Below are 72,089 nucleotides of genomic sequence, written 5' to 3' on the forward strand. Positions count from 1 at the left end.
TGGAGAGCTGCTAGGTGTGCTCGCCAAGCTGGGCAATCGGGAAAAGACATTTCAAAAACTCATGGGGCTTTAAAGGGCAGAGGGACCTTCTGGTCTACATGACCCCTGGAAAGTCAAGGTCACAATTATGACCAGAGCGGTCAGTGTCAGGTATTCTGGGAATGCTGCTGAAGGACTGTTAGGGTCAATATAGGTAACACAGTGTCTATAGTCCTGCTGTGTCGACATCAGTACATCAGTCCATTAACCAGGGCTGAATGGTGCTTGGGAAGGTGGTGTTACTGCGTCACTGTAACGGGGTACTCACATTGGTGGGAGACAAATTTAACTGTAGACACATGCGCAACTAAGTTGACACAAGGTGGCTTACATCAACCTACCTGCTGTAGACCAGGCATAGGGGGGTCATTTCAGTACTCTTCCTTTAACTTCCCTTGTTTTCTGTGTTTACAGTATGTGGGTGTGAGTGAGCCTGTTAGGTAGCACCTGAAGAGAGGTGATATCCACCCCTGGTACAAAGGGAATCTGTGGAAAAAGCTAGGATTAGTGGAGGAGGTAAGAGACATTTAGGGGCCCTTTAAAACTATTCCCCCACCACACTCCCCCAAAACAGTCAGTGAAATTACTAGGTGGTCACCTAGGGCACTACAATTTGGGGGCGGCGACCGCGGAGGTATTTCAACAGCGGGACCTTCCGCCACGTCTGTGGGGGGTGGCATTTCGGGGCGGGACCTTCCGCCACCTAGGGCGGCAGAAAAGCTGGCGGCGCTCCTGGATGTTATATTGATTTAGCTTAATCTGGTCAGCTACTGAATTCAGATACATTGATTTAAGGCAGCTGTAAACAGTTTTAAGTGTCTATCCAGGGGTTTGCATCATTTAAGTAAAGGATTGGCTAACTAGTGGCTGGCTTTCTGGATGTTTTCCACTACTGTAAGAGGTTGAGGGGGAGAAGAAGGAGATCTGCCTATAGAATATACATGAAGTCTGACTTTTGTGGCATATATTTTTTGCATTCTTCTTTGATGTAATTGGGCCTAAATCCAACAATTTATCCACAATGTTTTCAATTTTCCACTTCTGGTTATTGTCGGGGCTGACCTCTGATTCTTTTTCAAACAAAATCAGAATTTGTTTTTCATCAAAGAAAGGAAAAGCTTGAAAAGCCCAGTGTTTCTGGAAGATTTTTTCCAGTTTACTTGGAGCATTCATGACCATTGTGCCTTAGGTGAAACTTTTCACGTCACTCCCGCACTCCCTGTTGTGAAACTGACTAGAAGCAGCATGAAGCTGGAAGCCAGGAATACATTTATTTTTGCCAATAAATATAGGCTTAAAGCTAGTGTAAAATGTGTTACTATAAACATCCTAGCACAATGAAACACTCTGGAAACAATTATAGTGTTAATACAAAAATATGATGAAATGAGGAAAACATTGTAAGAGACTTTGTTAATAATAACTGCTATCCAGTTAACAGGTAGTAGACTAGAGGTAGAGCATAAATTAAAACCTACTGTATGCTATTGTATCCCCATATAATCACATACTGACATAACAGAATGGCCACCTTACCCATTTAATTGCACAGAGTACAATTTTCCTGTTAGAATTGCAGAGTGGATCTCAGATACCACGGCTGAAACTGTGACTTGTCTGTGTTTCTAATGGGGAAAAAAAAAGGGACCCTTCCCTATCTTTCATGTAATCAGTTTGACTTTATGGCAGCTTCACTACACGTAACATAACATGTTGGGACAAAAGCTTTAGGAGAAGAAGATATGATGTCTCAAAAGCAGGTAAGATTTTACCTGAATGATTCCCCAAATCTTAATATTTCAGACCTGGCTGAAATAAAGATAATATCCAGCACCAAGGCTGTCCTTTCTATAAAATAGAATAATTGGTGCGCAAAAAGTCAATGGGAAGCCCCTATGGAGATACAGATGTATAAAATACTATTAAAGCAGAAGAGTAACATTTTATACCAACACTCACTCACTTCTCTAAGATGTAAATAAATACACAGGTTGCAAAGCATCAAAAAATTGGGCCCGAAGAGGTATTGCCATGAAAAAGGGAGACTGAGAGTTTGTGTATATGGGAATATAGTGGTGTAAGGTACAGTGTGAATTTAAACTGATATAGTTATACAACTATAACTCTCAATGTGGACACTCTTGTGTCACTTTGGAAGGGGGTTACACTAAATGAAAAGAAGCCACTCTTATTATGGCGGAAGAGTGCCCACACAGCGAATTACATTGGTCTGTGTAGCTAAGCCTGTTTTGACTGCATACAGCTTGGGGTGTACCAGAAAGCCCCACACAGTAGAGGTAAAAGTACTCCTTACAACAAACCATTGATTCAGCAATAGTCAGTTACTGTGCACTATTGTTACATTCATGATTGTTGATAGAAACACAGTGTGTATATCTGGCAATTATTGAACCAAATAATTGTCTCCTAGACTCATTCACATATGCTTCTGACATGGAACTTTAAAGGGATCTGTGACAAAATGCATGTTAATAATGTGATCTGTGCTGTGTTTTTAGGTGACACAAGGCACGGTCCGTCCACATAGGCATCCAGGACTATTCCCTAATGGCCTGTGCTGGTATGAATGGATCCTAAGCTGGAATAGAAGAAGCAGAGCAGTGGGAATTACGAATGATCACAGGCTTCATTTTCTCATTGGGGAGGAGTTGCACTGTATGTAAGAGAGCAGAATGACTGTTCAGAGCTCCAGTATGAAACTCCAGAAAAACCTGAAAGTCTCTGGATTAAGTTTAGAAGTGTGAGCAACAAGGGTGATGTCGTGGTGGGAATCTGCTATAGATCAGCAGACCAGGGGGATAAGGTGGACGAGGCTTTCTTCAGGCAACTAACAGAAGTTACTAGATCACAGGCCCTTGTTCACATGAGGGACTTCAATCACCCCAATATCTGCTGGGAGAGCAATATAGCAGTGCATAGACAATCCAGGAAGTTTTTGGAAAGTGTAGGGGACAATTTCCTAGTGCAAGTGCTGGAGGAACCAACTAGGGGCAGAGCTCTTCTTGACCTGCTGCTCACAAACAGGGAAGAATTAGTAGGAGAAGCAAAAGTGGATGGGAACCTGGGAGGCAGTGACCATGAGATGGTCGAGTTCAGGATCCTGACACAAGTTAGAAAGGAGAGCAGCAGAATACGGACCCTGGACTTCAGAAAAGCAGACTTTGACTCCCTCAGGGAACTGATGGGCAGGATCCCCTGGGAGAATAACGTGAGGGGGAAAGGAGTCCAGGAGAGCTGGCTGTATTTTAAAGAATCCTTATTGAGGTTGCAGGAACAAACCACCCCAATGTGTAGAAAGAACAGTAAATATGGCAGGCAACCAGCTTGGCTTAACAGTGAAATCCTTGCTGATCTTAAACACAAAAAAGAAGCTTACAAGAAGTGAAAGATTGGACAAATGACCAGGGAGAAATATAAAAATATTGCTCAGGCATGCAGGAGTGAAATCAGGAAGGCCAAATCACACTTGGAGTTGCAGGTAGCAAGGGATGTTAAGAGTAACAAGAAGGGTTTCTACAGGTATGTTAGCAACAAGAAGGTGGTCAGGGAAAGTGTGGGCCCCTTACTGAATGGGGGAGGCAACCTAGTGACAGAGGATGTGGAAAAAGCTCATGTACTCAATGCTTTTTTCGCCTCTGTCTTCATGAACAAGGTCAGCTCCCAGACTACTGCACTGGGCAGCACAGTATGGGGAGGAGGTGACCAGCCCTCTGTGGTGAAAGAAGTGATTCAGGGCTATTTAGAAAAGCTGGATGAGCACAAATCCATGGGGCCGGATGCACTGCATCCGAGGGTGCTAAAGTAGTTGGCGGATGTGATTGCAGAACCATTGGCCATTATCTTTGAAAACTCATGGTGATTGGGCGAGGATCCAGATGATTGGAAAAAAGCTAGTGTAGTCCCCATCTTTAAAAAAAGAAAGAAGGAGGATCTGGGGAACTATAGGCCAGTCAGCCTCACCTCAGTCCCTGGAAAAATCATGGAGCAGGTCCTCAAGGAATCAATTCTGAAGCACTTAGAGGAGAGGAATGTGATCAGGAACAGTCAGCATGGATTCACCAAGGGCAAGTCATGCCTGACTAACCAAATTGCCTTCTATGAGGAGATAACTGGCTCTGTGGATGAGGGGAAAGCAGTGGACGTGTTATTCCTTGACTTTAGTAAAGCTTTTCATATGTCTCCCACAGTATTCTTGCCAGCATGTTAAAGAGGTATGGGCTGGATGGATGGACTATAAGGTGGATAGAAAGCTGGCTAGATCGTCGGGCTCAACGGGTAGTGATCAATGGCTCCATGTCTAGTTGGCAGCCGGTATCAAGCGGAGTGCTCCAAGGGTCAGTCCTGGGACCGCTTTTGTTCAATATCTTCATTAATGATCTGGAGGATGGCGTGGATTGCACCCTCAGCAGGTTTGCAGATGACACTAAACTGGGAGGAGTGGTAGATACGTTGAAGGGTAGGGATAGGATACAGAGGGACCTAGACAAATTAGAGGATTGGGCAAAAAGAAATCTGATGAACTTCAACAAGGAAAAATGCAGAGTCCTGCACTTAGGATAGAAGAATCCCATGCATTGCTACAGACTAGGGACCGAGTGGCTAGGCAGCAGTTCTGCAGAAAAGGACCTAGGGGTTACAGTGGATGAGAAGGTGGATATGAGTCAACAGTGTGCCCTTGTTGCCAAGAAGGCTAACGGCATTTTGGGCTGTATAAGTAGGAACATTGCCAGCAGATCGAGGGATGTGATCATTCCTCTCTATTCGGCATTGGTGAGGCCTCATCTGGAGTACCATGTCCAGTTTTGGGCCCCACACTACAAGAAGGATGTGGAAAAATTGGAAAGAGTCCAGCGGAGGACAACAAAAATTATTAGGGGGCTGGAGCACATGATTTATGAGGCGAGGCTGAGGGAACTAGGGTTATTTAGTCTGCAGAAGAGAATAATGAGGGGGGATTTGATAGCTGCTTTCAACTACCTGAAAGGGGGTTCCAAAGAGTATTCTCTACCCAGATCACATTTAATTAGATATAGGGCCATGCATTGTTTATATGGCAAATATGTAGCATACAGCATTTGACCATGGAATGACACATTGTGTTTCCTTTTTCTACAGCATGAAGTAAAAATATCCAGGCCCCACTTCTACCCCAGTGTGCCTTAGGTTTATATTTAACATACATCTACAGTGAGGAACTTTTGTTAGAGAATGCTGTTTATATAACATGGCTGGTGGTTCATAATATTTTTATGTTGTAACTGGTTTGCATACATTGTGGACAGCTATCTTTTGGTGAACAAGACCTAACTAGGCCTCTGTATGGATAAATGAGATTTAACTAGGGTAACTGTAGCGAGTCGGTTTGGCTCCCCGCCGCCCTGGAGGGGGAAGAGCCCATCCGGAGGCTAGAGTGGGCGGAGCTAGGGAGCTCAGAGCCCACCCCCCCCAGAGGGTCAGGCAGCGACCCGGAAGTATAAAGGCTCGCCCTCAGAGCTCCTTAAGGCCCTAGCCGCCGGAGAAACCAGACGTCTCCAGCCTAGCTCGGGGCTGGGAAAACTCCGTGGCCCAGGGCAGCCACCAGGAGCTGCCGGGCCTGCCCTGCGCCCGCTTTCCAGAGGAGCCGCCAAGCCTGCCCTGTGCCCGCTAGCCGGAGGAGCCGCCGGGCCTGCCGATCAATCCCTGCCCTGACGAACCCATGGTCCTGCATCCCCCAGAAGCTGACACCAGGACCCAGGTAGGCCCCGAGGGGGTGTGTGGAAGTAGCCCGGGGGCAGCCGACCCCAGTCTGTCTGCAGCACTGCCAGAGCCTATGTCAGTGTGTTGCGGCCAGGATCCCCACTGACTAAGCAGTGGGTCTTCTGCCGCTGTTAGGGCCCTGGGCTGGGATACAGTGGAGAGGGAGGGCCTGCGTCCCCCCTGCCACCCGACCTGTGGGTGGCAGTCTCCCCCTCTCCCAGGCCTTTTGAGGCTTGGGGCCTACTATTGTTGCTCAGCCCTGACTGAGGGCTTGAGCTCCTGACTCAGCATTTGTTGCCCCGCCCTGACCTAGGGCCTGGGCTTAAGTACCTTGTACTATTGTTGCTCAGCTCTGACTGAGGGCCTGAGCTCCTGACCCAGAGTTTGTTGCCCCGCCCCAACCTAAGGCCTGGGCTTAATACTTAGTGCTCGTTTCTTGCTCAGTCCTGACTGAGGGCCTGAGCTCCGGACTTCGCATTATTGCCCACCCTGAGCAGGGCCGGGCTTACCGTGTTCTTCCGGTTACAGCAAAAGCTGCCGAGGGAGACCCCATGGCCGGACGAATTTCCCTAGCTCACCAGTGTGTAGCAAGCCGGTGTGGCTCCCTGCCACCCCGGAGAGGGTCGAGCCCCGGCAAACTCTTATACAGTAACACTAAGATCTTATTTCTATTTGAAAAGCTATACATTTTGGTGGGTGATGTGTCATCTAAGTATCCATGCAGGTGCCTTTTTAGGTACTGTTGGCATCTGAGAATTACATTGTGTTCGTTTGGATTACAGAATATTTCTGGTACCTGTTCTGTGTCTAATAAATAAATCAAGAAACCCTGACAAATAACTTTAAAACTGGCTGCCTAAATTTAGGATCTTAAATCCTTATTTAGGCTCAAGATCTATGGCCAAATTTTCAAAAGTGCTGAGCATTCAGCAGCTCCTATTGACAGCAATGGGTGTTCAGCACTTCTGAAATTCAGGCTCCTCATTTTGGTGACTAATATGAACTCTTACATTTGGATTCTTAAATTTAGTCACCAATGCTCAGACCCACAAAGGGACTCAGTGTCACGATACCTAACTTTTAGGCATCTAGAAGGGGGATTTGGGCTTGAGCCTGAGTCTGGCTTACATTGCAGTATAGACAACCCTTTAGGAGTCTATCTCTGGGAGAGGGACAGGGCTTAAGACACACCTTGTTATTATCTCCTATTGGCTTGCTTAGGCAGAGAATGGCTTTTTATGGCTCTCAATCTTAGGCACTTATCTCTCACCATTCATTGTATAGGAAGCCTGGACGCCTAACTCAGGCTTTGTGAATCATTGTGATTCACAAAGTGGAGTATCTTAAATCCAGTCCCTCTCCTGGAGATAGGCTCCTAAAGGTATGCCTACATTGCAATGTCATTTCAGGCTCAAGCCCAAATCCCCCTTCTGTGTGTACACAAGTCTGTCAGACTCATGCCAATATGCCCTCAGGACCCGGTGGGGAGAGGTCTGAGCCCAAATCCCACTGGGACTCAGGCCAAACTCCATGTTAGTGTAGATGTAGCTCGGGCCCAGGTCATTGGGTCATAAACCGGAAATCCCTCTTATTCATGTATTAATAACACTGGACATGGAGCCAGAAACTTATCAGCTTCCAGGACTACTTCTGATTCTTCTGTTTCTCCTGGTGGTTCTGCGGTGGGTTTCTGTTCTGGAGGGGGATGGTCATCAAACAGCTCCTCCATGTATGGACCCAGGATGGGCTGCAGCTGCTCCAGTGGTAAAGCTTCATTGGCATCAGCACCAGTCACTTTGCTAGCCTGATCCAGCAGCTGCTGGCTCCATCTAGGAGCTTATCACTCCTGACCACTACAGGTCTGTTGCTAACCAGCTTGGTGTTGGCAAATTGAGGGTGGGGGCTGTGATGGTGGAGGTTTCTGAGGTGTTCAGGCATGTGATTTACCCAAAGGTGGTGAGCATAGACAATATCCCTGAAATAACTGATGGTTTTGAGTGAATGGAGTTTCTTATCTGCGCCAGGGCCATGGATATAGGACTCCTGTTCCTTGGACTGAGAGTTAAGCAGAATGCACAGCCTTCACACATAATGCCAAGATGAAATTTACAAGTGATATTGTTTAAAAATTGCAGACCATTTTAGCTTGGGGTGATGCAGTTGCTGTGGTTTACTACCCTTGGTTTCTTAATCTTTCTGGAGGACATAACAATCCTGGAGGTTCCTGACTGCAAAGGGGCATAGGAGCAACCCACCCATGTATACCAAAGATGTTTCCAAGCTCCTGGTAACTGAACAACACATCTACAAATGGAATGGCTGGTGACTTATGGATGGAGGCCCGGAAGACATGCTCTTTCCCGAAATGTTACTACCCATCTGGAGTGCCTACTCTGGGAAAAATTTTGCAGCTATCAGCACCCAGCATTGGGTCAAAATTCCTGGGGGGATTAACAGGGTGCTGTGCTAGCATCCACATGGTTTACTGCCTCCCTGTAAGCTGCTGAAGTCTCTCTGGGTTCATGCAGTTACCCGGGTGCAGCTATGGCTTATGATATCACCTGCTCAGACTATATCTACCTATGGACCACAAACACACACGGGACAATACAGACTCTCAGAGAACAGCCATCACCGCCCCTCCCTCCTTTGCCAGCACATTTCTGGACTGCATACAACCCTCCCTGCCATATTTCAGACAGGATTTCCCCTCCCCCATACAGTTTACAGTGTAGCTTGATCAATTTGTACAGTGCGGCTTACTATAAGAGAAAGCAATATAAAAGTTCTTACTTTTAACATCAAAGCACATCTTTGTAAGAATGTGAGAGTATCTAGTAAAAGTGTCATTGTATATGATTGTGTTACTGCTGTTTGCGCTTCCCGGTCTCCATTTTGAATTCGACATAGTGTTGGGGGTGGGTGGGAGATGTCAAGGCGCTAGCACGCATTCTGCCATGAGCGGCTACACGCTGCTATGGTGGTATTGTCTATGCTCACCACCTTTGGGTAAATCACATGCCTGAACACCTCAGAAACCTCCACCATCACAGCCCCCACCCTCAATTTGCCAACACCAAGCTGGTTAGCAACAGACCTGTAGTGGTCAGGAGTGATAAGCTCCTAGATGGCTATAGCAACCTGCTTCTGGACCTCTATGGCCACCCTACTGTGTGTCCTGTCACCAGAGGGTTGGGGCAAGTTGATCACAAAGTTTCAGAAATGGAAAATTTGGCCGTTTCAATCTTGGCTGTGCAACGTTTTACTTTGTAAAATCATGCCTACTGTGCATACAAGTAGGGATCGTGCTTTTCCTAGGTATAAGAGACATTTATATGCTCTTAAATGGGAATAACATCAGTGTCAATTACAATTATCATATCAAACAGCTTTTATGATAGCGTTAAAGGCACTCTGAATGGAAAAGCATAAAGCACCCCTCTGCCTACGTGCAGTTATCATACCTGGAAAAATGTTAGCTAATACACTACTCTGAATGAAAGAACCCCTTAATGCTTTCTTATATAAAATCATCACATGTAATTTCATGTGGCATGATATAAGCAGGGCACCCTCATGAGCAATTATTCTTGCTGGAAAACATGTAAAATAGTGACATTCATGAAAGTGAAAAATATTCATATGTTGAAACTGAAGTGTTTTCATGAATTCACAATAACAGTATACTTCAAAAGAGAACCACTCATGCATTTTGGAAAGGGACACTGCAGATACAGCTTGTGACAGTCACTGAAGTAAAACCTATACTGAGATTTTTATTTTATTTCTTTGTTAATTCCCTAGAGTATCCTTTACCACCTGTGTGCGCATATATATATATATATATATATATATATATATGCACACATCTATTGATGGCTGATGTTACACACTAAGGTCATCTGAGTAAAGTTGAGCACAGCTCGTAGGCGCCAACTCTGCGCATGCTCCAGCCCAGTAGCATTCACGGGGAACAAAGTGGTGGGTACTGAGCACCCCTTGCATCCCCCTTATCAGCTTGCCCCTCTCTCCCCCCCCCCCCGTGCCTTCCACCCACCTGCCTGATCAGTACTTCCCCCTCTCATCCGCCACAATCAGCTGTTTCATGGCATGCAGGAAGCTGTGGGGTTGGGGGGAAGAGGGAGGAGAAAGGACAAGGTGTGCTTGGGGGCAGAACAGGGCAGAAGGAAGGGGGGCTTGGGAGAAGGGGTGCGGGCATGAAGAGGGAGGGTGGAGCTGGGGGTGGGAAGAGGTGGGGGGGTCAACCACCCTCCAACACGTTGGAAAGTCGGTGCCTGTGGCAGAGCTGTAAACCTTTTGCCAGACTTAATGACCAGTCTGTACAACACGTCACTCTGAAGTAAATGCAGTGGTGCATGTACAGCTGTTTTGGAGATAGTAAGTGTTGCGTATCCCTAGTGCAGCAGTTCTCAAACTGTGAGTTAGGACCCCAAAGTGGATCATGATCCTATTTTAATGGGGTTGCTAGGGCTGCCATTAGACTTGCTGGGGCCTAGGCCTGAAGACCACGCCCCACTACCCAGGCCCAAGGGCTTCAGCCCTGGGCGGTGGAGCTCAGGTTACAGGCCCCCTGCCCAGGGCTGAAATCTTTGGCTTTACCACACCCGTCCTGGGGGCGGCCCCGCTTCACCCCATCGCAACCCAGGGGCTGTGTTTTGCTGCCGACCCGCACGGCTGGTCCCAGCCCAGATCTCAGGGGGTGGCTCTGCCGCCCGCCGACGGGCCAGGGCGGGGTAGGCAGGGAGCTGGACCGTGTAGCACATTGTTCCAGCAGCTCTGTCTACCGGGGCCACTTGCACCCCGAGGGGTTGGTGGGGCCCAGCCCGGGGGGGCGCTAGACGCGGGCTGCGGAGCTCTGAGTGCAGCGGGGGCTGTTCCCCCGGGGGTGGCCGGTGAGACGGGGCAGCCGGCGGGCGATGCGCAGACCCCGCCTCCTCCTGGAGCACGAGATGCGATTCAAGCCGATGGCCGTAGGGGGGGCTTCGCGCATGCGCCAGAGCAGAGGCTGTCCTCATTGTGGGGAGGGGGAGAGCGCGCGCGTCGGCCGCTACCTCGCGCAGTCAGGCGGGCTGTACCACTGTGTAACGCGGAGGGTGGAGCCCTATACCCATTTCCTTTGTAACGGGGGCGCCTTCCACCGCCTCCCGCTCGGGCCAGGTGGGGGGCTCTCTCCGCGCGGCTTCGCGTCCAGCGCTGGAGGGCGGTGGGCGAACGGAGCGAGGGACGCGGAGCGAGGGGACGCGCACCAACCCCCTCCCCCCGGCCCAGCCGCAGAGTGGGCGCGCCCCCCTTCCCCGCTGTTGATGGTCGGGTCGATGCGTTGCTGCTGCCGCTGCCCCCGGCGTCGCGAGTTCACGCTCGCTCAGCTCCCTCCCGCCCGGCTCGGCCTCAGCCTCCCGGCGGCCCCATGGCGTACAGTCAGGGCGGCGGCAAGAAGAAAGTCTGTTATTACTATGACGGTGAGCGGCGGGGCCGGGGGGAGCGGCGGCACCACGAGCCGAGGGACGCGGAACGCTGGTTCCCCGGCTCCCCCCGGGTTCTCCGTCTCGATCGCAGCCCCTGGCCCCCCGGGAGCTCTCCCGCCCCCCGCGCAGGCCGCCCCGGCCCCCCACCAGCCCCGGCGCGGGGTGTTTGGCTTCTGGACGGCTGGGTCTGGACGGCTGGTGGCGGCTCCGCCTAGGGACGGCGGCTGCGGGCTGCTGGGCCGAGCGCAGCCCCCGTTATCGAGGCGCCGCTCTTACCGCCTGGTGTAGCAGCTGGGGAGCCTCCCGCTGGGGGCCTCCGTGTCTCATACGGAGAAGCGGGTGGCTGAGGGCGATGGACCGCAGCGGCTGCCCCTTGTGTTGTGGCAGCCTCCCGGCCGCGGAAAAACACCATCGCGCGCACGACCGTTTGCTGATGTGTCTGCACATCTTGGCTCGGGGTGCTCCCATGCTCATCGATTCCGCAAACCACGTCTTGTGACTTATCTGACCAATAATACATAGCTAAGCCATGTTTGAAATTTGGGCTGCTTTGCATTGAGTTTCATGTATTTGCAGCACACCTTAAGGTGGAAACCTCCCTGTCTGCCACCCCCAAAAAATCCCCACTCTACACAGAGCAGGAAAGTTCCCTTTGCTCGCTGATTTTCTGCTCACAGCGTGAGGCTAAAGTTATTTGTCCGATTACTTGCTTGGGGCTAAATTTCTGCATAAATAAAGATGCATGGGGTAGGTTTTACCCTTGACGGTTGAGAATGGGTGGCATGGATGGGGAATTTTGATGTTTGAGGTAGTGAAGAAAGGTGATGAGACTGCTTTGTAGTTCCTATTATATGCATTGTCATAATTTGAGATATGGAGAGCAGTGTCTCCAGCCTAGGATGCCAAAGGTGCTGCTGCTGTGGTAGATTGGTTGGTCAGAAATCCCAGACCTGAAGAAGAGCTCTATGTGGCTCAAAAGCTCTCTTTCACCAATAGAAGTTGGTCCAACAAAAGAGATTTCCTCACCTACCTTGTCTATTCAGAAAAATGGCAGATTTGTTGGGGCCTAGTCAGGGTTTCTAACATACTGCCAAGTCAGGCAGAGTTGTGTGGTTGCCGCCCCCTTCTCTTTGTCCTTCTCTCTGCTTCTTTGTTCAGCATAAGGGGGAAAGGAGGCCCCTATTAAGGAGAATTTTGCTGAAACTGGGATCTGACTTTTCTCTTGTAGAAGAGTAGGCACTGTTAGTCTTGCTTAAGGGAAGAGTGCATTAATATTTGTTTATATTTGCCTGTCTTGCAACTAAAAATGTAGGTATACAGTTGTGCCAATATATCAGAAAAAGCAAAGTCTATTTGATAAATATAGGTACCATTTCATTAGAGTGCAGTACTCTGGCATTTTAATAGTAGCATAAGAATTGTAAGCACCATTGCTTGGATCTCTACATAGCTGAAAAATTGCACAGGGGAGGGGGAAGAAAAAAGCACTGGGTTAAGGAACAGTTCTGTGTTGGCAGGGTGATGAACTAGTGATCAAATTGATCTCAACCACCTCAGATTTCCATGAAAATGGATGTTCCTGTGTTCAGTTGGAAACTCAGTATTTTTCTCCATGACAGTTCAGACTCCTCATTTTTTAACATTTTTCTGGCTCTGTCAGAATATTTTTCCCATTGTCTACTGTGATCATCAATATTCCTAGTATTCATCTGGGTTAGAACGTTTCAGAAGACTTTTTTTTAAAAAAAAGTCAAAACAAAATATGAAACCAACATTGAATAAAGTGCCAAAGTTAATGGTTATTTTAGACTTTCTTTCCAAATGTAATAGGTCAAAACTGCACACTTAGGAATTAGCAAAGCTCATCAGAGAAATTTTTAAAACTAATTCTCATACCTCTGGGAAAAGTTCCTAATCCACTTACAGTTCATTCAGCATTTCTTCTAATTTTTATGCTTTGTTGTACCCACAGAGGTTTGTAAATATTCCTCCTACTCTATGTAAAGGGAAAAGAGCTCACAACCTTAAATGATATAAAAGTTGTAATATGAAAATACTACAACAGATAGGGAAGTACATCTGTGGGTGGATGCAAACTTACACATAACTGACAACATCAAACTGGAGTTCATTAAAGATTTTTTCGCAGTTTGTTGTGTCAAAGACTTTTGTATAGAAACATGGCTCCTTCATTTAAGTTTTGCTTCTAATTTTCACTTAGTTTCTCTGAAAATATGTAGAAGTCAAGAAGTGTACACTAAAAATTCCAGTATAAAAGAGGCACTGTAATTCAATGTAGTGTGTTTTTAAGTTGTAATCTAGTACCTTCCCTGCTTTGTAATAATTTTAGTATGGTTATTGGCAGAGAAAAGTTACTATTTCAAATCAGCATTTCACTTTGAAAATCTGCTTACTGTATGTATTGAAATTAACATCTGCCTGTCTTATTGACAGTTTTGGTACCTTTAAGTCTTGTAAGTACGGCAAAACTCAGCAATGGGAGAGCTAGCTTGATTTTACTCCAACTTATGCTTGTAACAGAGTTGTTAACTAAGTCCATGTTGCAGAATTTTTATTGCTGGTGGTGGTGTGTTGAGCTAGAAAGAACCCTAGCTTGACTTTCAAATCGTAGGCTAACTGCAGTGAAGGGAACATTATTTTACTTGAACAGAGGAAGTATGTTACAGAAATTCTGAGATAAACGCACAAACCCATGATGCTATTTTTAGAGTAAATTCATTCTATTGCCAGCCTTCAGAATTGGTATGTGTGGGCTTTAAGGGTATGTTCACACTGCATTGTAAACGGAGGTCTATGGGACCTGTTCTTGTTCAATGTTCCCAAGCCTGTGTTTAAGCATATACCTTATACTGTAAACTTGGCCTGACAGTTGCTGGACCTGGATCTCACAGCCATGCTAACGTGTCCATGCTGCCCCATGCAGACCTTCAGACTTGGTTCTGTGGGTTCAGTTGCATCCACAGTGCAAATACGGTGAGGCTTGGGCTCTGACTCACTCCAGCATGGTCCTGAGTGCTTGTTGACCTGAGTCAGACTGATTTGTGTGTGGAGGGAAAGGAGGTGGAGGGCTCAAACATGAATCAGAGCCGGGGAATAGTGTGTGATGTAGACAATATAGTATATTAAAATGGTATTTTGTTGGTTTATAAGTGTCTCTTACGTCCTTGTTTACGTTGACTAGAACAGTGCTTAGATACAGTTTTGTAGAACCATATTGTACAGTTTTCTAACAATACTGTAACTAGCAGAGTTGCAGCTGATGAGTAGATTCATAGACTCCAAGATAAGAAGGGACCCTCATGCAGTCTGACCTGCATAATCCAGGTCATAGAAGTTCCCCAAAATAATTCTTAAAGCATAGTTTAGAAAAACATCCAGTCTTGATTTAAAATTGCCAGTGACTGTTGGTAAACTGTTCCAATGGTTAATTACCCTGTTAAAAATTCACATCTTAATTTTCTTTTTGAATTTGTCTAGCTTCAACTTCCAGCCATTGGATCTTGTTATATCTTTGCTAGATTGAAGAGTCCTTTAGCATATTTGTTCCCCATGTAGGTACCTATAGACTAAAATGAAGTCACCCTTTAACCTTCTCTTTGTTAACCTAAATAAATTGAGCTCATTGAGTCTCTTACTGTAGGTATGGTATGTTTTCTAATCCTTTGATTTTTTGGCTCTTCTCTGAACCCTCTCCAATTTATTAACATCCTTCCTGAAATGTAGATATCAGAACTCGATGCAGTACTCCAGCAGCTGTCGCACCAGTGCCAAATACAAGAGGAAAATAACCTCTAATCCTACTTGTGTTAGCCTTTTTGGCCACAACGTTGCACTGGGAGCGCACATTCAGCTGATTATTCCCAAATTTTTTTGAGTCACTGCTTCCTAGAATAGAGTCCCCCATCTTGTACACACTCAGGAACAAGGAATATATGCCATACTTTGTTTTAATATGGCTAAAAGTAAATCTTACATTGTTGGCTTGCCTCCCAGTTTACCAAGCAATCCGATCACTCTGTCAGTGACCTGTCCTCTTTACTATTTACCACTCCCCCAATTCTTTTGTCAGCTTCACACTTTATCAGAGATGATTTTGTTTTCTTCCAGGTCATTGATATATTGTAGGGAAACATATTACAAGTATTTTTAGATTATCTTTCTTATATATATCTTGCATAATTTAATATGGATGTTTAAAAGATCCCTTCTGCACTGATACTGTAGAGATCTAGGCTGGAATATATTCCACATAGGCAAGACTAAACCCGTTTGAATTATGAGTTTGAATTATACTGTGCTCAAATGCTGTTTAAATACAGTAACATTTGTAATGTAAATCAGCCACAGTTCAGCATGTTATAGGCATATGTAAAGTTTTCTAAAACTGAAAACTATTTCATACATGTTTCCAAATCTTGCGCCTAATAGTCTGGAAACCCATACATCAGCCTCCGTGCTGTGTTTCTATAATGGTACTAGGCTGGTCTTCGATTGTAGTAGTGGCTATGCTGGCAAGTTTGACATGCTAAGAAAAAACTTCGGACACACAACTAGTAGAAAAGACTGAAGTGAATGTGCAGATCTTAGGATTGGCTGACTACCTTTCCAAATATTGCACCATGAATTTATCCACTGCTTTCTAGATACATTTGTGATTACTTTAGTAGAAACCATAACATTTTCACATAGAATTGAATGTGTGGGAGTAAATTATCACTTGGAAAAAACAGAGTAATAGTTGCACAGTTACTTCAAGTGTAATGTTTTGGAAGTACGTTATGGTAATGTAGTGGCCAAATTTTTATTTCAGTTGAGCAGATGTGTATTGCTTTGTGTTGTGTTGTGCATGCATAATTTTTTTTATATGTAGCTTAATTTACAAAATGTGGTATACTCACTTTGGCTCTGATCCTACTAGTGTAAGACTAACTTCTTAACTGTACTTGTTACTGAACTGACTTGAAAAACTTTATGCTACTGCTATAAAAATGCTTACTAAAGATGCAGCCTATTGAAGTGCTTCTACAGGCACTTGGCTGCTTTGTAAGCTTGCTAGTAGCTACTGAATACGCAAGCTACATTTTTTTTTAAGCTTGATTTTTTTTTTATTTTTTTTATAGTTAACAATAGTAGATCCCATTGAATTCAATGGGAGCTATGGGTATTTTTATTTCACTGTAAGTACTAGAGTTAATCTAAAAAAAACCCCAAAACCTGTGCATACCTCTTAATTGTGGCTAACTGTTCTTCTAAATTCAGGACCATATCTACTCCAAAGAGAGCATTGTAGTAGGCAAGTATAATGTGCAGTTTAAAGTAAATACATCAGAGTTCAGAATGTGGCAATATACATATAGTAACTTTTTGTAAGTTTTGAAATATTTTAATTTCCGTTAATGCTGTGAAACAAACTGGGAGAAGCAAAAAAAAAAGGTGCTAGGACATCTGATCTCCATTGGTATTCCATTTGTATAGCATAACATGAGGACAATGCAGGGGCAGAAAACAAACCTTATTTTTGAATTTCTATTTGGTTTGTCTCAGTTTATGCTTAGAAGAACTCTTGTGTATGACAGTGTCTCAGTGTTAGTGCAGTTATTTGTGACTGACAACCATATAATTGATATTGGCCAGACTTGGAAGCAATTGCTCGGTATCTTTCTTTGCTGAAACGCTCTTGTGATTAAAGTGGTGGATTTTCCTCTTGAGCCCCTTATGCCTTCTCCCAGAAATTGCTATCTTATTTTTTGTCAATTCTCTTTTATTTTACTGTCTCTGTACTTTTTTTTCACTTATCTTTTTTTCTCCTCTTGATTTTCTTACTCTCTTTCCTTCCCCTCTATAGTTTTCTCCAGCTTACCAGAGAAAACTGATTTTGCCTACACTGGCAAAAATCAGATGTGCACAATTCATCAGAGTAGTTGTGATAGAATATGTGGTCTTAGGGTAGTCATCAAGTTATATGTACATTTACAGCAGCGTGTAGAGTACAGAAACTTTTACGCCCAGCTATGATGGGTATAAATAGCAATGAAGATTGTGCAGCTTGGCTTAGATGAATAAAGTGCCCTGCACACCTAAACGCTAAGGTAAATACCTTACACTCTCTCTACACACCTAAGCAGTGGCTCCCATTTCTACACTGCTATTTTCAGCAGCATAGTGTCCTGCTGCCTGCCTCTGCCAAGCAGTTCCTCGCTTCTCTGGAGCCTTTTCACACTGCCTCCCACATTGCTACAATCTTTTGCTGCCACGGGTAGCCACGCTTGTCACTGTAATGTGTAAGTGCAGCTGACTTACTGCAGGCATGGAGCTACACATGTAATGCCTATGCTCTAGATCAGTGGTTCTCAAAGCTGGTCCACCGCTTGTTCAGGGAAAGCCCCTGGCGGGTCAGGCCGGTTTGTTTACCTGCCGCGTCCGCTGGTTCGGCTGATCACAGCTCCCACTGGCTGTGGTTTGCCACTCCAGGCCAATGGGGGCTGTGGGAAGGGCGGCCAGCACATCCCTCGGCCCATGCCGCTTCCCACAGCCCCCATTGGCCTGGAGCGGTGAACTGTGGCCAGTGGGAGCCGCGATCAGCCGAACCTGCGGACGCAGCAGGTAAACAAACTGGCCTGACCTGCCAGGGGCTTTCCCTGAACAAGCGGCAGACCGGCTTTGAGAACCACTTCTCTAGATGCCACTGTAAATGTAGACGAGGACTCAGGTATTTGTCCCCTTGCAGTTTCTAATGCTGTTCTTTTATCTCTAAAAGGAAAATGCCATTATATTCCTATTAGTCAAATATGCAAACTGCTTACATTTCACATATAGGTGCTTAAACTGACTTTGTAAAATTTATTATAAATATTTTCAAGGAAAGGAGGACTTCCTTGCAAATTAAAGTAAAGGTTGATAGATGTGATGAATACATCTATGGTGGATACCAGGACAAGTTTTTAAAATGAAAACTTATATATTTATCTTGACTAAGTTTCATGAAGGGAGATGTGTGATCAAAAAGATGTTTCTGCTTGCTGTTTTGTCGTGCATTTCTGAAATATCCCAGGTTTCTTAAACACATCCTTCTCAGAAGGACTTGAACGCTGAAAATATATTTAAAAGTTGTTTCTGTTACAGAAAGAACAGGAGTACTTGTGGCACCTTAGAGACTAACAAATTTATTAGAGCATGCATCCGAAGAAGTGGGCTGTAGTCCACGAAAGCTTATGCTCTAATAAATTTGTTAGTCTCTAAGGTGCCACAAGTACTCCTGTTCTTTTCGCGGATACAGACTAACACGGCTGCTACTCTGAAATCTGTTACAGAGGCTTTTAAAAAAAAAAAAAAAAAAAATTAGGTGACTGAGTAAAAATACTTAATTTTACTCAATGACTTGGAATGCTGCTTTTAATTCTGTTTGTCTCTTTTGGGGGGGAAAAAATCAGTAATACGGTCTCTATTTTAAACACTGCCCTAGTTACTAATCTCTGAAATGTTGTTTTTAAGTTAGAAGATTGGTAGGAAATGTAAACTCTTTTTATTATGCATAAGTAACATTCCAAAATGCATTTTTTAACACTTGGAGAAAATATACTATTCAAAGGCTTTATTGTGCAATAATTTGGCTCCTTAAGTGCCAGACTGTATTGCTGGCCTAGAGCCTTATGATTTAGTGGTTCAGCAGTAGTTTCATAAAACTAAATGCTTACCTGCTTGGGTTTTCCACCTATACTTTCAGCAGCATGTATTGCTCTGGAGGATGCTTGCCTGATTACCAAATGTTACCATATTTGGTAAGGTGTGTTAGCCAACTCCAGCAACATCAGACTGTCTAAAGTATCTTATAACCCAATCAAGCTTCAGGCCTGGATATGATTGCAGTGGTGGTTGATCTTTTACCAGTGGAATTTTTTTATTAAAATGATATTGCATTGTTATTGGTAGACTTTGACACTGATTATGATGTGGTGTTTAGTTGTAGGACTTAGTATAAGTGGAATGGTTTGCTTTAAGGTGATTATATTCAGTCTTCTCAGACAACCTATAGGGTGGCGATGTGCAACTGTTTATTTTCCCTTGGGGCTCTTGCTAGCGTAATCCTTGGTACATGGTTATGTCATCAATATGGTAGTAACATACTTAGGCAGTTCACCTAGCCATCCCAATACCTGCGTACTTGTCTGTATGTACATCAACACATACAGTGGCATGTAGAGTACAGACACTGCACGCCCATTTAGTTCATGCATAAATATCAGTTTAGACAGTGAGACTTAAGCAAGTAGAGTGCTCTCCATGCCTGAACCCTAAGGTATATATCCTACACGACTCTACATGCACAAATAGTGTCTCTCATGTCTACACTGCTATTTTTATGCCAGTTTAGTACAATTTCCTGAAAATGATTCCTATCTCTAATACAGACCTAGTCACAATAATATCTAAGTTTGTCACCTATCAACTGTGGGGGTGTTCTTTACCTGGGGGCTGGCTGGGAGCCATTGGAGGACTGACCTGGCACAGAATGTGTCTGCCTCCTCCTCAGTGGAATAGTCTGAGCTTGTTATTTTGGCACTCCATAGTTGCAGTGCCTCTTCTCTTTTGCTAAATATTCAAAGTGTTGGGTGTCATCTGGTAAGCAATAACTGCATTATAAACCATATATGTCCAAGATTAGAATTTTCTCTATGCCCTGCCATGGGCTCTAGTCTGCAAGTGCACAAATTGTCAATTACTAAAAAAAAATCTGGTGCCATTGGAAGCAAGCCATTCTCCACTGTGGATTGTTGTTGCTTTTGCAGTTGCTCCCGCTGGCTACTTTCTAAGGTTCACAACTGGCAACAGTTGCACAAGAGACAAGCCAACACTTTTTCAGGTTAAGTATAAATAGTTTTCCACCCAGTCTTCACCTACTCCTGCCAAAAAAAATGCCTGTGGACCATCAAATAGGTTTCTTGTCCTTGATAATAAAGTGGCATATCTTTTTTGTGCTAAATGCCAAAATATGAGAACTAAAAATATATGTAATAGAGTGCTTACTATAACTATTAAATTTGAATTATCATTAGTCAGTGGTCTCAAAATGGTTGAGGGAGTCGATGGTCCACAGTACAGAAAGTTTTGAGAGGGGAGACGGGTCCATGGGGTTCTTTCTTACTAAGTGGCCTGTGAAATGTGAAAGTGGGAAAATTATTGATCTTAACTTCTGTCCAGTGTTAGTCTGATCTGCAGTCAGAACTAAGGTGGTGACCTTCATATAAGAGAATTATCTATCTAGATCCTTAAGAGCTAAAGAAATTATCTAACCTTTCTTTATCCATTAAACTTGTTGAGTAAAAACCCTATTAATTTTATGTAATGCCCTAGTTACCTGAGTAGCGGTAGTATGCTTATACAGATGCTCCCTGGGTTATGCAAACCCGACTTACGGAAATCCGGATTTACGGAAAAAGTTCCGTAAGTTTCATAAGCTGCTTTTTTGAGGGGTGGGGGAGGGGGTAGTTGTTGGAGATACGTTCCTGACTTACGCAAAATTCGACTTATGCAAGGCGTTCCGGAATGGAATGCTTGCATAAGTCAGGGAGCTTCTGTATTTTCAAAAGCTGATCTGTGTATTGAACTAAAGGAAGGTGGTAACACAAAGGGTAGTCTTATCCAGTCAGTGAGCTGCTCACGTGCTAATATTAAGGTGAAACTTCGTACAGCTGAGAAGTCCAAAAGAAGCTTGCTTGAAGGTGAAATGACACACTAATTAGAGAAAATAAAAACATTAATTTTACTTTTTTTTTAAAGAAATAGCTTCTGAAAAAATAAGCAATGTGCAGGGGAATGTTTCTGAATGCAACAGACCATATGTAAAATATGCCTCCTAATGGGCACTTTGTGACAGACTTTTTTTCTCAAATAGCTCTATCTCATGTCTTTTCAGGAATGATTTTTAGGATGCACTCTGAAACTTCTAATTGGCACCCCAAGGCTATTCACTTAAGGGTGTCTTAAATATTTGACAAAGGGGCTCCCTACACATTAGAATTGAATAAATTAAATCAAAACTAGTTTCTAACATTTGTAACATTTCCTCTATCTTCTGTCAGTGAGAATCAAAAGCCTCAAAAATAAAATGGAATCCAAGGTTATAGGCATAACATTTATTTTACACAATGGACAGGGCAAAAATATTATAGAAAACATGAAACAAAAATAGGTGATACAGAAAATTCATTACGCAGAACTATCGGGTTTATTACCTTATGATAGCAAGGTTACAAAGAAAAGAAAACAACTTTAACAAAGCTTAAATTTGGAGTTCTCAGGAACTGTAAGTCATCTGACAATTAAAAAGGTGCCTTTTAGATCCAACTCCCTTCCTGTTTCAGGCAGTAACTGACTGTGTATCTCTTTCTAATTCAAGCAACAAGTTCATGTAAAATGATCTTGCCTGTTTGGCTTAGCTGAGTTACAGTAATTGAATCACAACATAATAGGAAGACTAAATCACCAGTGGAGTCCTCTTCAGAGTTTCCTGTCTCCCCTTATTCCTCCGTTTGGGCCTGTTAGTTTCTTCCCATTCTGTTTCAGTCCACAGCTATGGCCACCTTCTTTCCCCACTCAGCTTTCACGTGAGGGTTCCTGGCTCTGGCTACCTTTCTCCCTCTGCTTCTGAAGTAGTTCCCTTGGTTTTTTATAGGGTGACTAGATGTCCCGATAAAATCAGGACTGTCCCGATATTCAGTTGTTTGTCCCGCGTCCCGACGGCTTGGGGCACTTTTTTTTGCTTTGGCGGCACTCCACCTTTTTTTTTCGCTTGGGCCCTGCCCCCCCATGTGTCCTGATATTTTGTTCTTGTCATCTGGTCACCCTAGTTCTTTGTGGGGTGGATTGATTTAAATCACCAAGCAGAAATCCTAGATTTAAGTAATTGATTTTAATCAATTTTTCTGTTTGTATTTCAGTATTGTCTAAACAAATGTATGTTCTTATTGATGATTGGTATGACCATTAAGACATGTTCATTTACAGCTAAATAGAACCTTTACACTAGATTTGGTACATCATTTTGCTACCTGGGAGGGTACACTACAGCAATACACATTTATTTTAGCAATTATGTATCTTTAATATTTTCAGATTCATATGAATTGTACATTTTAGTATGTTAGAAAATGGTAAATGATGTATTGCTTGTTTACGAAATTATTAACTTTTTGCTCATAATTTGTGTCAAGCTGCATAAGGACGGTAACTGGAATTCAATTAAATGCACAAAACAACATAGAAATTTTGTTATTAAAACAGCCCTTAATACAGTACGTGGCCTATTATGCCATATTTATAAAGCTTGAGCTCAAAAGGTTAGTTTCCTCTGATTCTTTCTTTATATAGAAAAGCAGCTTTTAATTCAAAAGTTTTTGATAGGGCTTGTGGATTCAGTATATTTATTTTTTATTTAGATGTTTTAAGAGATTATATGATAAAGCCTTAACATATTTTGTATTAAATTCAGATTTAAATTTAAGCAGGCTTATTTTTTAAAAGAAAAACTTAAAATAATTTTAACAGAATAAAAAATGTCCGCCCCCCCCCCCCCCCCCCCCAAGAAATCCGATTTGTATCTATCTGGTTGCCTTTGACCCAGTGGCTGGTTCTCTGCGGGTTCCTCTGGCTGCTGGCCTTGGCAGTATTGAAGGTAGTCTCTTTGACAGCACCAGTAGCTACGGTTGTAGATAGTTGCCACCATAGGAGCCTATCTGGAATGGTAGTGGGTCTCTCAGGTGGCAGCTGCCTCTGGTGGGTTTCCTTGGCAGTTGCTTTGGGAGTGGCTGCTTCTGGAAGGAGACAGACCCTCTTATGGAACATTGCCCCTGATGAAAGCTCCATATCCATCTTTTCCGGTGCCCCCAGTGGACCCAGTAACATCATGTGGCTGCCCAGCTCTTTTGCATGTCATGCTGTAAAACGTCTGTGTTAAACAATAGTTTTGACAAGATACTTGAAGATTCTGATCAGACCTCATACACAGTGACCCCTCCCAAACCTGGTTGGAGAAATTTTAAAAATGAACCCTTTTATGTCTATCTGCAACTAGAAGAAATAATTAACAAATAAATATGGGGGATGGGAATGCTGTGAAAATTTATATCTTATAATATTAATTAAATATAATTGTTTATCATTTATAGGTGATATTGGAAACTATTATTATGGGCAGGGCCATCCCATGAAACCTCATAGGATCCGTATGACTCACAACTTGTTGCTAAATTATGGCTTGTACAGAAAAATGGAAATTTATGTGAGTATAAGCAGCAGTCTGGACACTGAAAATGTTGAAACTACTTTTAAAAGATACAGCAATTTTTAACCTTCTTCTCCCCCCCCCCAACCCCCATTACAGATGAGGAATTATTTCTAGAAGCTGATATTTTCCTCTTCTATGTGGGAAACATTAATTAATCTTCATTCTTTCCCCCCAGTCTTTGGTAACTTAAAATGAAGCAGAACTTTTCAACTTACACAGGAGCCACAGCTTGCTACCCATATGTGGCAGAAAAGCTGGGTTAGGCCCATGGGGGTAGGGTGGGTAGTTTGTTTTTTGTTTTTGTTTCAGGGTAATATATAATATTTCTGCCATCATTAATTATGTCAGCACAACAATTGGCAAAACATAATGGAGGCTGCACTAAAAATATTTTGCATGTTAATTTTATTAATGGAGTTGTAGCCACTTTTGCTTTCTACCCAAGTATGCTTAGAATACAGAGTTTTTCCAGTGTCTGTTTATAACCCCTTTAAGGTAGATCAGATTGGTTGCATGAATTTTGTCTCTGATTTAATCTGATTTCTTAAAACTAAGATTTGTTGCAACATTGTTTTTTTGTTAAAGTAAAATTAATTTTACTTTCTTGTTTACAGCGACCCCATAAAGCTACAGCTGAAGAAATGACCAAGTATCACAGTGATGAATACATCAAATTTCTTCGATCAATAAGGCCAGACAATATGTCTGAATATAGCAAGCAGATGCAGAGATGTAAGTCTCCAAATTGGACTATGTCTACATTATTTATTCATGTACTGGATTGTTAAGTACTCCATTATATATAAAGTGAACATGCATTGGTTGTCTAAATATTTAACAGTGAGTTCATGGCATTGTTTCTCCTTTACGTCAGTCTATAAAGAGCTTCTAGTTTTTGTCTCAAGACTACTCAGAACACCAAATGCTCTTCAAGTATACAGTTATTAGTATGGGGTCAAATTCTCCCCAATACAAAGCCTGAGGAAGGCCTACACCCCATTCTGAGAACTTAAGTGGGAGGTAAGTGCTATGTGTAGGTCCATTGTACTCTGGCACATTTCACTCCTAACGATTGTCGGTTCTTAGTTGCTTGTAAAAATTAAAACACATTCTAAGATAAGAGCTTTACGAATAGAGCGGAGGTTCTCAAATTGTGGTCCATGAGCGCCATTCAGGTGATCTGTAAATAGTTCCCTCTAAGGTGCGCGCATGGGCGGCCGCACACAAGAGAATGAAGGACCGCTCACCTAATTAGTGGAGCCATGCAGGCGTGGCTCCGCTAATTAGGTGCCTGGACCCTGGAGAAGATGCACATGTAAGGTGATGTGGTGGCCTTGGGGGGAATAGGGGGTAGGTGGGAGGGGACATTGGGGTGAGAAGATGGATTGGGGGAAATTTGGGACGTGCAGGGCTGTGGTGGCCAGAGAAAGAGGTGACTTCCCCCAGCTCCAGGGCTGCAGCTGCAGGGGAAAGACAGTCCTCTTTCCCAGCCTCAGCTCTGTGGCTGCTGTGGGGGGGGGGGGAAGGAGGGAGAGACAGGGAGAGATCCTCCTCTTTCCCAGCCCGGGCGCTGCTGTGGTGGGGGAGAGAGGGAACATCCATCGCATTAGAAAGGTAAGACTACTGATATGAAAATATGAGTTGTGTGCTTTTATTTGTAGAACAAAAAAAGTTTATTATTAAGGGTTTTTTATATATAGTGCTTTTATCCAAAGCGCTTTACAATAGTTAGCTAACAGTACAAACAACATTTGGAAAGATCATTAAGTGGTCTGCTGAGCCCCTGAGCAATCTTCAAGTGGTCGGTGGCAAAAAAAAAAAAAAATTTGAGAACCACTGGATTAGAGAAATGTTACTTCCCCTGCCTTTGAAGAAGCATTACAGAAATGAGTGGGAGAAGTAAAAACTACTGGGTGAAAAGAAGACTGAGCTGATTATTAGAATTGGCCTTTATTAGCTGGAGGGAAGTTGGCTAAGATTAAGAATTAATTTGAGGGAAATAGGCACATCACAAAGTGCATATGAAATTGTTCAATAAATAAACTACAATACTTGAAGGTGTCATAATTCTCTACAAAGAGGGTATAGTACATGGGATTGCAAAACTGTTATTATACATATATTTAGTCAAAGCTCTTCCTAGAAGTGTAAAAGATTACTCCATCTGACTTGTGTGTAAAATTTTAAATACCTTAAGCAACAGTTCAGGTTCATTCATCTACAAGCAGTTCTGGTCCCTAAAAGTACATCTATATGCTGAAAATGTCAAGTTTCAGTATAATGTAACTTTGAACAGTTGAATCACTAAACTGCTAAAAACATGGAATGCAGTGAAAATGTCAACTGAACTTGAACTATAACCATACTACTGGTTACATTTGAGTGTTTTTGAGTAATATGTTTGTAATACCTCTGCACATATTAGGACTGTGTACTTGAAAACTAACAACATTTTTCTTACAAAGTTAATGTTGGAGAAGATTGTCCTGTGTTTGATGGACTGTTTGAGTTCTGCCAGCTGTCAACAGGAGGCTCTGTTGGTAGGTATATGATGATTACCTGGGCTTTGTGGTTTTCTTAATTTTTTTTTTAAATATATTAAAATGGCAGTAGCAATTAAAACCAATCAGTACAATGCTTTAGTCGTAAGCAGCCTTGTTTTAGCCATGTCAGTCCCAGGCTAGTAGAAAGACCAGGTGGGTGAGGTAATATCTTTTATTGGACCATAGTCAGTTGATGAGAGAGACAAGCTTTCGAGCGCTTGATCATAGTAATGTGTGTGGTATGTGGCTTTGTGTGAAGCATCAAATCTGTCAGATTGTTTAATACCAAATATGGTAATATTTTAAAGTTTTTAAAAATTGCAAGTCCAAAATAGACTTGAAAGACATGGCATAAAGAGGTAATCTTGTTACAAGAAATGTTATCAGTTTTTCTTCCAGTACTTTCAAAGACATTTAACTTTTTTTCTTAATGATTTTAGCTGGGGCAGTAAAATTAAATAGACAACAGACTGACATGGCTGTTAATTGGGCTGGAGGACTCCATCATGCTAAGAAGTCAGAGGCATCTGGTTTCTGTTACGTCAATGATATTGTGCTTGCTATCCTAGAGCTGCTGAAGTAAGTTTACCCTTGTGATCTAAAGATGTCAGAAAACTTGGTGTTAAGATGTTTAAAGGTTACTATGAAATGCACAATTATCAAGGTGGCTTGAATTTTCATAGCATATATTGAACCAGCACAATATGAATTTAAAAAAAATTCTGTCCCCATTTGGATTACAAGAAATCCATACTAAATCACATACAAGCAAGGAAAATAAAAGTTTAAGCAGGGCTTAATTTAGAGGTACTAAGCCGACAGGGACACCTACCTTTTCCTGTAAAGTGACTTTCTCAGTTTGAAGTTGACCATATTTTAAAAAATACAATTTTCCTACTAGCGCATATTTCCTGAGATTAAAAAAAAAAAAATACAAGGTTCTTCTTCCATGATCCTTTTTAAAATAAGGATCTTTTGTGGGAGCATGAGGTCAACACCACTACACATAATCGGGACACTCCCCCCTCCTTTGATTTCTCTCTCTCTGCATGCCTGCTTGCTGCCTCTTTGGTTCCAGCTTTGCTGCTGCTATTGGTGGGCACTCTCTTGGAGAAGATCACACAGTTAATCCCCTACAACAGTACAGGAGTAATGTAAGTGACCGTTAACAAAACAGCGAAAGTGACTGCGCAGAGTGCTGTCCAACATACAAATAAACAGACTGGGGAAAAAGGAAAAATAGAGATAAAATTACCTTTCACTTACCAGTAGCCTTTGGGGTTACTTGTAACAACACTAAGTACAGAATTTTCAGATGGAAGTATATAGATATATTTTTAGGTTGACTCTGTCCCTTTATTTAAAATCTAAACAACATCTCTTAGGAAAGTTAACCTCTAGGTACTTGATTGTCTTTCTTCAACTCAGAGGGCCTCAATCTGCCAGGCACATCAAGCTGAGATGGAAAGGGAAAGCTGTAATCCAGGGATCTCAAACTCAAATCACCACGAGGACCACAAGAGGACTAGTACATTGGCCCGAGGGCTGCATCACTGACACCTTTTCATGTAAAGATACAAAAGCCCGCCCCCAGCCCCGCCCTCACTCCACCCCTTCCATGAGGCCCCGCCTCTTCCCACTCCTTCTCCATCCCCATTCCAACCCCTTCCGCAAAGTCCCCACCCCAACTCCGCTCCCTCCCTACCCCAAATCCCCACCCCTGCCCTGCTCTTCTCTGCCTCCTCCCCAGAGCGTGCGGATCCTCGCTTCTTCCCCTCCCCCCCCCCGTCCCTCCTGGAAAGTGCTAAGCGCCTCCAAACAGCTGTTTGGCGGCAGGAAGCACCTGGAGGTAGGCAGAGGAGCGGGGATGCGGTGCGCTGGGGGGGAAGGAGGGCGGGGGAGGGGAGCTCAGGGGCTGCAGGAGATAACTCCGGGGGGGGGGGCGGGGAGCTTGGCGGGCCGCAGCAAATAACTCCATAGGCCGCGTGTTTGAGACCCCTGCTGTAATCTGTGAGAACACAGTAAAAGAGTGTTTAAAAAAAATTAAGGAGAATGCAAAGAGGATATCCAATATCCAAACCTCCCACTCTGCTGAATCCTTCACATGCACCCAGGACATGAGCCCTGCATTCCAGCCCCAGCAATAACCTGGGCTCCAATCATCATCTCATGTGACTGAGCAAAGTAATCTTGTTCATTATATCCATAATGAAAGGAAACTTTGCTTTGTGCCTATGGGAAGCTTCAGTATATAGCTTCTCAGATATCACTAATTTACATTATTCCACAACAATATTATAAAAAGTTGTGTCCCCAAGGGTTGAGAAATATTAGGTTATTTGAAACTCTATTAGTAGGTTTAAACAGGTTTCCAGTTGTATAATATTTTATGTATTAAGTTAAATGAACTTGGAAGTATAAACACTTCATATTTGAGGATGTGGGGAAAGGGAGACGAAGTACAAGATTAGGAGTTCACAGGAACTGTATCGTTTGAACTAAAGTAATTCTCTACATTTACTGGCAGTGTGTTCTTGGAAAATTCCTTTAGCTCATGCACCATGAGAGGAGCTTTCTATTGTAAAATCCATGCTTATTGAGGAGATTGAAAGAGTGAACAAAATAGATTATGACTATGAAAAGGAAAGGGAGAAGGAGGGGCTGGAACAGATCTCAGTAAGAGAGAGAGAGAGAGAGAAAAGCAGGGGGAAAGGGCAGATGAGTGTATTAATTTAGATGGAATATATGGTCCCAAAGAATCAAGGATGTTAACATAACCCATATGACCCTGTTACTGTCCAACATTAAACAGTGTTAAGCAAGGTTCAGGGTTTGGTATACAGAGACTCAGCCTGCTTAGTATCATGGCAAACACACCATTAAACATCATTTTAACTTTTTATTCAAAATACAGAAAGGAGGAAAAAGTTAAAGCATTTGAAATGTAAAACATTAAGGCTTTCTCTGACGTTCCCCTCTGGTGTTAACCTTGACTCTGGGAACCAGCCTTATCCGGCTCTGCTGTGAGAACCCCCACTCCTGGGCTGTTCACGCACAGCCTCTGGCATGTAAGCTGCTCCTTGGATTGTGCAACCAAATGACACTAGCCAATATCTCTGGTCCCAGACACAGCCCTAGGAACCTCCGTCTTGCAGTGTCCAGTTATGCCCACTTTTATCATGTCCTTTCTTCCCTCTTGGCTTTGCTCTCACCCCTTCCCCCTCTCCCCCTTCAGAGTCAGGTGAGCATACTACATCATAGTTCCAAACTGACCAAAGGATGCGGGGGTGACTCCCTCGAGAGTCTGACAGGTTCTTTTGTTGCTGCCTAGGCCAGTGCCCTTTGTTCCTGTGAGACTGGGCTGGGTTTGTCCCATCCACGCCCTGATGAGGTGCCCCTCTGCTTCTGGAGAGTTTTTGTCTGAGCTTGCTTTAAGTCATGAGGATACATTTTCAGCATCATAACTATATAAATGAAATTATAACCTATAACAATACTATACCAACAATGCTCAATACATCATGAGCCTTCTGAAGACACCTGATGTGACAAACTTTGCATTGAATACCACACAATCATTTTACAAGGATGAACATGGGGGTTCTGGGGGTTCCTCCAAGGTACAGGGCGTCACACTTTCATGTTAGCAACATCCCTTGTTCCCTTTCCTTTTAGCAGGAGAGTTTTTAGAAAGGAAAAAAAACTTTTGTCTGACAGTCTGTTAGATAGTATTAAAGACGTTAATAACTGTCCTTTTTGGGGAAAGAGAAATAGTTACTTGGGATGGCCTCGAGTTGTCGCTGCTGCTACTGTAAAAGCCCAGTCCCATTTCCAAAGAAGACACAAGTGCATACAAAAGGAGGCGGGATGGAGGGGGAGAACAGGAAAGAAGGAAATGCAGCTTTTGTCTCTCATGTTTACTTTTATGTACAACCTCACTGCTAGAAAAACACAGGCATGGCACGCAGTCTAATCAGCCACTCCAAGCCATGGCAAATTTGTGCTAGCATCATGTTTTTTGGGCTTTGCATTTATTTGCCTTTTTCTGGTCACAAGTGTGCAGTGGTGTTGCAACATCTTGCCCAGCTAATCTAGACTTTTATTAGAGGGATAAGAAAGAAAAGAAATAAGGTGGGAAAGGAAAAGGACCTGAAGGGACAACATGCAAGAGACAGTCTCCCTTCCAGGTGGTGGCCGGGATTCCACAGGAGGTAGTGATGTCATCTGGGTCCCTGTCTCAGTCCCAGTCTTATCACGACATTTTTCAGGATTATGCCAAAGGAGGTCCAGGGTCTCAGGAGATTGTGGGGGAGGCAGCCATGATGGTGGAACTTGCTCCTTCTCCTCTCGTTTTTCAGTTAATGTCACAATAGTGTGCTTCGAAGCCTACTCCAGCCAAAGTCTCTTTTTGAGGACTCCAGAAGGGAGTAGTGGGTGTCCTCTGATTATTTTGTTCACCAACTAGGCCTAGTTTCCAAGCTACCAATTTTTGTTCATTGAATTCTGGTTCCACACTTTTCTTGCTTATCAATACTTGAGTTACATCAATAAGCTTTTTTTTGTTTGCACTAATTCAGTCTTTCTATCTTGCTTTTGCACCTTTTCCCATCAACATTTGTTATCAGTTATTGTGATACTTATTCTCTCTTTACAGTTGAGCTCACAATTTGGGTAAATTTGTAGGCCCAGTTATCACAACAGTGGTGGTGATTGGGCGGGGGAGGAGTGAGAGGGGAGGAATGTGGGAAGAGAATGCAAAATGTAGATTCTTACTGGGTGACAGTGAGGCTAAATATAGAATGCTTTTGGTGTTGAAGAAATGAATCTATCTTTGTTTTTACATTTATTTTCTTTGAATGGATATGGTAGCTTCAGTTATTATCATGCTTTTGGTTAGATAGTTAAGATTTCATTTTCCTGTGCTATATTTACATTCTGATTGCTGAATGTCATAGCACTGACTTAAATCACGCCACTTTTTCTTGCATCCTTTTTTCACATGTATGTGTGTGGTTTTTCCAGATATCACCAAAGAGTGTTGTACATTGACATTGACATCCATCATGGTGATGGTGTTGAAGAAGCATTTTATACAACGGACCGTGTCATGACAGTATCATTCCATAAATATGGTGAATATTTTCCTGGCACAGGGGACTTACGGGTAAGGTCAAATGTGAATTTACGACTTGATTAAACTAGCTTTTACTTCTCCTTTTCTTGCAGATGTTCATTTTTAGTGTTTGGTCATAATTCCTTCTTCTCACAATAATTAAATTTGGGGGAGGAAATGCCATATTCTGTGGACTAATCAGCTCCCTGGGAAATCTTCAGGACTTTTTTAGCAAATTAACTCAACACCTATGGAAATGGACAAGCTGCTTACTAAATAGATCAGTTTAAAATATAACTGACTTAAATCATCTAGACTTTGGCACTTGTGTAGGAAAAAGTTGTGGTGTATTTGATGATGGCCTCTGCATTGTCAACCATGTTACATATAGTAGGAAAAATAAGTGCTCTTTGCAGATAACGTTTTTTGACATGTGAACATCTTTTATCTGTCACAAACAATCAAAATTTCATATTTACAATACTATGTGTATCTGAAAAATGCCAACTGTGTTGGAAGATATTTCTCATGTTGCTTAGTGTTAATGCTTTGCATTTTTATAGTGCCCCCCATTTAAGGGTACCAAAACGCTTCATAGATATTCACATATTAAGCCTTGCACTCCTGTGAGGTTGGTAAATACAGATAGAGAACACAGGCACAGAGATTGTACATTGCCCAAGAGGTCACAGAATCTATTGCAGAGCTGGGATTAGGAACCTGATCTCCTGGCCCTGCATGTTCACTTACTAAACAAACCAACAACAACAAAAACTTAATCTATACTTTCTAGGCTTGGTCTAGTCTAGAAAATTAGCTTGTTTAACTATGTCAGTCAGGTGTGAAAAATCCACACCCTTGAGTAGCAAAATTAAGTCGACCAAAGTACCCATGTAGACAGCTCTAGGTCGATGGAAGAATTTCTGTCTGGTTTCTAATGTAAACTATATACTGTAAAAATGCAAGCATTAACACTTAATTCTTCTGTTGACTTAGCTACAACCTCTCGGGGAGGTAGGATTACCTATGCTGATGGGAGAATCCCTCCCATCCACAGAGGTGGTTTCTACACTTTAGTCTTAAGTGTAGACATACAAATCTAACAAGTTTAGGGGTGAGTGATCTGAAAAGGTGTCCCTTTTTAACTCTAGAAATGTATGCTGAATACCTACAGTAGTAAGACTATAGTATATTGGCTGTAAACTCTTTAATATGCAGATTAATTATGGATCAGTTTCTTGCTCTGACACCCCAGTGTGTGCTATGTCAGTGACATCAGCTGTGTTTGTGGAGTTAATTGTGACTTTCAAAAGGGCATAAAATAGTTCTGAAAGTTTTCAGAACTACACAAAACGTTGTGAAAGGTAGATAGACACCATTATTTTCTTGCCACCTTTGCAATGCCTCCTGGAGATCTTGTTATGTGATGCAACATCACCAGTATTCCCAGGGTGGAGCTGGGAGTAAGAGTTGATTATTCACGGTGATATTGTGGAGACTAATAGTTAAATGTTGTCACTAATGCGCTGACTGTCCATCTCAGTCTGGCTATTGGCGGCAATTCCGCAGATAGAGTTGCTTGGTTTTGTTAAATTCCTTCTATATCACTTGTTATAAAAATCAGAGGTGTGTATTTTTATGACATAACTTGACTGGCCACAAGGTGGTACTGTTGATTCAAACAAAAAGCAGCTAAAACGGGATTATTGTAATGGCAAAACGCTATCATTATTTAACGAAGGCACATTGCTTCTGAAGGCTTGGGTAGTTTGCAGTTGTCGGTGAGAAGTCACTTCTCATGAAGTTTCCTGTATTCTTTAGCTAGCCACCTTGAAGACAAAAGGACTTAAATGCTTTAGATGGCTGAAATAAAATAAAACAAACTGAAAAGTATCTTCTCTGTTCTTAGTATTTTTTATGGTGAACCTTCAGAATGACAAATGATACCTCAACTGTAATAGACTTCCATCCTACATAGTCATAATCACTGCTTGTAAATAGTCTTTTGGAGTGAACTGTAATGTATATGGATGCAGATGTTTTCTTAAGAGTTCTTCTCTAGCTATCAGATCCCAATTAGAAAAGAATGTCAGGCTTTTACTTGTTCTGTTAAGAGTCTGAAAGGCTAACACAGAAGGAAGGCTTAAGGAAGCATTAACAAACATTCCCCTTAGAGTCAGGATTCTGTGCTGGAGCTGGCTGCTTAGTATAGCACCACCTCGTATATTTCTCTTAGCCCCCCACAGACTGCATCAAAAAACAGTCAGCTTCTGTTTGTCAATGTCCATGGGCTCTGCTCAGGTTTTAATTCCCTCTGACATATTCTCTCTAGTTAATTTCCAAAATTGAGGTGGTGTCTCCATTGCAACGTAGAACAAAGCTTGTGTCTATCAGAAAAAACATCTTTCTACTTTAGATGCCCTCTCTGTAGAGCTGTGCAAATAATTGATTGTTTTTGTTGTTGTCTGATATCTGAATGAAAATCTTGAAGAGAAATTTGGTTCATCCAAAACAAAACAAAAATTTCAGTTTATTCAACTGAACAAAAAACTGGGAAAAAAATATTTCAGGTTGACCAAAACACTTCGTTCAACACAAAATATTTCATTTTGATGGCTGGCATTTTAACTGCTTTTTTATTAAAAGCAAAGGAAGCTTGAAAATGCCATTCACAAAACCACTGAAGGAGGTGTTGCCCCCTTTATACCCAGTAGTTAAGGCACTTACCTAAGATGTGAGAGGCTCAGGTTCCAAGCCCTGCTCTGCCTGATGTGTGACAGGAACTTGAACCCAGGTCTCCCATCTCCCAAGTGAGTGCTTTAACTACTGGTTGAACAGCTTTAAGGGGGGAGTGAGAGAGACTTATCCCAGAATATCCTATAGCTAAGCCCCTTCATTTTCTGTTTAAACTAATTTTTACTGAAAAATTCCCAGGTTTTGCCAAAAAAAAAAAAAAATCCCTTTTTTCCAATTTTCACCCTACTTCTGTATCATTCAAATATATAAAAAATAACTTGTTTTATTAGGAAAATACATTGCATAAGATTAATCGATCTGTCTCTATATATAGAGAGCGATATTACGATAATACATTAGTCTGTGTTTATATGCAAAGCTGCCTGTTGGAGTAAGGGTATGTATTAGTCTAGAAGATGCACACAATAAACAAACAGACACCCATGCAAGCTCTGAAGTGCATGTGCATCTGAATGGACTGATGAAGCTCATGCCCACCACATACACGTTTCAAGCTATTAGCAGATAACGGTTTAAAGATTTGATACACATTTTCATTTTCTTCTCATTTTAGTGTATCAGAATATGTTTCAGAACATGAAGTATTTGAAAGTTTTAAAAAAACAAAAACAGGAGAAAAGGATGAAGTTGAGTGTATGCTCTGCAAATGATGTGGCCCAATTATTGAATGTAAATATTTATGAGCTAATAGTTTTGAGTCTACAACAGTAAACTGTTTATTCAAATTAAAAGTTTTATTTTGGGATTAGAGAGGGATTTTTTTTTTTTTAAACTCAGAGGTGGCATTCTGTTTTAATTCTGCAGCAAACCACATTGATGAATGGAATTCAAAGCATTAATCTACTGAATGCTTTTTTTCCCCCTGTCTTTCCATCCACCAAAATAAACCGTGATATTTACCCAGAAAAAAATATTTTTTTTGCACTGATTTTTCACCTGTTTTTGTTGTTGTGGTAATAAACACTGATAAATTCCTGGGAAAAACTGAAAACTAAGGGCCCTACCTATAGCTCAGTGGTTGGGGAATTTACCTGCAGTGTGAAAGACTCAGGTTCCACATCAGGCCAAATGGGGATTTGAACTGGTCTCCCATAGTTTGGGTGAATTCTCTAACCACTTGGCTATTGGGTAAAATCAGTACCTCCTGTTCAGATTGACCCAACACTGCATGTTTTGATGAATAAACTTTCTATCCAGAAAATTCCTCCCAGTTCTGTTCTCCAGCTTTTTGAATTCTTGAGGCTTCTAGTTCAGCCACATCAGCTCCCTTGGGGTTAAGCCTACTTGAGCTTCTGTTCAACTTGGCAGATGCCTGCATAGACCCTCTTGTTTCACAGTGTGCCTTGATAAATCAGTTGAGAATCTACCTAGTGCTGCATACACAGATGCGCATATTTGTGACCTAGGCTGATGCAGTTGAAAAAGATGGGAGCTTTTAGTATTTTCAGTGTATACCAACATAGCCCTCTGAAAATGTTAGTCTGACAGTCACCAAAATGAAAATGTGTGTCTTGGGTACCATGGACAATATTGTCTAGATGTCGGTATCCTCAAACTATTTATATAAATAGTTGAACTATTGATTTTTTCAGACTTTTTTAACCTGCTTTTTTAGATGATTTGTTCTTGTGACTTAAGTAAGCATCTTGCATGCATGATTATCACTTCAAGTTTAATAGTGTAATTAAAACTTGGGGAAATCAAAAGGGAAATTCATGCTGATGGTGAAAGAGAGTGGGGGAGGGGTTGAGAATCATTTACCACTTAATATTCTATGAGTTCACCTCATAGTTTTTGGCTCTTACTTAAAAAATAGGCAGTTTCTCCAGGTGACAGATTGCTATCGTACTACCAATAAAACTGCTCAATTACAAAAAACTGGAAAATACTCAAATTGGCTTACTGTAAAATTTGCCATGTGTGCAGCAACAGTGTTTTTTCAATTAACCCAGTAAAATTTGGACCTGAGTCAACATACTTAAAATAATAACTGATTGCTGTATTCTGCTCTCCAGTAATTGACCAGTGTTAAGCCAGTTACAAAAATCCTCTGGCTTATTATGGTTTTCAGACCTATTAGTAAACTTCCTTTTATTTTGGAATAAAAGAATTCACCACTTTTTACATCCTTAATTAATTGAAAGCATTTGTTTAGGGGAAAGGAAGCATCTATTTCTTGTTGCTCATATCAATCACTTAATAGACCGTTATGGCACATTTTATATTGATGTGAATGTATGGCTTATTTTTAAAGGTTTCATTGTTACTCCATGCATCAGCCAACCGGGGGATTGGGGCGGGAGAGGAGGGGGATTACTGGCCATATGGCTAGTTACTCCCTTCCAATCTACAAGTACAGTTTCTCTTCTATTTTAAAAGCTTCCATTTCTATGGAGGAACATATAAAGGTACTTCTGCTCTCTTAATCATTAAATTTAAAAAAAAATCAATATATTGGGGATGGTACACTTTTTCTCCATTTTAGTTTTGGCATATACATTTTATGCTTCAGCGTGATCTTGTAGAAGAATAGGGAATTAAGCAAGCTGCTTTTTTTGTTCTGAATAATAGCACATATTTTAAGACACGTGGTTTACTATGATTTGGTAAGCATTCTCTTCTTTAGTAATAGTGTATTTGTCAACTTCCTTTGTAGGACATTGGAGCTGGGAAAGGCAAATACTATGCGGTTAATTTTCCAATGAGAGATGGTATAGATGATGAATCATATGGGCAGATATTCAAGCCAGTGAGTATTGTCTAAACCCTATTTGAAAAGCTGCCTGGTTGTTGTGAGGTTGAATTTAAGATTTGCTATTTTATATTGTTTATATATAGATCATATCCAAAGTGATGGAAATGTACCAGCCCAGTGCCGTGGTATTGCAGTGTGGAGCAGATTCATTATCTGGTGACAGGTTGGGGTGTTTTAATCTTACTGTCAAAGGTAAACAATAGAGAAAATGCTCACAGATGCACAATAATGCCTGTTCGCTAGAATGCATGTTTGATTAACTTTTATTTAGGAGAAGGGAGCCTTCATTCTCCAAATCACTATCAAATAATATGTTTGAGGGAGAGAGGTTGAAGTTGGCAAGTTAAGTCGGATATTCGTTCTCTTCTGGCCACCAGTCAAATTCACCACCTGTCATCATGAATGAGACTGGTAGCCAAAGAGATCGAGACACAGTTGTTTTTCTCTCCCACACACATCCATTTACTAAAATTAAGCATCTTGCATTTCCGCCTTTTCCATAACCATTTCTTCTTTAGATTTTGTGCATTATCTTATTCTTCCTAGTCTCATTTCTTCCTCCATTTTTGTTTTTTCATTATCTCTTTAGTTCCTTTTGGTTTGGAATTCCTTGGGCTTCCCTCGTTTTTGCATAGATGTGCAGCTCAGTTTTAGATTGTGGGGTAATACACCAAATGTATGATTTCCACAATCTGATGCTGGATTTAAATTTCTGTAATGTACATAGTCTACAACCGTGAGGTCACTTTGTGATGTGACTAGCTGTATTTAACTGTGAATACTTTTTCAGTATGCCAAATTACCCATCTTCTTGAATTGACAATATTAGTTGCAGCACTGAATTTGCTAGTAAACTAAGATGTGCTGTGTCTTCCTTACTTTAATATTCATCCACATTATTAAATTTCCCAGAACTCTCTTGATTTTAATAATTAAAAAAAATCTTCCTCAATCTGTACAACTAAAATTATATGTTAGTATTAGCAAAATGGGGAGGAGAAGTAACATTCTTTTGATACTTACTGAATTCTGTCAGTATGCTTTTCTAAAGAAAGGAAAAAAAATACATCGACGATTGTTTCATTGTAATAGTAGTCACTAACATATTCTTCAAACTTATTTGAATCATCACAATTTTCTTTAAGGTGACAGTTCTTTAAGGTTTAGCTAAAAACGTACTTAGGAACACAAGTTCCCTTGAAAGATGTAAGTCTCTTAAATCGGGGGTTCTTAACCTTCTCTTTCTGAGGCCCCTCAACATGCTATAAAAACTCCAGGGCCCAGCGGGGGATGGGGGAACTTGGGGGTGGGGGTGGGGGGGGGAGCGCCTCGGGCATAGGCATAGTTTGACTATTTTGGGGGGGGGGGCAGAGCTTGAGTAAGAAACGACACCTTCAACCCCTGACTCACCTCAGCAGGCCACCCCACCCATTGGGGTTTTGGCGGGAGGTGGGGGGGGGGGAAGCAACCAAAAATTATAACTCAGATGGGGGGAGCGCAGCTCAAAGAGCTTGAAAACTGCTCAGGGTGCAGGCAGGAGGTAGCTAAGTGCCGTGTGCAGGCAGGGTGCAGGGAGAGGGGTAGCTGGGACTGTGTGCAGGCAGGGTGGTTGCTAGGGGCTGTGTGCTGGCAGGGTCCCCCCACTTGTGGTCACTGCTCCATGAGGACTCTGTCAGCCCTGGAGCTGGGTCCCCCCACCTGGTTGGCTATTACTGGCTGCCCGAGCAGTCAAAGGAAGCTGAGGAGCGGCCACAACCCCAGGGACCAGGAGATGGGACCGTCGTGGCTGCCCACTCCATGGCACCCGCCAGAGCAGCAGATGCCCTGAACTGCCCAGCTCCAGTTTCCAACCTCTGACTTGGCCAGGAGACAGGTGGAGAGAAGGTGGGCGGGGCATGGAGCTGCCCCTGGAACTTTCCCTCTCTGGGTATGGTACTGTAGTTTGTGGGGTGGGGCATTGCCCTCCCAACTCTGCCCACTGGGCTTGGGGTTTCTGCCCCACGGGAGCACCGCGGCTTCAGCCCTGCAGCTACCAGCTTTAGGCCCGTGGGGGGCACTGAGGTTCAAACCCCATGGTGGCACTGGATCTCGGGGCTCCAAGATTCAGCCCTGCAGCTCCCAGGTTCAGCCTTGTGGGGGCGCCAGGGCTTTAGCCCCCACCAAAATGGCTCTACAGCAGACCCCTGGTTGAGAACCATTTTCTTAGATGCTTTTGAAAATCCCACCGCAAGTGACTTACCTAAGGTCATACATAAAGTTTTCAGGAGAGCTGGAACTGAGCCCCCATCTCCCAATTCCCAGTCCAATACCCTAACCACAAGACTGTTCTCAAAATAATCACTGAGTGAAGGCCAGATCCTGAACTGTGATGTGGTCCATTCTGTGACATTTGAGCAGCACAAAAGATGTAGAAAGTAGCTCTCTCCCCCTAGATGGAGATTTTGTCCCCATAACTAATGCTCTCTCACTGCCATATGGCTCATTGAGGATCTAATCAGATAGTATACTCCAGAGCAGCTCAAGGGCTGCTCTAAAGTGTGCTGAGGTCAACATGGAACCAGGGAGGATTGAGTAGCTGCAGCCTGTTCCATTCTGGCTCCTGCACTGCGCTGATCCAAGAATCTGGCCCAATATTTGTCCTTGCATGCCTATGTAAGTTATAAAAAAGACAACATTTTGGAAAAGAGAGAATTGCAAAGGTGTTAATGCAAAGTAAGAGAAAATGTTAAGATGGAAATATTGTGCCTCGGGTTCTGACCATTTCTCATTTACTAATCCTGACATCTGTTTTTGTTCAAATGAGATTAATTCAGTTAAGAACTAAAAGTGCTGTGCTGAAGCTTAATTCTAGCACTTTCATTTTAATTAGGTTCATCTGACTTTTTGAATAGAAATTAATAGTTTGTTTATTTTTTAATTTGCTTTTAAATCTTTTTGGTAGGTCATGCTAAATGTGTGGAGGTTGTAAAGACTTTTAACTTGCCACTGCTGATGCTAGGAGGAGGAGGATATACTATTCGTAATGTTGCTCGATGTTGGACATATGAGACTGCTGTTGCCTTAGACTGTGAAATTCCTAATGGTAAATATTAATTCTGAAATATATTCTTCTGTCTAAACTCTCATAAGGATTCTGAAGTTGCTTTCTATCGCATGTTATCAGAACCAAACTTGCTCTTAAACTTATTAGTCCAGTTCATGGTGGATGGGTAGCAAATAAATTTATCATCCCCTAAAATCCAACATCCCTCAGGAACTTAATATACTTCTGGTATGTGCAACTTTGTTTTAATCTCTTAGACCTTGAGTCTTTGTCAACAGGGGGTATGCATACCCCTGGGGATATGCAGTGGTCTTCCGGGGGTACATCAACTCATCTAGATATCTGCCTATTTTTACAACAGGCTACATAAAAATCACTAGTAAAGTCAGTACAAACTAAAATTGCATACAGGCAATGAGTTGTTCATACTGCTCTATGTACTATACACTGAAATGTAAATGCTATATTTATATTCAATTGATAATTATATGGTAAAAATGAGAGTAATTTTTCAATAATAATGTGCTGTGACACTTGTATTTTTATGTCTGATTTTGTAAGCAAGTAGTTTTTAAGTGAAATTTGGGGTACCCAAGACAAATCAGACTCCTAAAAGAGGTACAGTAATCTGGAAAGGTTGAGAGCCACTGGTGTAAACAAATATGCTGTTTTCCACTTTTGTTAAATTAAGCTACCTTTGACCTTAAACCATACATTTCTTGATTGCAACTCTTCCATTGTACCCAATTTTTGAATACGTAAGTTCCTATTAGGGACTTTACTGTTGGTATTGATTTTTCATGGAAGGCACTCAGATACTATGGTGATGAGCGGCAGTATAAAACCCTGAGATACATACCCCAGAAGTTTCAACAGTCTTGACTTGGAACAATATATCTTTCAGTCCACATTTGAAATGGCTTATAGTAAAATTCTAAAATTATGTGTTGGCTTGGTCGTTTGCCTTTTTCCTCGAAGATTTTGCTAATTCCAACATTTTTCTTACTAGACACTAGATTCTCTCATCTCTGTTCACTGTCTTCAGTAGAATTATTCTTGACTTAGTTATTCCTGAAAGCAGATTCTGTCCTGTATCTTCTGAAGCCTCTAGGAAACGCACTTTACATCCTACTCTTCCTCTGCGTCATCCTCGGTTACTCAAAAGCAATTGAAGGAACAGAATGATTACTGTTCTCTACCGTTTGAGATTTTTTTGTTGTGTTGTCTTGGCGTGTGAAGTGATCCCGTTCAGCCAGTATAGGCAATGCAGTCTTCCTTCACATTGCTCTTAGCTTTTTTTGACATTTGTAGTCCTCAGGTTCTTTTCACCTCAACTTTTCTTTGCAGGTTAATGCTTTTCTAAATGCTGTAATAGTGAATCTTTTTCCTTTTGGTAGAAAAGGTAGTACCACTACAGAAAATATATGCAACCTTACCCACACTATCAGAAGAGTTAAAGGAATGATGCATGTGTACACAGCTCTGAGTTCCCCTTTCACAGACTCTAGGAGCCCAAAATGCATCCTATCCACGATCTCCTTCAACCTTGTCCTTAAAAAGATTTGCTTTCTCCCCTCAAGCTTCCCAAACACACTCATGCCCCTTTGTTCCCTTTCTACGCAAACAGAAACAATTGATTTCAATGCTTTTCATTCTTAAGTGTTCTGTGTTTCATTCTGTGCTGACTCTCGTTGCCCAGACAACAGTGATTCCTACGCTGCGGGGTTGTAGATTCATTGTCTGGCCATGCTGGAAGAAAAGCAGAAGGCAAGGGATGTGGTTTAATTAGGTTGCAACTTTATTCACTTAAAATATCTGGGATTACTAACAAATAAATTGTACAGTGCAAGATCATAATAGTTTTCCTAATCATTGCTGCATAAGCCTCAGCCTGGTCCCAGCTGTCCTCCCTTGTAAGAGGGTTAAAGGGGTAAGAGCAGGAGAGGGGACTGGGTCCCTGCTGTGACATGTAGGAGCTCCAACCCCCACCTCAGCTCCCTTAAGGGATGCTTTCCTTTACATCCTTTTCCATTCCCTTTTATACAATGATTGTACCCCTTCCATAACAAGTTCCTGCACTGGACATGTGCAAGTTATGCTTGGCTACCTCCTCCAACCTCTGGCAGGTTCCTAGATATTCACTGCTTCCTTCCTTAATATTGGACAAAAATAAATCTGCCTTCCAATTGGATAGGTGTACCCCATCCTCCCTGAATCACATGGGCTCCCAGTAAGATATGTCCAGATGTGGAATAACCAAAGGGGCTTGTTCATGTATGAATTTAGCCACCTTCTTACTAAGGGTATGTCTACACTACGAAATTAGGTCGAATTTATAGAAGCCGGTTTTATAGAAATCGGTTTTATTCAGTCGATTGTGTGTGTCCCCACATAAAATACTCTAAGTGCATTAAGTTGGCGGACCGCATCCACAGTACCGAGGCTAGCGTCGACTTCCGGAGCGTTGCACTGTGGGTAGCTATCCCACAGTTCCCGCAGTTTCCGCCGTCCATTGGAATTCTGGGTTGAGATCCCAATGCCTGATGAGGCAAAAACAGTGTCGCGGGGGGGTTCTGGGTACGTCATCAGGCCCCTCCCCCTCTGTCACAGCAACAGCAGACAATCGATTCGCCCTTTTTTACCTGGGCTACCTGTGCAGACAACATACCACGGCAAGCATGGAGCCCGCTCAGCTCAGCTCACCGTCACCATATGTCATCTGGGTGCTGGCAGACCTGGTGCTGCACTGCTACACAGTAGCAGCTAATTGCCTTTTGGCAGTAGACTGTGCAGTATGACTGGTAGCCGTCATCGGCTTTCTGGGTGCTAGCAGACGTGGGGCTGCATTGCTATACAGCAGCAGCTCCTTGCCTTTTGGCAGTAGATGGTGTATTACGATTGATTTCCGTCATCGTCATATTCCTCAGTGAGTTCGGTCAGAGGCACCTGGGCAGACATGCTTTGTCTCCTGGAGACTCAGTCCTGCCAGAAGTCCTATTGAACCGTCTTGACGATGATGGCTAGCAGTCGTAGTACAGCATCTTCTGCCAAGCACCCAGAAGATGCCGATGGCTATCAGTCATGCTGCACAATCTGCTGCCAGCTTAAGATCTAAAAAATAGATGGACTAGATTTGTTCTGTATTCATTTGCTTCCCCCTCCCTCCATGCAATCAACGGCCTGCTAAACCCAGGGTTTTGAGTTCAGTCTTTGGGGGGGAGGGGGGGGCATTCTGTGTGACAGTTGTTTGTGTTTCTCCCTGATGCACAGCCACCTTTGCTGATTTTAATTCCTTGTACCTGTAAGCCATGTCGTCACTTGCCCCGCCCTCTGTCCGTCAGACAATAGTTTCGCACCTTTTTTCAGCCCAGACACCATAGCACTGGGTTCATGGAGCCCGCTCAGATCACCACAGCAATTATGAGCACTATGAACACCACGCGCGTTGTCCTGGAGTATATGCAGAGCCAGAACGTGCCAAAGCAAAACCAGGCGAGGAGGCGATTGCAGCGCGGCAATGAGAGTGATGAGGAAATTGACATGGACATACACGTCTCACAAAGTACAGGTCCCAGCAATGTGCAAATCATGGTGTTACTGGAGCAGGTTCATGCCATGGAATGCCAATTCTGGGCCCGGGAAACAAGCACAGACTTGTGGGACCACATCATCTTCCAGGTGTGGGACGATTCCCAGTGGCTGTGAAACTTTCGCATGCGTAAGGGCACTTTCATGGAACTTTGTGACTTGCTTTCCCCTGCTCTGAAGCTCCAGAATACCAGGATGAGAACAGCCCTCACGATTGAGAAGCGAGTGGCGATAGCCCTGTGGAAGCTTGCAACACCAGACAGCTACCAGTAAGTCGGGAATCAATTTGGAGTGGGCAAATCTACTGTGGGGGCTGCTGTGATCCAAGTAGCCAACGTAATCAAAGACCTGCTGATATCAAGGGTAGTGACTCTGGGGAAATGTGCAGGTCATAGTGGATGGCTTTGCTGCAATGGGATTCCCAAACTGTGGTGGGGAGATAGACGGAACCTATATCCCTATCTTGTCACTGGAGCACCAAGCCACCGAGTACATAAACCGCAAGGGGTACTTTTCAATGCTGCTGCAAGCCCTGGTGGATCACAAGGGACGTTTCACTAACATAAACGTGGGATGGCCAGGAAAGGTACATGATGCTCGCGTCTTCAGGAACTCGGGTCTGTTTCAAAAGCTGGAGGAAGGGACTTTCTTCCCGGACCAGAAAATAACCGTTGGGGATGTTGAAATGCCTATCGTTATCCTTGGGGACCCAGCCTACCCCTTAATGCCATGGCTCATGAAGCCGTACACAGGCAGCCTGGACAGTAGTCAGGACCTGTTCAACTATAGGCTGAGCAAGTGCCGAATGGTGGTGGAATGTGCATTTGGACGTTTAAAAGCGCGCTGGTGCAGTTTTCTGACTCGGATAGACCTCAGCGAAGCCAATATCCCCATTGTTATTGCTGCTTGCTGTGCGCTCCACAATATCTGTGAGAGTAAGGGGGAGACATTTATGGCGGGGTGGGAGGTTGAGGCAAATCGCCTGGCCGCTGATTACGCGCAGCCAGACACCAGGGCGGTTAGAAGAGTACAGCAGGGCGCGGTGCACATCAGAGAAGCTTTGAAAACGAGTTTTGTGACTGGCCAGGCTATGGTGTGAAACTTCTGTTTGTTTCTCCTAGATGAAGCCTTCGCCCTCCCGGTTCACTCTACTTCCCTGTAAACTAACCACCCTCCCCTTCCCCCCTTAGAGCACCACTTGCAGAGGCAATAAAGTCATTGTTACTTCACATTCATGCATTCTTTATTAATTCATCACACAACTAGGGGGATAACTGCCAAGGTAGCCCGGGAGGGGTGGGGGAGGAGGGAAGGAAAAGGACACACTGCAGTTTAAAACTTTAACACTTATTGAAGGCCAGCCTTCTGATGCTTGAGCAATCATCTGGGGTGGAGTGATTGGGTGGCTGGAGGCCCCCCCACCATGTTCTTGGGTGTCTGGGTGAGGAGGCTATGGAACTTGGGGAGAAGGGCTGTTCATTACACAGGGGCTGTAGCGGCGGTCTCTGCTCCTGCTGCCTTTCCTGCAGCTCAGCCATACGCTGGAGCATATCAGTTTGATGCTCCAGCAGCCGGAGCATCGACTCTTGCCTTCTGTCCGCAAGCTGACGCCACCTATCCTCTTCAGCCTGCCACTTGCTCTCTTCAGCCTGCGATTCAGCCCGCCACCTCTTCTCTCTTCTCGTTCATATTGTGCTTTTTTGCACTCTGACATTGACTGCCTCCACGCATTCTGCTGTGCTCTGTCAGCGTGGGAGGACATCTGGAGTTCCGAGAACATATCATCCCGAGTCCTCCGTTTTCTCCTTCTAATCTTCACTAGCCTCTGTGAAGGAGAAACATTTGCAGCTGGTGGAGAAGGGAGAGGTGGTTAAAAAAGACACATTTTAGAGAACAATGGGTACACTCTTTCATGTTAAATTTTGCTGTTCACATTACACAGCACATGTGCTTTCGTTACAAGCAGTAGCCCCAACTTCGTAAGCCCATTTCTTAAAACTATAACAAATTGGTATGTTATGTGGGGCCGTCCATCCCCATGAATAAAGAGGAGCCTTTCTCCAACTGGTCTCATTGCTATACAGTTCCTTCAGTGCTTCTACTAGGCAAATCTTTGCCTTACTGCCCTTCTGTAGCATTATGGACTCTCCTTGCCTGCTCAGATCTGTTTTTGACATCTTCAAGGTTTGAGTGACCTTTCACACCTCCTCCTGTAAATCCTTTCATTCAAAATCCTTCCTGGAGTATCCCTCACTGACTCAGGCACTCATTTTCTCACTAAAAGCTCAAAAAACAACAACCCACCACTAGGAATTCAGCCTTGAACAAGGCCACCTCCTGTCCATTTTTGCATATTTTGTTGAGAACTTGCCCCAAATCTCTTAAGTGTCTGAATAGTGATGTCTTGAGACCACCCCATTAAAAACCTCTGAAATCAGAATCCATCACAAACATTTGGGTAATCCCTAATCCTACTGGCAAATATAAGGCCTGAGAGGTGACTGGAGATGGTAGATGATGTCAAACCACAGGTTGCCAATGACCCCATGTACTGAAGTATCTGGTCCTCTAGAATGTGCCATATCCTAGACAGGCCCTCCCTCCTCTGAAATTGCACAAAACTGCTAAAACACCTGTCATAAAGCCCTAAATGTTTGTTGCGCTACCGATCTTCATACACCACAGTACCAGAGTGCTACCAGCATCTGCGCAGGTACCTTGTGGGCTCCCAGTGGCAGGTCCGAAAGTTAGGACAGCGAATCTGCTATACCATTGTCAATCTCAGGTATGTGTTTTGCAACATGTTAGAATTTAAGCACTAGTATAAACCTTTAGACTCGTAACCCTGGACGACGTAGGGGACTGGTGTTTGCTATGTACCTCTGCCATGTTGCCGCTCCACTTTTGGAGAAACAGTTTGTAAAATCCATTCCCCAAAGAGCACTGCCACTAAAATGGGAAAGAATTCAAGGAATGTTGTATCATTTATTATTCCAGTTTGTGTCCAACTGGGGGGATGTTTGTGGGCACAGCACCTGCGTTGGTAAAATACCCCGAAGTCTATTCCTCCCGGTGCATCTGAGTGAACCTTTAAATCTGCCCCTATTATCCGTTCCTCCCTCCAAAGAGACACTCTGTTAAAATTACTCAAGCTTTTCCCACACACCTAAATACTCCATCATTTTATTAACTCTTATAAAACTGTTGGCTTTTAATATTCTTATGGTGGCCGCTGACAGATGCAAAATGCCTGCCCTGAGGCCACCGCTCAGCATGCAGAGTTAAGATGCCCATTAACAGATTGCAGCTCCCACAGTGTAACCTTCCTGGCTACTCTTGCCTTGACAATCAATCCCAGAAGTTCCCTCCACTTATCTTAGGTGAGTCTGCATATACCATAGTCCACATATCTAACTCAGGCCCCAGGTGGGTCAGCTTAGTAGAGGGGTCCCTTTTTTTTCAGCTCCAGAGGTACCCTCAGTTTATTAGCCAGGGTCTAGAATGTGGCCAGCAGGCTAGTGCATGCTCAGAATTTGCCCTGCCTGCAAACAAAAAGTTATCTAAGTAGTATATCACCTGCTGTAAATCAGGCTCCTGTGCAATCACCCATTCCAATATTGTGCTGAAATTTTTCAAATGCCAAGCATGGAACATCCCATAGGGAGCTACTTACCAAAATAAAACTCAGAGCAAAATCCAAAAGGAGCATCTTTCCCATTATAACTAGTAGCAATAGAAAAGGTGACTTGATGTCAGTTTGCTGACAGCAACTCCTGTGCCACAAGTCCTAACCATGTGCACAGCCTCATCATAAGGGAAATAGTGTACTGAACATAATCTGTCACTTCATTAACTGAACTATCCTATGGATGTACAGGTGATGAATCAAGTGATATTCTCTAAGTATCTTCTTGGGAACCAAGCCCAGGGGAAGACCGTAAGGGTTTCTCAGATAAATGAATGAATGGCCCTGCAACTCTATTAGAACTTATTTGCTTTGTGGTCCTTTTTCTTTATAATGTGACCCAACTCATCTGTGGACTTCAAATTTTTGGACATTACATGACTTCTTAGCCCATATATGGAATAGTAAACAGCAAATACTCTTCCATCTGTCCTGTTAGGGTAATCCCCAGGGAGAGTACCCTTAATGCTTCAAGCCTAACTGAAAACCAAGCTTTTTCCAACACCCCACTGTCATCTGCTCTGCTCTCTTTTCCTGGTCCATCACTTTGCCCTCTGTTCCTGGACCCGGAGGTACGTAAGGCGAGCCCAACTTACCCCCAGTCTTTTGCCATACTGGGGATTTCCTTGTAACTTGTACCAGTTGCAGGCCTTGGGGGCCTGAAGCACATCTTGCAAGCATGTCTAAATTTGCAGATGTTCCGAAAACAACTGTTTTCATTAAATGCCCGGCAAATGTTATTACAAGGCTGGGGTCTCTGGGCTTTCAGAGGACTAAATAGGCCACTGTCAGTTTGAACACCTGTCCTCTGTGGTGTCATCCCCTCTAACCACAGTGTATGATGTGGTATGTCCAACCAGATTCCTGTCTGCATTGCAGCCCTCAGTCCAAGCTGCTCATCCCAGTTAAAACAAGCTATACCCCCAAATATATTAAATGCCTTTCAGCTTAAGTCCATATATTTGAATAACAGTAGGCTTTTTCCAGATATGTCTCCTAAATAACACCTGCATAGATTTTTAAAAAAGCGACTTCCCAATTTTCCCAGGTACTAGCATTCCCTTGGCCATTCAGATTTCTCATTGCCATGCTTGTCCTGTCCCTACTTACTTTCTGTCAGAGCTTCCCTGTAGCAGTGATGTGTCAGTATATTCACCTCTCAATATCTTTTCTTTAGTAGTGCAGAGCTGATGAATTCCTATGGGTTCCAACACTCCTGCATAATCAGACTCTGGACTAATTACTGTGGAATCCTCAATGTCCTGAGGCCACCTGGATACCTCTGGATGCTGTTCCTATCTGATGAATTTACATTCTCTGTCGGGGTGTTGGGAGGAGGTTGTATTTTTAATGTCCCCACTCCCACACATTAGTGCACACTCCATGCAATGGGGTAGGAGTCATTATCTGATTATCTTCTGTATCCCAAACCTAAACCTATGCCTGGTAACTGAGACTACCTCTACCAGAAGCCCCAACTTCTGTAACAACTGAAGTTAACCTGCAACAGTTGTGTACAGCAGTTGACCTCTGCTGTACACATGTTTACACTGGACCCAACCCCCCAAAGAGCAGATATTTCCCTCTCCCCCTTCTGAGTCTTGTGGCTAAATCTGCTGGCCCACTTATTTCAGTAGCTCCTGCTGCTAGCCTGATGCCTGGAATCAATCTGAGGGGTTCTTTACCCAGAGCTTTCTTCCAAGAATCGGTCCCAAGGATTTGATTCTCATGAAGCAATCAAGGGCATTGGGAGATAGCATACTGCTTCATTCCTAAATGGGTCTCTTATGTACTTAACGTAGTTAATACAAGAAAATGTGACCATTGTACACAGCAAATAGAATGCATCGTACTTTCTTGGTATTCAAGACTTCACCTGCTTCTATGGAGGCGACTGGGCAATAAGTTCTCAAGAATATGAATTAAATTACCCATCAGGAGACCTTTTAGTTTTCACAGTAAACCATTCCCTGTTACTGATGCTGTGGGTTGATACCCATGTTAATCAAGTTCTGATCTTATGAGCAGAAAAATCTCTGCTATGTGCTTGGTTGAGAGCACTCTCTGATATAGAATCATAGACTTTAAGGTCAGAAGGGACCATTATGATCGTCCATTCTGACCTCCTGCACAGCGCAGGCCAAAGAATCTCACCCACCCACTCCTTATTCAAACCGCTAACCTATGTCTGAGCTATTGAAGTCCTCGAATCATGGCTTAAAGACTTCAAGGTGCAGAGAATCCACCAGCAAGTGACCCGTGCCCCACGCTGCAGAGGAAGGCGAAAAACCCCCAGGGCCTCTGCCAGTGTCCCCGGAGAAAAATTCCTTCCCGATCCCAAATATGGCCATCAGCTAAACCCTGAGCATGTGGGCAAGACTCACCAGCCAGACACCCAGGAAAAAATTCTCTGTAGTAACTCAGATTCCACCCCATCTAATATCCCATCACAGGCCATTGGGCATATTTACCGCTAATAGTCAAAGGCCAATTAATTGCCAAAATTAGTCTATCCCATCATACCATCCCCTCCATAAACTTATCAAGCTGAGTCTTGAAGTCAGATATGTCTTTTGCCCCCATTGCTCCCCTTGGAAGGCTGTTCCAGAACTTCACTCCTCTGATGGTTAGAAACTTTCATCTAATTTCAAGTCTAAACTTCCTGATGGTCAGTTTATATCCATTTGTTCTTGTGTCCACATTGGTACTAAGCTTAAATAATTCCTCTCCTTCTCTGGTATTTATTCCTCTGATATATTTATAGAGAGCAATCATATCTCCCTTCAGCCTTCTTTTGGCTAGATTAAACAAGCCAAGCTCTTTGAGTCTCCTTTCATTAGACAGGTTTTCCATTCCTCGGATCATACTAGTAGCCCTTCTCTGTACTGGTTCCAGTTTGAATTAATCCTTCTTAAACATGAGAGACCAGAACTGCACACAGTATTCCAGATGAGGTCTCACCAGTGCCTTGTATAACATCTCCTTATCTCTACTGGAAATACCTTGCCTGATGCATCCCAAGACCACATTAGCTTTTTTCACGGCCATATCACATTGGTGGCTCATAATCATCCTGTGATCAACCAATACTCTGAGGTCCTTCTCCACCTCTGTTACTTCCAACTGATATGTCCCCAGCTTATAACAAAAATTCTTGTTATTAATCTCTACATGCATGACCTTGCACTTTTCACTATTAAATTTCATCCTATTTCTATTACTCCAGTTTACAAGGTTTTCCAGATCTTCCTGTATGATATCCCGGTCCTTCTCTGTATTGGCAATACCTCCCAGCATTGTGTCATCCACAAACTTTATTAGCACATTCCCACTTCTTGTGCTAAGGTCAGTAATAAAAAGATTAAATAAGATTGGTCCCAAAACCGATCCCTGAGGAACTCCACTGGTAACCTCCCTCCAGCCTGACAGTTCGCCTTTGACTTTAACTATAGTGAAGATGACTAATGGGAAGTTGTCCTCAGTTAATCACCTCTTTCCTCCCAACAATGGGAATCTTAAGCATTTTTTCTGTAAAATATTACCTCATGTTGCAATGTTCCAATATTTGTTTCCTATCTTACGGCTAAAGAAATCAAATCTCATTTTGTCCATGGAGATTTCCTATACTGCATTCACTCGGATTGAAATCATTCTCTGCTGAGTCTCATTACCCAGACATCAGTGTTTCTTATGCCTGGGATGCAGATTCAATCTCGGATTCTCCACCAGCAGACCTTAGTTCATCCGTCGTCTTTGTTGAGCAACTTGACGGGAAAACACTATCTAGTGGCTTTCTACTATACTTAAAAGCGTTCTAAGTTGTATATTCATCCAATATCTGAAGTTTGCCAGTATGTTTGACCTGTTATGCAGCCTATGAGTAGTATAAAAAGCTGTCTAAAAACGAGCTTTTTAGGTGGCTGAAATCTTTTTTTTTTTTCTTAAAATAGAGTTGCCATACAATGACTACTTTGAGTATTTCGGACCAGACTTCAAACTGCATATTAGTCCATCAAATATGACAAACCAGAACACACCAGAGTATATGGAGAAGATCAAGTAAGTAGTTGTTCCCTACCTTGAGAATGGAAACTCTAAAGATCATAGTCTTTTGTTGGTGAAAATACTTTATAAATTTTCTACCTAATCAAACCTCATCTTTCTCCTTTTATTTATATAGTGTACTGTTTTAGGATCACAGTGTTTGCAGTGATGGTGGTTTTAATGACTTAGGGGGAAATAGATTTGCTTTGCCTTCTTTTTGAAGCATAGATTCAGTTTAAAGTCATAAAGTAGTGAGTAGTCTTTATCAATGAGATATTGATTTTAAAGAGTAAGTACCATTAGTCTTGATTGTTTTTGACAAGACTTGTGCCAGCACGAAACATGAGTTGCAGACACTGCTGAGAACTGCATTCAAATCCTATTGCTCTCCACTTCTGGTGCAGAGCTGTTTTATTTCCATTAACATGAGGCCTTTCATGCTTGAACATAGAGGGAAGATTGGCTATGAAAGGTATAAAAATGTAGGAAAAGCTTAACTGCCGTGACGTGAATTCAGGGTTCTGTTTCTATGACGTCAAACAAGTGTAAGCAGAGTAAAGTAGAACTGCTTTAGGAATTTGTAATGTCCATTCTAGCAGAAGAAACCCAGAACACTGAATTAATCACAGAATAGGAAGAGAAATATTTTCAAATATTATTCTAAAACGTATTTGTAATTTTAAGTCTAGCCATGGTCTGCAAATGGGATGTTAAAAGTAGTTGTAAAGCACCTTAGGTCAGTGTTAAAGGGCTTATGTTTGTATTCATAGGAAACATCCAGCATTTTATTCCGAGTAACAAACCTGCAGAAGTGTCTTTTTGTGTCATTCAAATAATTCATGTTATGTGTAAGGATTTATGAGTCATTAATGTTTTGTTCTTAATTCAACGATAATGGCAAAACAATTTAAATATCTGTAAGAATGAAAAAGTCACCTCCATTCTGTATAAGAAATCAGTAAGTGTTGGTTTTCCTTCTTGAAAGGTAGTTGAGCTACTCTTTTTGTGTACGTTGTTGGGACAAACTAATAACTGTGGACATGAGAACATGTTTCTTATGACCACTCCACAGAGCAGGTGGTGGTATGATGTAGCAGAATGTTAACATCTGAAATCTGTCTGGTGGTGGCCATAGTTTCAAGAATTAAACTTTTGTGTAAAACATCCTTTGTTGCAATGAGTAAACAGTATGGTATGAATTTACCACTTTTCTGGCCAGCCTGTAATAAGTGGAGCCTTGCTCCCCTCTTAAAAGAGAAACCTCACTCTTTCCACAATAGAACTGGTTTAACCAGAAGAATTATAGAAAAATGTCAACTTTAAAATTGTTGCATTTATGATTAAATATCCAGAAACAGCAGGAAAAGCTACATCTCTCCCTATATTTAACAACTTTTCCATCGGCTACTTCACTTGCAGACAGCGTTTATTTGAGAACTTGCGTATGTTGCCTCATGCACCTGGAGTACAGATGCAAGCCATTCCTGAGGATGCTGTTCATGAAGACAGTGGAGATGAAGATGGAGAAGATCCAGACAAACGCATTTCTAGTAGGAAATGTTATCTTCAGGTGTCATGTTAGAATATGCCCCCAGAATAAGGCCACGTTAAACATAATGGGCCAGATCCTCACCTCTGGTTAGCTGTTTTCTGCCACTCCAGTTGAAAGATCCAGCCCATAGAGATTTCCTTCCAGTAGCTGAATGGGGAGGACATGTCCAGAACAGCGTGTTTCTATTGTCTGGCAATCCCCAGATGCTGACATATGACCCTTTGGGCCTATAGGTAACTGGTTACAAGTTGAGCTCAATAGGCTGTTCTGATGTATGCCAGAGCCTAGGCTAACCTGGCTTCTAGCTGGATCAACAATCTGGAGCATCGAGGAGGCTCCCTTTTATTCTAAATTTGCCACAAGAACAGTTTGGCCAGGCTGGGACATCTGGCCCCAGAAGTCTCCCCAGAACAACAGCAAACCCAAAGGAAACATGGGTTACAGCCTCTTAAAAATTTGAATGCCATGTCCTTTCAGAAACAGTATTATTAAGTGAATCAATATAGCTCCTGCAGTGAAATGAGAGAGCATTTTTCAAAAATTTAAAAAGAATTCTTGGATACTTGGTAGATATGAGATGGGTGGCCAGAGCACTTTCTTAATTAATCACAACAGGTTTAACTTGTTTTTTATTATAAGGTTTAAGTTGTATGGCTCATATGATTGTAAGGACTGATATTTATTGTTTCTAAACCATACCTAAGAGACAACTGCGTCATTTAACCTTCCATGATATCAGTAGTGGTAGCTGCACAGCTTCTTCTTGGCATCTTAATCTGTTGCCTAACTGTTGTAATCAGAACACTTTTCCCTGCTGCAGTTAATCACCTTGCTTCGGAATTTGTTCGGTCCTTACTAAGCAATACCAAATAACTGGATTTTAACTTGTCTTTGTAACATTTCTTTATAATTATGTTTTAAGAAGTAACCCCAGAGTCTCCTCAAATCTTTTGGGCATAATTCTGTTTCCCCTGATTAGAGGACAAATTGCTGTTGGTCTCCTAACCAGTTGCTCAAAACCAGTTTCACTGTAATTCCTTTTTGAAAAACCTATTGCAGTAAAACTGAGTTCCTTTAGTCTCTTTTTAAATACTAGTTCGAGCATCTGATAAGCGAATAGCCTGTGATGAAGAATTCTCTGATTCTGAGGATGAAGGTGAGGGTGGACGACGAAACGTTGCAGATCATAAGAAAGGAGCAAAGAAAGCCAGAATAGAAGAAGACAAGAAAGAGACAGAGGACAAAAAAACTGGTAAGAGCGTAATTTCGTATATGACTGTGTTCTCCCTTTAACTCATTATAGGATTGCACCTTTCTTAAAGTGAATTTTGTTAGCAGTGAGATACCCTACAACCATTAGCACAAAGAGTTAATGTGCTGTTGAAACGTTTGTTCTTCTTCGAGTGTTTGCTCATATTGATTCCATTCTAGGTGTGCACACATCCATGTGTGCGGCTGTCAGAGATTTTTGTCTTAGCGGTACCCATAGGGCTGGCTGTGGCGCCCTCTAAATCAGGCTCCGCCGGCCCTGCGCCCTCTCAGTTCCTTCTTACCGCCCAGGGTGGTCAGTCAGATCGCCTTTCTTGCTTAGCAAGAGCGACACCCCAGTCAGTCAAACGGATCCTACCCACCTTTTCCTCAACGACCTCTCTCCCTACAGCTTGGCCTGGTCGCGGGTTACATCGGACCACTGGACATAGTAGCTTGGGGCTAGACCCTATAATTCTTGGCCGTCTCTCCATCCCATCTCTCCACCTTCCCGTCCTGCTTCAGGGACCCTTCGCACAAACAACTCCTGATTCAGGAGGTTGAGTAGCTCCTGGGCTTGGGGGCTGTGGAGGAGGTTCCTCGGGACATGGAAGGAAGAAGATTCAGACCCATCCTGGACCTGCATTGCCTCAACAAGTCTTCAAGAAGTTGAGGTTCTGCATGATCTCCCTGGCCTCCATCATTCCTTCCCTGGATCCAGGGGACTGGTATGCCGCTCTCGACTTAAAGGATGCTTACTTTCATGTCTCCATATTCCCGGGGCACAGGCATTTCCTGCATTTCATAGTGGCCGGGCACCACTTCTGGTTCACGGTGCTAACCTTTGGACTGTCCTCAGCTCCCAGTGTGTTCATGAAATGCGTGGCACCGTAGCAGCTTTTCTGAGACGTCGAGGGGTCCAGATCTTCCCGTGTATCGATGACTGGCTCATCAAGGGCAGGTCTCCAGAGGAGCCTCAATCTGATGTGGTCCATCTGCAACGATCTGGGCCTGTTAATAAACAGAGAAGTGAACATTAATGCCAGTTCAACGCATAGAGTTTATCAGAGTGGTTCTCGACTCCACACAGGCCAGGGCCTTCCTTCCAGAAGCACATTTTCAGGCCATGTCGGACTTGATCACCCACATAAAGAGCCATCCGCTCACCACGGCCCACGCATGCCTGCGACTGATGGGCCACATGGCCGCGTGCACATACCTGGTCAGTCATGCCCGACTTCATCTGCGGCCTCTGCAGGCATGGCTGGCCTCAGTCTATATCCCCAGCAGGCATGCCCTGGACTGAGTGATCACGGTACTAAGCCATGTCCTCTCATCCTTGGACCAGTGGCTGGATCCCGAGTCAGTGCTGGAGGGGGTTCCCTTCGTGACCCTGTCTCCCTCCCCTGGTCTCGGACACTTCGGACCTGGGCTGGGGAGCCCACTTGGGCAAGCTCAGCACCCAGGGCCGCTGGCTACAAAACGATCTAGCCCTTCATATCAAGGGAGCTCAGAGTGGTTCGCCTGGCCTGCCAGGCTGCTTGCCCCACCTGAAAGGTGGTGCAGGTTCCGACGGACAATACAGCCGAGATGTAGTACTTGAACAGGCAGGGCGGCGGCAGATCTTCGGCCCTTTGTCGGGAGGCGCTCAGCCTCTGGGACTTTTGTGTGTGGCATGGCATTCATCTGGTAGCCGCCCACCTGCCTGGAACCAGGATTGTCCTGGCAGATCGTCTCACCTTGAATAGTCGCTTCATCCGGAGGTGGTCAGCCTAATCTTCCACAGATGGGGGACACCCCAGGTTGACCTGTTTGCATCTAGGCAGAACAGAAAGTGCCACGTGTTCTGTTCTCTGCAGAACACGGACAAGGGCTCCCTGTCCAACGCCTTCCTGATCCCATGGTCGGGAGCGCTGATGTCTGCCTTCCCGCTGGTACGTTGATCCACAAGATGCTGCTAAAGGTGAAGCAAGACAAAGCATCTGTTATCCTCATAGCCCCAGCGTGGCCCCGTCAACACTGATTCAGTATGCTGCTGAGCCTTTCGGCAGCCATCCCGTTGCAGCTACCTCTTCGGCCGGATCTGCTGTCCCAGAACTACGGCAACCTGCTGCACCCAAACCTGTCATCGCTGCACTTGACAGCTTGGCTGCTGCTTGGACAAACAGGAGTGCTCCAGCAGAAAACCTTCCACCAGGGCTACCTATGTGGCAAAGTGGAAGCGGTTCATGTGTTGGGCCTCAGACTGACACATTCGTGCGGAAGAGGCCCCGCTGCAGGACATCCTGGACTATTTACTACACCTTAAGCTCCAGGGCCTGTCACTATCTTCGATCAAGGTACATCTGGCGGCCATTTCAGCATTCCACCCTCCATTTCAAGGCCGGTCGATTTTCGCCCATCCCATGACGGCATGGTTCCTGAAAGGCCTGGAGCACCTTTACCCACATGTCCAGGATCCAGTTCACCCTTGGGACCTGAATCTTGTGCTGTTGTGGCTCATGGGTCCCCCCTTTCGAACCTTTGGCTTCCTGCTCCCTCCTGGTTCTCTCTGGAAGGTCTCCTTCTTGGTTGCTATAACTTGGGCTCGTAGGGTGTCTGAAATCAGGGTGCTCATGTTGGAGCCGTCCTATACAGTCTTCAATAAGGACAAGGTCCAGCTGTGTCCGCACCCGCCTTTCTGCCTAAGATCATTTCCCAGTTCCACACTGGTCAAGACATTTTACTTACCAGTCCTTTGCCCAAAGCCTCATGTGACAGATGAGGAACGCAGGCTGCGAACCCTGGATGTCAGACGGGCTCTGGCCTTCTACATTGATAGAACAAAGCCGTTCCATAAGTCAACACAGTTGTTCATTGCTGTTGTAGACAGGATGAAATGTTGCGTGATGTCAGCCCAGAAACTCTAGTCTTGCATCACAGCCTGCATCCACTACTGCTGTGAGCTTGCAAAGGTGCCCCTGCCAGCAGTTGTGACGGCTCATTTGACTAGGGCGCAGGCGTCAGCAGCAGCCTTCCTGGCGCAGGTGCTGATCCAAGAGATCTATCAGTCTTCCCCCGGTCGTCCGTCCACACGTTCGCGTCTCACTACGTGCTGACCCAGCAGGCTCAAGACGATGCTGGCTTTGGCAGAGTAGTGCTGCAAGACTGTGAACTCTGAGCCCACCTACGTTGATTTTGCTGGTGAATCACCTATAATGAAATTGACATGAGCAAGCACTCGAAGAAAAAACGGCTACCTACCTTTCGTTAACTGTTGTTCTTCAGGATGTGTTCCTCGTGTCCATAACATTACCCGCCTTCCTGTCCCTCTGTCGGAGTTGTCGGCAAGAAGGAATTGAAAGGGCGTAGGGCCGGCAGCACCTGAGCACGGTACTCCAGAGGGCGCCACAACCGGCCCTGCGGGTATCACTAAGGCAAAAATATCCGGCCGCGCACGTGGGCGTGCGTACACCTAGAATGGAATGGACCTGAGCAACACATCTCGCAACCGTTTTTTTTCATCACACTGAAGAAAAAAATCGAATAAAATCTAAAGTTCATGTTTGTATAGCTACTGAAACAAAACTTACAGTCCAGGAGTGTTGTTCTAAATGCAGATCTTTGCCACTGTGGTTTCAAATCCTGAAGCCAGTAATTTGTATAGGTCTAATGAAGTGTGAATGAAAAAAGTTCTGTGTAGCTGATGGCATAAGGTATGATATGTTGTTTATTTAATAAGATATAATTTGCAAATAAGCAGCCTAGGTTCCTGATTCCTTTCACTCCCCACCCCCAGTCTTAAAATTATTTTAGATTGTGTTTCTGGAGTCTTCAAATAATTCATGTGTGACACTGTGTTTTTCCTTCTTAATTGCTTTTAGATGTTAAGGAGGAAGATAAATCCAAGGACAGCAGTGGTGAAAAGACAGACACCAAAGGGTAAACCCCTCAATATTAAACTATAAAATGTTTGTGCTTTGGAGAACATTCATTAACTTTCAGTGCTTTTCCACAGTTAACGTATCTTCTGTACAGATGGCTATGTATCCATGTGAGTTATAAATCAGTGTCCGGAGTTACTAAAATACTTCAAAGGCTTAAAATGTGTGATGGGTAGCTCTAATTGCATCTTTATCAACAGCTAGTCTGAGACACACTCTCAAAATGAAATTATGCCCTGTTTAATAGTTTACATTTTTTGCCTTTGAACAGAGCGAAATCAGAACTGCTCAGCAATCCTTGAATTAAAGATGGCCTCACACCAATTACAGAACACAATACTAGAGTGGGAAAATACTAAAAGAAGAAAAGAGTTTTTTCATGCTGAGAGAGACTGTTGATTTCATTTTGTACTATTTGGCATGGACTGTATTTATTTTCATTCGGCTTTGTTTTGGTTTTTGGCAAGTTGTATTGTGAGTTTTCTAATTATGAAGCAGAAATTCCTTTCTTCACCATGCTTTATGTAATAGTATTTAAAATGGATGTGAGTTATTATGTTAAATGTCTAAACTGATCTATTAAAGTAATTTGCCTTTCCTGAGCTGATTTTACCTTTTTGTAATTATATCTTTATTAAAAAAAAATTGTACTTGTTTCTCTTTTTTGTCCATCATTGCATTATATAGAAAGCACTTCCATCTAAAGTAAAGATAAACAGTCAGTTGCTGGGGGATTTAAGAGGACAGTCTGTATGTACATGCGCTGATCTGTGCACATTGTAATGACTCATAGTACATGGACTGTGAAACAGTGACTGATGTACCTCTTATACTTTTCCATTATTTCCTGTATGGGGACATTGTGCCTGGATGTATGAGCATGATATTTGGAAGCAGAAGGTTAAAACTCTGAACCTCCTGGTTGGATTGTATAACAGGACAAATACCGTATACTCTAGCAGCAGAGTATATAAGGTATTTGTCCTGTTATGGATTAATTTGATAACCAGCAACTAAGTCCTGGAGATAGGATTGGGTGTACTGCAAAATCCATTTTGGCCCTTAGAACTTCAAGCTGCAAAGAACCATATCCCTTTTTTGAACAAAATCTTGTTTTTGTTTTTGTTTTTTTTCTCCTCCTTTTGAACAATTAGTCAACCCTGGCACCTGAATTTGAGATCCTGTTTTATAGGTTCCTCATTCTAGATGAATAATCTCCATACCAGCCAGCTTGAGAGAAATGTGGTGAAACTGTATGGACACTTTATTCACTAAGAGTAACGTTATCCTTTCTTGCAAGGAAATACTCATTATTAGTGTTGGTCTTTTCTTTCCTTTCCTTTTCCCCATTTCTTCCCTCTCCTGTACAAAAAAAAAAGTGCAGTTAAACTGTGTGGTCTCTTTCCTGTTGATTCAGAGTTCAAGGATTTCCACTAATAAGAATTATTATGCATGAGTCCCTCTTCATATTCATGGCATCTTTAGAAGGTTTATAGTAAAGACAATATGACCAAGTAATCTATCTCCTTTCCTTGTCACTAACGAGAAAGCTGAGAATTTTTGAAAGTTTGAGGGTAAAAGGGTTGAGGCTGTCTCCAAGACTAGAGTACTATAATAAAAGGGCTCATATTAATCCGTATTTTCCTAAAAAACTCTTCAGCTTAGTACTGTGGTTAGTAATTCCACTTTGAGCATTTGTACACAGTGGGCCAAAATTTAACCTGATGACATGAAGATGAAACTGCAGAAAAAATATTTGTATAGTAAGTATAGTTTAGCAAATAGGATGAGCTGTTATATGGGAGAACTCAGAGAAACTGATTTACTGTTTTTACTGGTATTTGTAAATGCTTTCTTGCATTTAGCTACAAGAGGGTGAATTTCTAGATATTTGTCAATTATTTTCTATTAACTTCTGGACCTATTGTGATTTTTAAAAAAATACTATAACAATGTTACCAGGATGCTTGTATTAAGTGGACAAATTAATCTATAGATGATAACTTGATACTTTGTTCCTAGAATCTGTTTTACTTAAACTTGGCATAAGTATAATTGGTTTGGTCTCATCTTTGTTTTCAAAGGGACTCCATTGTTCAAGTTCTTGGCACTGGTTGTCCCCCTTGTGGTCCAGCAAGGGCACCCATTCTAGGGTCCAAGTTCCTCAATCATCACCTCTTGGGTGGATACCCGCATCTCTCTATCCTAGGGGGAGGTTTCCAGGTTGCATAGCTCCCTGTTTATATTGTGATCTCCCCAGCAAAGGCACACTGCCTAGACAGTCTGCTTAACTTTTTCTCCTCAGAGATTGTACACAGTGTAACTGCCACAGTTAAATTACCTAAATGTGCTTGCTTAGAAAGCACTGTTTTTCTTAAAGTAAAAGCTGTACAGAGAAAACATGTTAAAACAATAAAGAACCTACACCCATGCTAACAAGCTTATCAGGGATTACCCCCTGACTTCAGTAAGGCTCTAGTTAGAGGTTTTCTTGTGGCCACATTCTCCCAGGGGTTTTCCTGTGGCTACATTCATCGCAGCTTCAGCTCAGAACCAGCCCTCTTATGATTAATGGAGCTAAGACAAATTACGCCAGCTGAGGATCTGGCCCCTGAGGTTTATCAGATAAACTTGGTTAGTGAAACTGAGGAAGTTCAATGTAATTGTATTTGCTAAAATATACAGGCAGCAAAGCCATTACAATGGAGCCAAATTTTCTGTAAATTTCCAATCTATCATTTAACTACAAAAGTAAAGCATCAATCAGTGGAAGAAATAGTGAACTGCGGTAATATTGCCAAAAAGTCAGGGACAGTGATTAAAAATCTACGATGCTACCTCCTAGGTCAGCATTACGTCTACTTTTGCAAAGTGTATCAAATCCATCTTCATGTACCACCAGTGATAGGAGCTATGCTGGCCAAGAGGAAGTCACTTGTGGTACCCGGAAGTCTAGTGCTAACAGTAGTCTTACACAAAATTGCTCCAAGAGTGTAGAGTGAGATGATATTCTTTGTGTGTTGCAGGGTGCAAAGTTTTTGTTCCTCGTCTGTCCAACCTTTTATACCCACTAGTATAACAGAAGTTGCTGGAAGTAATGACAGCAATACGTTGATCAACTCACCAAGTGTCAGCAAATGCTATTCATTTTTTCCTTGGGATGAGAGTAAAGGAGATTCTATTTTTAATATACAAACTGCAGATGGAAGTAATCCAATACGGGAAGCAGTTCAAGAGAGCTATAAATATATAAATAGCTCTCCTGAGAGCACAGGCTGTCTTGTGCTGAACACCCGTTTCTGCTCACCTGTATAATATATATCTGTCTTGTATCTGCTGGAGAACCATGTTGAGTAAATGAGCAATTAGAGCTCCCTCATGTGAAAATGCAGCTATTTGGCACTGAAAGATACTATTAGGATCACTCAACCCTCAACATGCCATGTTGCTATCTAAACAGTATATTCTTGCATATACTGATACTATACTCAGTCTTCCTACTGTAGACATACTGGGCACATAAACCCCAGACGTAAAAATGTGCTGAATTTGTGAAATGGTTGCAATATATGCACAGATACAATTAGAATACACAGTAGATGGAAGAACTAGAATGATTTGTATATATTGCTGGGTTCTAAATTAACTGTCCCCACTTGGGGGAAAAACAAGTTATTACTGTAGACAGACCAGTTAGGCAACGGCAGTGGCAGTCAAGCAAACACAACACGGGGTTCTCAGGACTTCCAAGCTTCCTGTGGAGCCAGGAGAGTGGAAACCTTGGGGACTGCAAAGGCTTCCATCCATCTGGAAGGGAGCCTAAAAGCTCAGGGAACCACGGATGAGCTTGGATCCCAGGTTGAATTTAATTTTTGAAATCAAATATTTTGAAACAATTTTTTTTTTCCTTCAAATTTCCCTTCCCGGGGAAATTTCAAAAATTCTATTTTTTGTTCCAAAAAAGAACTTTTTTTAAAATTTCTTGCAGAATGGAAATTCTGAGTTTGGACCAGCTCTAAAGCAGACGTACAAACTTTTGCCTTCTAGCCTGTAAAAGGCCCACTCTTAGCCAGCATGGGTTTCACAAACACAGTCATGGAAAAAATCATGGGCCCATCTCTAGTCTTCAGAAGCATGGTCTAGTGATCTATGCACATGAATGAAAGGCAGGCATTCTGAATTCTAATCATGGCTCTTACTGACTTCTTTCGTGGCTTAGAGCAAATTACTTCATCTTTCTGCCTCAATGTTCCCATCTGTTAGTCATACTCGTCTAGTGAAGATTAATGTCTGAAAAGTTAAAGATTAAATATAATGAATAAGTGGTGTCCTGTGTTTGTCTTCTGTAATGCTTCTGTATTTGTTTGAAATTTTACTCTAGTCTGCAAGCACTGTGAACATGAAGAATTTTTTCTTTTAAAAGCTGTTGCCTCTTGCTCAGATTTCTGTAGCTTGCCCAACTATACATTTTAGTGCTTTACTAGCTTCTCTGGTCTCATCCGTAAAGTCATTGCCCAAAGGTTTTACCTCATTCTTAATGTTTATGCCTAAGGGAAGAAGGAAACTTCCCCACCCCTTTAGCTTTCAGAGATTCAGCCTAATTCATGACTTGCTCAATTTGGCTTTTAGTTCTACCTGACTGAGAAATAATTAGTTTTTTTCCTAAAATACCTAAAAATATTTTCACAAAATACCAATTATCCCCCCCAAAAGCTTCATTTCTTAAAAAAAATAAAATAAAAAAAAACCACCATACAACTAATGTGGCTGATGTTATACTTTCACTAACTCCAAGCCCGTGCTTATGGTGATTTCTTTCTTCGCTTCTCTGCTACAACTCAGATGGCATATTTTAAACCCTACTTTGTTAGTAAAGAATGTGAGAGTCTGATTGTGAGGATTGAACTCAGTTCTGATCAGTTCTAATAGCTGACGATGATTAATATTTTGCAAAACGCACTACACAACTTTTTGTGGCATTAATGTGGACAGATTAAGTTATGCACGTAAAATATAAAATATTTCTATGCTGTAAACAGCAGATCCTACAACTGAACACCCTCTGAAGTTCAGTTTTCTGCTACAGCTCTATTTAGTGGTAAAATTCTCGCATGTATTCTGGTTTTTTGATAGATCCTGCTGATGACACAGCAATTGAATCCAGTGTTCTTGCTAATATTTTGCATTTACATTGCTTTACATTTGTTTTGTATGATCAGACAAATTAAATAGTTCCTCTTTAGCTGTTGTATAGCACCCTAACTTAAGCCCAAGAAAGAACAGCACACATTTAGGAAGAAAAGTCCGACTTCACCAGTAGGAAAAACAATTATTTTAAATGGTACATAGGAAATAATGCCCATCAAGTTCAGTATTCTGCTTCTGGTGATAGCGAATACCTGATTATTTTTAGTAGAAGACCAAAACCAAAAAAATCTTAATTGTACAATGGAGGTAGGGGGGTGGTGGGTGGTGGGGGTGTGTTTTTTGTGTTTAGCTTTACTTAACTTGCAGGTACTCTACAAGGAGGAACTCATAATGGGAGGGAAACCAGCACATTGCCAACCACACTGGTAGCTCCCTGCGCCTTTAGTGCCACGCACCAGACAGGCATCCTGACCCTGGATGCTTCCACTTAGGCACTGGTCTTGACTTGCTGGGAATGTGGACATGTAACCACCCAGTATGAAAGGTGTCTGCTAGTGGAGTCTCTTAGAAAGCAGGTAAGAGCTGTAGGTTGAGGTGGCTCATCTGTGTAGCATGCAGATGTCTTCAACAGGACACACACAGCAACATCTGGGAGGAGGACGCTAGATTACAGATGACTACAGCAGTACCCGAGGAGGACGGAGAACTGGCTGCTTTTCAGGGAGAAGATTGGTTGCTAACCACTTCAGGCAGTAGACAGTGCTACACCCCCACCCAGGTGCCCCATTCATGAGGTCAAGAACAAGCACGCTGTACACTGGTTGCAGGAAGTGAGAAGGAGGAGCTACCAGCCCTAAGGCTGGGAGGCTCACTGTCACCACACCCAAGAGGTGGCGGTGAAGGGTAGTGGTGGCGGTCAAGGACTCCCTTCTGAGGGGAACGAAGGCATTCATCTACCAACTTGACATGATGTTCCGGGTGGTATGCTTCCTGGAGCCTGCAGCTGAGATGTTAAAAGTTGCCAAGGCTCATGGGTCACTCTGACTACTCCCTGATGTTCATCCACTTGAGCACTAATGATACTGCCTGAGCAGATCACCAGTGACTACAATGCTCTGGAAGTGAGGGTGAAAGGCTTGCGGGGGCAGGTTGTGTTCTCGTCCATCCTTCCAATTGAGTGTAAGGGCCCAGCCAGGAACACGTGCATCCTGGAAATTAATCCATGGATGCACAGATGGTGTCTAGGGGAGGGCTTTGGCTTCCCTAACCATGGCATGCTGTTCCAGGAACAAGGTCTGCTTGGAAGAGATGGGCTCCATCTGACCAAGAAGGGGGAAGGCATCTTCATGCACTGACTCACCAACCTAGTGAAGAGGGTTTTAAACTAGGTTCAAAGGGGTTAGGTGACCAAAGCTCAGACCTCTTGGTTTTCCCAGTCAGGGCGGCAGATAGATGACTCAGTCCCCCTGAGGAGGGAGTTCCCGACCACCACCACCTGCCTCCTTCTCTTGGGAGCGGTGGTCGTGGAACCCCCATCCCTAGGACAGTGCATCTCATGCCTTCCAATCGGTGGAGTCTCCTTCTGCTCCCTTCCCTCAGATGTATCATCAGTCCACTCTCTGCATTAGTACCTGTGGAGAGAACATGAAAACGGTTGCTCATCTGTATTTGCGTTGCTGGTACATGAATGCTCCTCTTTCTTCTTCTGGAGGTCACATGCTGCCAAATTTCTTCACCATCCTTCTGTCCCCGCTGCGCAGCCTGCTCTGATTCTTCACAATATTGTGCCTGTAGAAGCATATCCTGACATCTCTCCAGGAAATCTTCATTTTCTCTTCTGCAATGCAGGGTCGATACTTGTTTCTCCAGACCTCTAACCGTCTCTTCCAATATGGAGATCAGTTTGCACTTTATACAGACAACGTCATTTCTGTCCTGTGGAAGAAAGACAAACATGGCACATCCTGTGCAGGTAACAGCTGAACGCTCACCATCCATATTTCCTGCTTTTTAAGAGCTTCCTCAGCTGTTGCAGTAACTACTCAGAGAAGCCTGCAAGATGAAAGCCTCAGTGCGTTCTACCCAGGCGAACTCCCAGGCAAACTCCCTCTGTTAGCCTCCGCTGTTTGCTGCTCAGCTGGTTCACAGCTGACTACCTTTTTATAACAGTCAGGCTCACTCAAGGCCCACCTGGAACAAAGCACACCCAATTCACACTTTTCAAACAATCAAGCACACGGCCAAACTGACAAACTGTCCCTGCAACAGACACTCAGATACTCACCAACACAGCCTCCCAATGCAACACTTAGCGTACCTCCTCTCAGACAGCTCCCAGGCAAACTCCCTCTGTTAGCCTCTGCTGTTTGCCGCTCAGCTGGTTCGCTGTCCACGTTTCAACTTTTTGGAGGATTCCTTTTAGATTTTCAGGTCATTGAAGCACTCCTCATGGAGCTATATTGGCCTTTTTTATTCTTCCTGTCTTTCCTTTGTATTGTGTAGTTTGCAGTTGTACATTTCATACTGTCTCCTTGAGAAACTGCCAGCTCTCCTGAACCACATTTTACCTTAAAATTTCTTTCCATGGGACCTTACTTACCAGTTCTCTGAAATTGTTAAAGGATGCTTTTTTTTAAATCCATTTTACTTATTCGGCTGTTCTTACTTCTTTCTTTCCTTAGAATCATGAAATTTATCATGTCATGATCACTTTCATCCAAATGGTCTTCCACCTTCATTACCAATTCCTGCCTGTTGGTCAGAATCAAGTCTAAAAAGGCTGTCCCCAGATTACTTCCTCCACTTTCTGAAAGAAAAAATTGTCCTCAATACACTCCAATAACTTTTGTGTTTTGCCATATTTTTCCAAACAGATGTCTGGGTAATTAAAGTCCCCAATTATTGCCAGGTCCTGTGTTTTGGATAGTACTATTATTTGTTCTAGAAATGCTTCAGCCACCTGCTCTTCCTGATTTGGTGGTCTATAGTAGACACCTAACAAGACATCACCCCAATTTCCCCCTTTATCTTTACCCAGAGCCTTTCAGCCTCCCACCTCCTTCTGAACCTCAGAACAAGTCTACATCTATTCTTGACATATAATGCAACACCTCCTTCCTTTTTTTCCTGCCTGCCCTTCCTGAACAAGCTATACCCCTCTACACCAATATTTCAGTCATGAGATTTATGACATCAAGTCTGTGATACCAATTAAGTCATGATTTAGCTTATGTATGAATATTTCTAGTTCTTCCTGTTTATAGTCCCCATACTCCTTGCCTTTATGTAGAGGCATTTAAGATGCTGTGCAGATTCCCACACAAATTTCCCTCTTGTTGCTTCTATGACCCTATTGCAATTTCCAGGTCTCTCCTCCCTCCAGCCCCTCCCCAAGTTCTAGCCCTCTATTAAGGTCATCTTTTTTAATGCTTACCTCTGAGCTTTGGTCACCTGCCCCCTTTGATCACCAGTGACTACAATGCTCTGGAAGTGAGGGTGAAAGGCTTGCGGGGGCAGGTTGTGAGCCAAAAGAAATCTGAAGATGGTCAACAAGGACAAGTGCAGAGTCCTATGCTTAAGACTGAAGAATCCCATGCACTGCTACAGACTAGGGACCAAGTGGCTAGGCAGCAGTTCTGCAGAAAAGGACCTAGGGGTTACAGTGGACGAGAAGCTGGATATGAGTCGACAGTGTGCCCTTGTTGCCAAGAAGGCTAACAGCATTTTGGGCTGTATAAGTAGGGATGTTGCCAGCAGATCGAGGGACGTGATCATTCTCCTCTATTCGACATTGGTGAGGCCTCATCTGGAGTACTGTGTCCAGTTTTGAGCCCCATACTACCAGAAGGATGTGGAAAAGTTGGAAAGAGTCCAGCGGAGGGCAACAAAAATGATTAGGGGGCTGGAGCACATGACTTATGAGGAGAGGCTGAGGGAACGGGGATTGTTTAGTCTGCAGAAGAGAAGAATGAGGGGGAATTTGATAGCTGCTTTCAACTACCTGAAAGTGGGTTCCAAACAGGATGGATCTAGACCAGTGGTTCTCAAACTTTTGTACTGGTGACCCCTTTCACATAGCAAGCCCCTGTGGGCGACCCCCTTACACATTAAAAACACTTTTTAAATATATTTAACACAATTATAAATGCTGGAGGCAAAGCAAGGTTTGGGGTGGAGGCTGACAGCTCGCGACCCCCCCCCATGTAATAACCTCCCAACCCCCTGAGGGGTCCTCACCCCCAATTTGAGAACCCCTGATCTAGACTGTTCTCAGTGGTACCAGACGACAGAACAAGGAGTAATGTTGCAGGGGAAGGTTTAGGTTGGTTATTAGGAAAAACTTTTTCACTAGGAGGATGGTGAAGCACTGGAATAGGTAACCTAGGGAGGTGGTGGAATTTCCTTCCTTAGAGGTTTTTAAGATCAGGCTTGACAAAGCCCTGGCTGGGATGATTTAGTTGGGGATTGGTCCTGCTTTGAGCAGAGGGTTGGACTAGATAACCTCCTGAGGTCCCTTCCAACCCTGATATTCTATGATTCTATGAAATTGTTAAGGAGGAGTACAAAAGAATAGCACAAGAAGTTAGGGACAAAATCAGAATGGTTAAGGCCCAAAATGAGTTACATCTAGAAAGGGACATAAAGAATCTCTTTTTATTGCCTTTTAAGTACATAAAGAGCAAGAAAAAGATGAAGGAAGGTGTAGGACCGCTACTTAGTAGGGAAGGAGAGCTAATAACTGATGACATCAAGAAGCCTAAGGTGTTTAATGCCTATCTGCTTCAGTTTTCACTAACAGAGTTAATGGTAATCAGATACTCAACACAATTAATATTAACAACAAGGGCGAAGGAATGCAAGCCAAAATAGGGAAAGAACAGATTAAAGAAATATTTAGATAATTTGGATGTATTCAGATTGGCGGGGCCTGATGAAATTCATCCTAGGGTATTTAAGGAACTAATTGAAGCAATCTCAGAACAGTTAGCAATTATCTTTGGGAATTCTTGGAGGATGAGGATGACCCAAAGGATTAGGGAAGGGCAAACACAGTACCTAGCTTTAAAAGGGGAAACAAAGAGCACCTGGGCAGTTATAGGTCTGTCAGCCTAACTTTGATGCCTAGAAAGATACTGGAACAAAGTATTAAACAATCAGTTTGTAAGCACATAAAGGATAATAGCATTATAAGGAACAGTCGACATGGATTTGTCAAGAACAAACCAACCTAATTTCCTCCTTTGACAGGGTTACTGGCCTCGTGAATAGGGGGCAAGCAGTAGATGTGATGTATTTTGATTTTAATAAGATTCTTGACACAGTCCCACATGACATTCTCAGAAGCAAACTAGGGAAATGTGGTCTAAATGAAATTGCTGTAAGGTGGGTGCACAACTGGTTGAAAGACACCCAGAGTAGTTATTAATAGTTCATTGTCAAATTGGAGGATGTATCTAGTGGGGTCCTGCAAGGGTCAGTTGTGGGTGCAGTACTAGTCAATATTTTCATTAATGTCTAGGGAATAGAGTGGAGAGCATACTTACAAAACTTGCAGATGACACCAAGCTGGAAGCAGTTGCTAGCACTCTGGAGGACAGGATTAGAATTCAAAATGATCTAGAAAAATTGGAGAATTGGTCTGAAAGCAACAAGATGAAATTCAGTAAAGACAAGGGCAGGGTGCTTCACTTAAGAAGGAAAAATCAAATGCACAACTACAAAATGGGGAATAATTGGCTAGACAGTAGTATTACTGAAAAGGATCTGGGGGTTACAGTGGATCACAATTGAATACAAGTCAACAGTTTGATGCAGTGGTGAGAGAGGGTAATATTCTGGGACATATTAACATGAGTGTTGTATATCAGACATGAGAAGTAATTGTCCCACTCTACTTGGCACTGGTGAGGCCTCAGCTGGAGTACTGTGGCTTTAGGAAATAAATGGACAAACTAGAGCATCCAGAGGAGAGCAATAAAATGATAAAAGGTTTAGAAAATCTGACATATGAGGAATGTTTAGACTTGAGAAAAGGGGACTAAGGAGAAAAGAGTAATAGTCTTCAAATATGTTAAGGTCTGTTATAAAGAGAATGGGAATCAATTGTTCTCCAGGTCCACTGAAGGTAACACAAGAAATAATGGTCTTAATCTGTAGCAAAGGAGATTTAGGTTAGATATTAGGAAAAACTTGCTTCTTCTAAGGATAGTTCAGTTCATTTATCTGAGGGGTAGTCGTGTTAGTCTAGATCTGTAAAAAGCGACAGAGTCCTGTGGCACTTTATAGACTAACAGAAGTGGCCTGCATCATGCGGGAGGTCAGACTAGATGATCATAATGGTCCCTTCTGACCTTAGAGTCTATGAGTCTATGAGAAGTATTGAAGCATAAGCTTTCGTGGGTGAATACCCACTTCGTCAGACGTCTATAAAGTGCCACAGGACTCTTTGTCGCTTTTTTCAAAGCTCATTGTGTCACTTTGCTGAAGTTGGGAAGTGTCTCTTGATGACTGTTCCAAAAAGCAAGCATATCGAGTTTCACATTGTCAGGGTAGGTATGTTCATATAAGTAGTAAATTCCCCTTTCGGATTTGAAATTTCATCTTTAGTGGCAAATGGTTGAAACACTCTGGCATAACGGTTGTAGTCTGCTGCAAAAATTCACCTTGAGGAATGGGTGCAACACCTGGATGATATTCCAAAAAGGATATTTGGCACCAAACACTTCAGGTTCAGATTACGGACCACGGTCATCTCCCATTTTTCACTGAACATTGTGTTGAAGATTTTGAATGCTTTTTTGGTTCTCTCGATTTCTGGGGTTTGAAGAATTTCCAGAACCAGCTGGGTTTTCTTGTCATGTTTCTCCTGCAGCTTTTGTGCTCAATGCAGCTGAGATTTTGGCTGTCAGGAAACATCTGTATTGGAAAATGTGTTGGCAGTAGTCAGAGAAAACTCCAGTGTTTTCTGTGTGTCATACAGTGATTCCAAGTTTCCAACAATGAACATTACTTTGGTGTGCAGAATCTGGTGGTCATTTTGGTTATTTGCCATTCTCTTCAGAGTTTCGGTTTTAGAACCAACAAGTTCTGGTTGATCTAAAAGACACATTAGCACAGTCCACATATTATTTACATGTGAAGTACAAGCTCATCCACCGGTGTGGCACAACAGGGGTAGATAATGAGCACTCAGCTCTGCACTCATGCACAAAGCCTTCAGCTTGTTTGCATGCTTGAAAATGGCCCTGAATCCAATGATGCAAGATTTCACATCTTCCATTTCTTCTGCTGACAACACAATGTTAGTCAGATGACCAGGACAGGTAATACATAGCAGCTCTGGTTTCCGACTGAGTTTAATCTCCTGTGCAAACTTAGCTATGTAGGCAACAGAATCTGTGTTAGTTGTGGCCACATTTTCCGAAGTTAGTTGGTACATCTCAAACATATCAGTCATTACTGTGTTGACAAAACGGGTGTCAGCAGAGGGGATGAATGTCTCATCAGCACAAAACAATGCGGGTTTGAAATAAAAAAACAAAAGGCCAAGAATTGGATGGTCCAAAGCATCAGGAGACTTGTCAGACTAGACACCACATTTCCATCAATTCATTCCATCAGTTTAGATACTAAAGCATTGCCATTTTCTTTCAGATGCTTATGAGTGAGGTTGTCTGCATTAGGAAGGGTTTTTACTGCTGGATAGTATTGTCGCACAAAATCACCAATACACCCCTCTGCAATTAACAGCGGTTGTCTGGCAAAACAAAGAGCACCCACAAATTCATTGACATAATCGTGCTGTGTCCTCTCTTTCATTAAAGCCCTGGTGCAAGTTTCTGACTGTTTATCCCAAAGTTCACTTTGCTCTTTAAGCTTCTTGTGTTGCTTGCTTTCGACATGCTCTTTGATTCTGTCAGTGCGAGCCCTGGCCTCGATGCTGCAGTACTTGCAGCGCAATGCGTCCTCTTCATTCCCATCTTTATTTTTCTTGAAAATTTCTAAGCACTGATTTTTTTTGTTGGCATTCAGGCATAGATTTCTTTTTACCTTATCTTTATCTGTGGAGCATTGATTGTTTAAATTCAGTCGCACTAAATGGACTCGAAGTAGGCAGGCAGCATCTCCTTGTGAGTCAATCATAGCACGATATTAATGTTTCATTTTCCGATCTCCACCATGTGTGCATTCTTTGTTTTACAATGCAGAACTGCTTCAGTCTCAGAGCTGCCGGACACAACAATAGCATAAAGCATTAATGTTTAACAAAAATAAGTACCTGAAAAAAATAGTGGATTGATAAACAAATGTTAATCAGTAAAAAAACAAACTCCTTAAATTACTAGGTTTTTTTAATTAATCAGTGAAAATCTGTAAAAACTGGAATGCTATAGATACTATAATATTTTAATGACCACATAGTAGATTTAATACACACCAAAACTAACTTAGACCAGGTAGAATTTACATGCACAAACCCCAGTGCTTTTTTGCACAGGTTTTAAAATCTGTGTTCACAATTGTTAGTGCTTGAGAAGAGTGATAGGTTATTTGAATCTGCACCAATGGGCCATATCTAGTTCAGTTTTTTGGAGTCACACTTTATATTAACTTTATATTTATAAATGGTTCTAAAGGGTTAATAAATGGTTAAGAGCTGTTATAAGCATGTTACAAACATGAGTAATATGTGTTACAGCTGGCTATAAGCACATCAGTAAAAGGCGTTATTGATGGTTATAAGCCACAGTTATAAGTAACCTGTTGAACTGTATAACAAATTATTACAACTGATTAACCATTTTAAAAAAAATCAGCCATTTATTCATCCTTTATAAACAGAACCAATATAAATTGTAACTATTTTTGGTCCTATCATAATTCAAGTGTTTGCCTTGACTTGAATTAATTAACACAATTGTAAATGCAAATATAGACACTCCACTAACACACACGAACCTGCCCGAGGCCTGAGACAAACGGGGCCAATTAGGGACATCCCAGGACAGAAGCGAGGAGGAGCACTGTGCCAGGGAGGAATTGCCGAGAAGGACAGGCCGGAGCTGGAACCAGTATCACTGCTGCCCAGAGCTGCACGGGGCTGT

At 42.9% G+C, this 72,089-nt stretch overlaps 1 protein-coding gene across 2 annotated transcripts; it reads left to right on the plus strand.

The window, feature by feature from the left end:
* The first annotated feature begins 11,117 nt into the window (after window positions 1-11,117).
* Window positions 11,118-58,439, plus strand: HDAC2 (histone deacetylase 2). Of its 2 annotated transcripts, XM_034765835.1 has the most exons (14): window positions 11,124-11,276; window positions 23,468-23,580; window positions 24,201-24,318; window positions 26,052-26,126; window positions 26,570-26,708; window positions 31,152-31,293; window positions 36,656-36,748; window positions 36,838-36,946; window positions 39,696-39,836; window positions 51,021-51,129; window positions 52,534-52,664; window positions 53,763-53,918; window positions 57,778-57,835; window positions 58,109-58,439. In XM_034765835.1, exons 1-14 carry the CDS (start codon window positions 11,225-11,227, stop codon window positions 58,137-58,139), a joined length of 1,467 nt encoding a protein of 488 aa, XP_034621726.1. In that variant the 5' UTR covers window positions 11,124-11,224; the 3' UTR covers window positions 58,140-58,439. The 2 variants fall into 2 exon arrangements, with proteins under 2 accessions (XP_034621727.1, XP_034621726.1); XM_034765836.1 differs by lacking the exon at window positions 23,468-23,580 and having other exon boundaries at window positions 11,118-11,276.
* Window positions 58,440-72,089: the final 13,650 nt, after the last annotated feature.

This window comes from Trachemys scripta, chromosome 3, assembly GCF_013100865.1.
Source record: "Trachemys scripta elegans isolate TJP31775 chromosome 3, CAS_Tse_1.0, whole genome shotgun sequence".
Lineage (NCBI taxonomy): Eukaryota > Metazoa > Chordata > Testudines > Emydidae > Trachemys > Trachemys scripta.

Coding starts and splice junctions, on each gene's coding strand:
- HDAC2 (XM_034765835.1), top strand. CDS start 11,225: ATGGCGTACAGTCAGGGCGGCGGCAAGAAGAAAGTCTGTTATTACTAT. Junction 36,947..39,695: donor TTTTAATCTTACTGTCAAAG/GTAAACAATAGA, acceptor TCTTTTTGGTAG/GTCATGCTAAATGTGTGGAG. Junction 51,130..52,533: donor GAGTATATGGAGAAGATCAA/GTAAGTAGTTGT, acceptor CTTCACTTGCAG/ACAGCGTTTATTTGAGAACT.